This window comes from Orcinus orca, chromosome 17 (assembly GCF_937001465.1).
Source record: "Orcinus orca chromosome 17, mOrcOrc1.1, whole genome shotgun sequence".
NCBI classification, from domain to species: Eukaryota; Metazoa; Chordata; class Mammalia; order Artiodactyla; family Delphinidae; genus Orcinus; species Orcinus orca.
In genome coordinates, this window is record NC_064575.1 from 53956397 (window position 1) to 54028485 (window position 72089).

General features: G+C 41.0%; 1 protein-coding gene across 3 annotated transcripts; it reads left to right on the forward strand.

The window, feature by feature from the left end:
* Positions 1 to 8417: 8417 nt before the first annotated feature.
* On the forward strand, positions 8418 to 47254 carry ATP6V1C1 (ATPase H+ transporting V1 subunit C1). Of its 3 annotated transcripts, none has more exons than XM_033438159.2 (14): positions 8438 to 8619; positions 9485 to 9660; positions 22771 to 22941; positions 24219 to 24286; positions 29141 to 29226; positions 32075 to 32169; positions 33725 to 33816; positions 35000 to 35098; positions 37161 to 37229; positions 41437 to 41529; positions 41618 to 41711; positions 43404 to 43501; positions 44707 to 44833; positions 46622 to 47254. In XM_033438159.2, exons 3-14 carry the CDS (start codon positions 22810 to 22812, stop codon positions 46715 to 46717), a joined length of 1149 nt encoding a protein of 382 aa, XP_033294050.1. In that variant the 5' UTR covers positions 8438 to 8619; positions 9485 to 9660; positions 22771 to 22809; the 3' UTR covers positions 46718 to 47254. The 3 variants fall into 3 exon arrangements, with proteins under 3 accessions (XP_004275371.1, XP_033294050.1, XP_033294048.1); XM_033438157.2 differs by lacking the exon at positions 9485 to 9660 and adding an exon at positions 22277 to 22351; XM_004275323.4 differs by lacking the exon at positions 9485 to 9660 and having other exon boundaries at positions 8418 to 8619.
* The last annotated feature ends 24835 nt before the right edge of the window (positions 47255 to 72089 follow it).

Here is a 72089-nt window from a genome sequence, read left to right on the forward strand (position 1 = left end):
AAACATCCTTGGAAAAAGAATCCAGAACAATAGCGGAAATGCAAGAAACTCATGAAGCATTGCCTCTCAGCAATATCCACCTGTTGTTTCTGGTGAATTTTCCCATAAATATGCCACTCCACTGGCTACTCTGATTAATTTAACTGACAGAGGCTAGGATCAAATCTGTTCAATTTGTCTCATACATCATCTTATTAAGGCTACTATGATCAGGAATTTAGCAACAGGAGTAGGCCATCCTGCAGCAATGACCTCAGCTATGCCTCCCAGGGTCTTAGAACCAACCCATTGAATAAATCCCCATAAACTACCAGGGTCTAACTTAAGAAAAGTTATGGGGCTCTCTCCTTAAGATTCTCTATTGATCTTTCCCCTTGGCCCAAGGCATTAATGCAGACACAGCAAGATTTATTAGCAATCCTATAAGCAATCCTATAGACTCTGCTGTGGCCCATGAGGAAGAAGTTTAAAGCAATTCTACCATCTATAATATCCCTGACCAGTAATTTGAGGCTGGCCTGAATGCCTTCCAGGGCCAAGGTGATGTTATTGATCACTTTAGCTAAAGGTAGGGACAGATTTTGTACTCTTTTTTTCTAATTAGATGGCTTCCACTGGAGCAATAACTAGCCACAGATTGTGCATAAATGATGAGTCTGTTATCTCTTTGGAAAGCTCTTCCAGGTAATCAAAGGATGCTTCATTTGGGGCTCACAGTTATTTAAGAGCTATGTGATCTATTAGTGACATTTCCTTAAATACTTGAAGGTCTCTTATGATCACCTATAAGGTGCAAGTCACCATGTTTGGGGGAATAACTAAGTCAAGATAATGCTTGGCTTCCATGCAAGAATACATGGGAATCATTGGGAATGCACATGGTAGCCCTGGAAACAAAGTGTTACAATTGTCGGCGCCACTCAAGTCAGACCTACACTGTTCAGTGGACACAGGTTGGCAGTAGCACCAACATGGCCTCTCCATCAGCTGTTAAATCTTGGGGTTCTCAGGTTGCTTTGAATAATCAAGTCTAGTCCTTGTTTATGAAGGAGCTGCCTAGCGCAGTCAGACTAAACTCTCCTGTTTGTCAGTGTCACCAGGTGGGTGGCATTTTTCCACCCCAAGGAATGACTGAGCAATGGCTGTAGGAATGGGGGTGGGGAAGACATCCAGAGGTATGGACAGGGTTTTGTGTGTGAGGTGCAGGAGCTGGGGCCTCCCTTGTTATTTCAGATAGACGTCTTGGTTAGCTTAAGGGGAAGGGGGATCAAACCTCAAACTGTGCTCACAGCCATTTGGCAGGAGATGGCAGACCCAGCAGTGAGTTAAATCACGGTGTTTGCAACAGTTTAGGAGAATCATGCTAAGATGTTTTCCTTCCTGAGGAAGGCTCCAGGGACAACTGCAAAGGGCAAAGGTCCTTAAGGTCCTTGCTCCCCGACACTGGATGACATGTTGAGGTCTAAGGTGTTACTTGCCCAAGTGGTGGGTTGTTGTTCTCCTTCCATCATCCCAAATTCAGTGTGTCCTTTTCCAGTAGCTCCTTTCCCCAATCATTTCCTCCTCTCACCCAGACCTTTCATCTCTAAGGGTCATGCACGAGAGACAAGGCATTTTATAAACTTACAGTGACTTATGATGTCCCCACTTTGGCCCATGGGCCACTGAAGGGAGACTTGGTGACCAGTGTGCTCAACCAAGTGGTCATTATACTTATGATCTCTGTGGGACCTTCTGCCTACCCTGGACAAGTATTAGTACTAGTCATTATAAGGGGCAGACCTGAGGCTGACTGCCAGAATGGTGGGAAGAGAGTTAGTAGCATAGTAACCATGGCCCTGTTTGGAGTCTTTGAGACTATGTGGACTGCAACCATCTCTCGTTTTCCTCATTAACAGCCAATAAAGCACAGGACCATTTATTGCTCGGCAGACCATACTATCTAGCCTAAAACTGATTCCCAGGAACCATACAATTTGGCTTACCATCAATTTCCATGGACTTCTAGCAAATTCCATTAATTGACTTATGACGTGCTCATGCTTTCTCTTCCAGAAAACTATATCTCTGATATATTCCATCCTTGTCCCAGCACTATCAGGAACTGGAAGGGTTTGAGATTTTACCCGACAAGTTAGCCTGGCCTGAAAATGTGTTCATTATTTCTGTTGATAATTTTTTTTTTTTGGTTTGTTTGTTTTTTTTTGGTTTGTTTTTTTGTTTGTTTTTTGTTTGTTTGTTTTTTTGCGGTACGCGGGCCTCTCACTGCTGTGGCCTCTCCTGTTGCGGAGCACAGGCTCCGGACGTGCAGGTTCAGCAGCCATGGCTCACAGGACGAGCCGCTCCGCGGCATGTGGGATCTTCCCGGACCGGGGCACGAACCTGTGTCCCCTAAATCGGCAGGCGGACTCTCAACTACTGCACCACCAGGGAAGCCCTCTGTTGATAATTTTTTAAACATACTCTCCCCTCAGTAAATCAGTTGCCCTATGTATTATTAACTATTTTTAAAGATGTAAATTGAGGAACTAGGTATAACAATAAATAGAATAATGGTAAAATGTTTTATAATTATTAAATACATCCGTTTGGGGGGCATTTTTTAAAATAAATTTATTTATTTAATTAATTTATTTTTTTGGCTGCACTGGGTCTCTGTTGCTGCACACAGGCTTTCTCTAGTTGCAGTTAGCGGGGACTACTCTTCGTTGTGGTGTGCGGGCTTCTCATTGCAGTGGCTTCTCTTGTTGCGGAGCGTGGGCTCTAGGAGCACGGGCTTCAGTAGTTGTGGCACATGGGCTCAGTAGCTGTGGCTTGCGGGCTCTAGAGTGCAGGCTCAGTAGTTGTGACGCGTGGGCTTAGTTGCTCCGCGGCATGTGGGATCTTTCTGGACCAGGGCTCGAACCTGTGTCCCCTGCATTGGCAGGCAGATTCTTAACCACTGCATGGGGACATGTTTTTTGCCTTTTTTCAACCTTAACCGATTGGTTCATTATAACTACTGAATAATAACTTCCTGTGCTATTACTTGTAAATAAGATGAAAATTAAATAGATTTAGTCCATAGGCAACTACTTCTCAGTACAGAACAGTAGTTCTTCAAAATCTTTCCCACTGTGTCATTTAGAGCTGGGTTGAGAAAATTAGAAGGTAGTAGTAAAGGGAGCAAAATCTTGAAATGAAGGTGACAGGGCAGAACTACTTTAAAAAAGATTTTATCTTCCTACTTCTATAACCATTTCCTGCTCCCAAGAAGTTTTCATAACATTTCCAAGGAGATAATGACAAAAATGATAATTTCTATTAATTCAGGAACCAAGAATACAGAGAACAGAAGAGAGGAACTGATAGGTTTAATTACTCAGACAACCTCTTCCCCTCCCCTCTGACATAAAATGTTTGAAAATCTGTCCTTTCCTTTAGTTGTGAAATCTATTTCGTTATCACCTATTGCACGCTTACTATGTACAATGCACATTCAAGACTCTCTGAGCAAAAGGTGGTCTTGGTAAAGTTGATAAAATGTAAGTGAAATTAGCTAAATGCCATAAAAGTGCCATGAGAATTCAGAGTATAAAAAGAGTGTGGTTAAAAAACAGTGCAGGCCTTCCCTGGTGGCGCAGTGGTTGAGAGTCCGCCTGCCGACGCAGGGGACACGGGTTCGTGCCCTGGTCCGGGAAGATCCCACATGCCGCGGAGCGGCTGGGCCCGTGGGCCATGGCCGCTGAGCCTGCGCGTCAGGAGCCTGTGCTCCGCAACGGGAGGGGTCACAACAGTGCAAGGCCCGCGTACCGCAAAAAAAAAAAAAAGAAACAGTGCAAAGAGGGGCTTTATGCTACAAGGTTAAGAGCATGGACCCAGGAACCATAATTCCTGGGTTCAGAACTCTGATCTGCTGCTTCCTAACTGGTCAAATTATAATCACTCTGTGCCCCAGTTTTCTCATATGTAAAATGGGGATAATAGTAATACATGTCTCAAAGCGTTGTTGTGAGGATTAAATGAGTTATTATATGCAAAGCACAGAAGAGTGTTGGGTGCAAAGCTAAGTGCTTTTGAAGTCCAGCTGTTGTTATTGTTGTCCTGTGTGATTCTGGGGTTCAGAACGGCTTCATGGATGGGGAGGCATTAGCGGTGACCCTGGTCATCGGCAGGTAACTGGGGCACCAGGAGGACAGATGTCCTTGACTCCTGCTCTGGGGAAGGTTAGACACAGACCCTCTCCACCTGCTGCCCTGAGCCTGTGGCACAGGTGGCATATGTGCATGCAACTGAATAGAAATATTCTCGAAGGATGTACCCTAGTGATCTTGAGTCATAGAATAATGGGTGATGTTTTTTGTCTTTTTGCTTATCTATGCTACCTAATTATTAAATAATTAATATGTATTCATTGTTATAACAGAAATAAATGAAAACATGTTTTAAAAAGCTGTGATTCTGTAAATATTTGGCATGTATTGAAAAAAATTTTTCTGTTTCTATTCTTCCCAAGCAAGGGACATGATACCTAGAAATCTGTGATTGTGATGAGTTAGGAATTCACTGAGAGGCTGGCATACCGGAGCCAAGCTCCTAGCTAGTGAGTGAGCCTAGCTGACATCTCAAAGCAGCAGTGTGACCATAACTTATTACATGATTCCACGTAATTCTTAAAACAGAGGTTAATATTGTCTCAGTTTCACAGATAAAAAACTGAGAGTATTATATACTATGTTGTTCGTCAAGAATTTGGGACTCTGAGAACCTGTGGGTCTATACTAGGGTTCTCAGCCTCAGCACTACTGACTTTTGGGATCAGATAATTCTTTGTTGTGGAGCTGTCCTGTGCATTGTAGGATGTTTAGCAGCGTCCTTGATTTCTACCCTGATTTCAGTAGATACCAGTAGCGTCTCCCTCTCCACAGGTTGTGACAAGCAAAAACGTCTCCAGACATCGCCAAATGTCCTCTAGCTGAGACCCACTGGCCTACTGTATCCTACTCTTTTTTTTTTTGGCTGTGCCGCATGGCTTGGGGGATCTTAGTTCCCTGACCAGGGATTAAACCCAGGCCCTCAGCAGTGAAAGCATGGAGTCTTAACCACTGGAGCACCAGGGAATTCCCCAGTGTATCCTATTCATTAACCCTGAACATTATCCTCTAAAAATTCCAGATATACACATCAAATCATTTTCAATGCTTCATCTTCATTGGGGCTTAGTTCTTCCACTAAATCTTTAATGTTGTTGATGATGAAAACAGACATTATATTGTAATGAATATATTTTGCATATTTTCCTACCTTTTCCATTATTTCCATCCTAATATGGATCAAAATGGAATAAGCATTTTTAAGGCTTCTCATCCATACTGTCAAATTGCTGACCATAAAAGTTGTACTGGGCTTCCCTGGTGGCGCAGTGGTTGACAGTCCGCCTGCCAATGCAGGGGACACGGGTTTGTGCCCCAGTCCGGGAAGATCCCACATGCCACGGAGCAGCTAGGCCCGTGAGCCATGGCCATTGAGCCTGCGCGTCTGGAGCCTGTGCTCCGCAACGGGAGAGGCCACAACAGTGAGAGGCCCACATACCGCAAAAAAAAAAAAAAAAAAGTTGTACCAGTTTACATTTCCACTAGCAGTGTAAGAGACTGTCTTATCACACCATCACCAGCACTGGCTATTATGTACATATTTCTATCTTTGCTAATACAGGTTCTTATTCATATTTATTTTTATATATTATTTACTTTGATAAATATTTATATTTGCTATCTTATTTATATTTTTGAGCACTAGTAAGAGTGTACATTTCCCTATATGTTTTAGCCAGTGGTATTTCTTTTTTTCTCAATTTTTTGTGCTTTTTGTTCATTTGCATGTGGGGGTCTTAGTATTGTTATGATTAATTTGTCTGAGATCTTTATATAATGTCACCTGGATACCATAAATTTCTACCAAATAAAAAATAGTTCATTAAAGCATTTGAGTTCATTAAACGTCTGGGCAGATGGCAATGGATTTACATCATAGCAATTGAAGGGATCTCAAACGGGGTTCTAAACAGTCGTGTTTTTTCAAGTTCTTTATCGTGTTGCTTTCTTCTTTCTCCGCTCTCTACACCTTATGCCTTCCTCACATTCCAACACCGCCCCCACCCCATTTCTGTTCCTTTCCAATCTCTATTGGAAACTAGCTTACTTATGTCTCTTGTGTCTTTGTCTCCATTTACCCAAGCTCTCAGTTTATCTTCCAGCCCTCTAGTTTATCAAAGTATTTTCCTAAACAAGGACATTTCCTTTTCTAAGAGGAATATCAGTACCAACTTTCAAGATATTTTTAATATTATAGGGGGGTGAAAAATGATTTTGATTCCTATTGTCCTAGTAGTTTCAAATACTTTCCCCACTTTGTTTCATTAAAACATTTATCTTTTTCCCTTGACAAAATTATGAGGAAAAAAATATCTTCTCTACGCATTTTTTCAGTGCTTTAAGCCTTAGAAGATGCTTCCAGATGGGGAATATTTAGATACTTGGAAATGGAGGAAAAGGTGTGTCATGCCTGTTACACATACTTAGATACCTAGGATGCTCCTATGCATTGTATCAAAAAGCAAGCTTCGCACTCTTTGTAAAATACGTTCCCTTACTATTAGAATCCATTAGAAAGCAATCATGCCCTGCTTATTCTAAACATATTTGCTAGATTTTTAAATGAGATATGCTAGGTCTAATGATAATTAGAGCTAACATTTATTGAGCACTACATTATACTGCCTCTCAAGTATAACATGGTGTTTAAAACATTGGAAAGTGTCTGGACATCAGAAGTAGATGTACTCGAGTTCAAAAATTAAGAAATGGACATGAGAATTCTGCTTCAGGGCCATATGCAAACATAAAGAAACCAAAAGGTTTTAAATGCAGACCCTAATACTGCACTGCCCAAAGCAGTTGTCACTAGCCTCCTCTGGGTATTTAAATTTTTATTAATTAAAGTGAAATAAATTTTAAAATTCAGTCCTTCAGTAACACTAGCCACACATCAACTGCTCAAGAGCCATGTAAGTCTAGTGGATACGATATGGACAGCACAGAATACCATTTCCACCACTGAAGAAAGTTGTATTGGACAGTACAGATCTAACAAAACATTGCCTTTAGGCCTACGTTTTGTGATGCCAGATAAAGCCCTTGGAATTCCTGACAAGTTTCCAAAGTTGTGTTACAGAACTGGTTGTTGGAATTGCCTGCACATCACCCAAAACTGGTGAAAAGCATCAGGTTGGGGATAGGTTGGTTGGTTGTTACTTTTTGTCCGATGTATTACTAAGTCTCTAAGAAATTCTGTGGTGAATTTCTGCAGGGACACAACAGCAGAAAAGGCATAAGATAGGTCAAAAAACCTGGGTCCTATAATATATAGTAATAATAGCAACCATTTACTGGGTGTTTCATATGTGCCAGGCACTATGCCAAATGTACACGTCATTTAATCTTCACAACACCCCTATAAGGGATGTATTATTACCGCCATTTTACAGGTGAAGAAGCTAAAGTTTACAGGCCTGAGGTCACATAGCTGGTCAGCAGTGGAGCCAGGATTTAAAACCAGATATGTCTATTCTCTTGTGCTAAACAGCTCTGAGACCTCTGGCTCTTCACCTTCTCCATTTGTAAATATAAAAGCACTGAATTAGAAAATCACAAAGTTCTTTACCATTTCTAAAACTACGTTCTAAATTAGAATAATACCACCTACCTTCCCCAGCCAATGAAATATGCAGGGCTCAAAAGAGCGGCTTGCTACCTTTTTTCCCCCCAAAGGACATGATTTCTCCTGTCCATGCCTTTGCCGTGTAACCTTCCTTGGTTTCCCACTATCTAATGTGGTGCCAACTATTTATGATATTTATTACACGCCTCACATACCCCTGAACTAGATAACAGGCTCTCTCCTGCAAGGAGTGATTCACGCCAGCAGATAATCCTAAGAAAATTCGCACAGTGACTATCAAATGCTCCATGAACATTTATGGAATTAACCTGAAGTGGACTGGAAGGAAAAGGTGAATCAGCGGCCGAAGTGAACTATTAAGGATATTACTCAGAAAACCGGGCTGTCCGAAGAAAACCCCGAGTGGAGAAGCCTGTGTAGGGGCTGGAGACAAATTCCAAACTGCAGAAACCTGAAGAAGTGGGATAACCTTAGGGATGGTGGCCGTGAAATTCACAAGTGGCGCACGAGACTCGGGCCGGACACAGGGAGAAGCAGGAACCCTACCCAATCGCGGAACAGCGGCCGCCAGCCGCGACTCCCGGGTCTCCTTGGATCCCCCGAGAGCCTCCCAGGCCCGCCCCGCCCCGCCCCGCCCCGCCCCGCCCCGCCCCGCCCCTCTTTCGAGGGCTCGGCCGCGGCGGCTGCGCAGTGGCGCGCGCGTAGGCGGAGAGGCGAGCGCCGCGGTCAGCTGACCGCTCCGGCTGGCACGTGACTTGCTTCGTGGGCTCTGGGGTCGAGGAAGCTGTGAGGCCGGAGATTAGGTCGGGTAGGGATGGAGCGCTGAGCCGTTAACGTCTGCCAGGCTGTACACCTCTGTACCTGTTACTGCTGCCACTTCCTCGTTTGACACTTCCCTGGGTCAGTGAGCGATGGCTACACCGGATGGGGAGCCCCGGCCAGGCCGAAGCTTGCGCTGCGGTCGCGGCCGGGGAGGGATGGGGGCGGGCGCGGGGGCCGAGGCTGAGGCGTTGGAGCCGGTTGGGCGGCTGTGTCTGGTTTCTCGGCGCGGGTTCGTCGCCGCCTTGGGCCTAGGTTCTGTCTCTAGGGAAGAGGAAGGAGGGAAAAAGAGAAAGGGCCCCAGGGGGTACTCAGTGGCAGAGGCAGAAATAAAAATTCCGGTCTGGGACATTTCTCCTTGGATTGGGGTGAGGATCCAGTGAATGCTCGTCCGCTTGATTGAGGGGGATGAAAGGTGGCTGAGTGGCCCAGATGAAGATCCGGGGTGGTGTGTGTGAGGTCACAGCGACCGCGAGAGCCTCCACTGGGTGTACGCGCTTGCTATGGGGGTGGCAGTTTAAAGGGTCTAGGCGCCCCTCAGAGAGGACGCAGGGTCCTTGTGGGCAGGGGAAAGAACGAGAATCCAGAGAACTCAAACCATTTTTTATTAGAATGGGGGAAGGGTAGGCAAGAAACCCCTGAAAAGGAGCTTGAGGGGAGAATCACACGGGCAAATTGAATCACCTGAGAAACAGAGGAGTGAGGGGAAGGAAAGTTTGGTTAGATTCTGTTTGCACTCTTCACTGAGGGTAGTTATAGCTACCCCCAAAGCAGTCCTGAAGTACACAGGGGAGACTGGATCCTTTGGGGGTTGAGGGGAGACTCCTCTGCAAAGATCTGTTTTGGCCTTCCAAACTTATCCTTTGGTACTGTCATCTACTCCGGAATATCTTTTATTGAACAGTAGTCACAGGAATTACCTTTCATGTTTATTTTGTTCTCACAGGTCTTTGAGAGAAAGTAGATGAAAATGCCATTCATTGTATAGTTAGGGACCTGTCTAGACCCTTGGACCTAGAAATGGACATCAAGTGATGTGTTTAAGTCTAGCATAACTTCCATCGTCTTCTGATTGCCGATTACCTGCACAGTACTTAACCACAATCACATCTAGAGAGAAGGGTGAGTTTTTTGTAGTGCACTGTAATCTCTGATTCAGCACTTTTGGTGAACCTTTTTGAGTAGGACAGCTTCAAAGGGATTTGGCAGTGGTGGTCAGTGCTTTAAAAACTGCTTTTCTGTTGGCTTGGGTGAAGCGGTTCAGTTTACAGTTCAGCTGGAGGAGATAATGAGCAACAAGGTGGGCAAAAGGTACTCAGCTTGTCAATCACGGTTCTTTGGCAACAAGCAAGTCTCAAATTGTGCTGAAGACGGAGCCTCGGGTTTGTGTCTCAGACTCTTTTGGTGTATCTTGCAGGGACTAGATAAAATCTAAAGAAACAGTACTCGGGATCTGACTAAAGTAAATGCTGAGAGCTAGGTGGTTAGTGTAATACTGCTTTTAGAACTGGGCAGGAAATGATCATTTTTATTTTTTGGCATATTAGTCTTAAGAGCCTTATTTACATTAGTTTTCTCTACCTAAAAAGAAACGTTTGGGCTTCAAAATTTTGATTCTGTAATTATTTCCACAGCTTGCGACATAGTTGCATTGGCTAAAGAGCAAAGCTGGTATGCCAAAATAAACCTTTGCCAAAGGATCTTCTTGTGCTCCAGTCCCCAAGCGGTCAGTCTTCCTTTTGCACTTGAGCCTGCTTAGGCGTTGCTGCAGTTCTGACCAAATACCTCCTAGTTAAATTTTATTCTTGTACATATTCTGATCTATGTGCTGGAGTAAACCTTTTTCACCCTTTGGATGTGGAATTTTATACCATTTTAGTTATAAACTAATTCATGTTCGGTTCACATTTCACTGATGTTTTGAAGACATAGTAGAAACCATTAGCACGGTGGCCTTGGAAAGATAGCTCAGGCAGTGAAGCAGGGCGGTCTAAAATTTCCCTTTGACAAGAGTGAACCTTGGAACTAGAAAATTCAAACTGTATTCTTGATAATGAAGCAAAATCCTGTTCCAAATGTGTGGCAAATCTGCTATACATTTACAGAGTTCCAAGAGGAGCCCTGTGGGCAGTGGAGGAGATGTGCTTTGGTTACATCATAGGATAGAAGATGGAGCCTTAGCTCTGTACTTGAAAATAAAATGCAGGTAAATGCAAAAATGGTGTTTTATAGAAAGAGATTGATGTATCTTTTAAGATATTTTAAGCAAACTATCCATGAATAGGAAGTTATTTATAAATTAAGCTGGTTAACATGTGGATTGACTTTACCATGAAAGGTTTTCTTTGTGAACCAGCCTATAGTTCAGTGTTCCTCAGTGGGTGCTTTTGGCATTTTGGACAGGACTGTCCCTTGTTTGGTCCCCATCCGCTAAATGGTGGTAGTGGCCCCCACGTTGGGACAACCTAAAATGCTCCCAGACATTTCCAAGCTCCTCCTGGTGGAGAGAGGTACCATTTGGTTGTGAAACACCCCATGTGGTGCCATCCTTTACTTATGGGACACATATCCGAGTGCTTGTTAGTGACAGGCCCTCTACTAGATGTTGGGGATATAGAGGTTAAGAGCAGTGTTTTAATAAACTAGCAAGTGAAATGTATGTAGTCACTAGCTCTGTGGCCTTGGGCAAGAAATTTCATTAACTGTTCTGTCATCTGCAAGTGGGATTGGTGATACCATCTTCTTTGAAGGAATCAACTACAAAATTGCTTAGCATATTGAAGTGCTAATCACATAGCACATATTCAATAAGTGGTTGTCATTACCAGGAAACAGGATCTCAAGCTTACTTGAGTGATGAATTGGGGGCGACAAGCTTGTTTTAGATCCTTGGCTTGTTGAATTTCAGGCTAGAATACATTGTCTTAGAAATATCAGCACCTTCTAGTGGAAAACATGGTGCTGTGGTCCAGTCACTGTTATAAAATAACAGCCTGAAAGAGAAGGGAAGTAACGTTTTGGGAGCCATGAGTGTAGAAATCAGGGAGTTGCCTGGCATGGAAGGAATTGTTTGCTCCCTGGGTCAGTGTTGAGTTGCCTGTGGCAGAGAGGAAGTCTCTGGGCCCTCAGAAGGTTCCGATGGTTCCTTTAGTAATGGGGGTACAGTGCCCTCCTTGCCTATCGATTCAGCTTGCTTTAGCAGAAATTGCAAGAGGTTTTTAACATTGTGTTATGAGTTGTTACCTTTCTAGCTGGTTTCAGGCTTTATGATCAGCATCTCTGCCTAAGTAAGGCTTGGTTCTTACACATTTATTTCTAGCCAACTGTAAAATAAAAAGATGGCAGTTGGTTATAAAATACATCAAAGATTAAATTGCCTTTCATATTTCAGTGTATTTATGGCATGAAATTCAGGTAGTTCTTAAAAGGATTATAGAGCATTTATAGGTACTGTTTCAGTTGAAAACAAAACAACACAAAAGTTAAGATTTTTTAAAGAAGGTGTGTGTCCTGATAATTTAAAAATTTCCTTCTGTATGAATGACAAAGTCTCTTGGAAGGTAAAATCCCCCATCGTTGTTGGGAACTTTTAAAACAAGTTTTATTGTGAGCAAGTCCCTCCCACAATCCCAGTTAAGGTGCTTCTGTTTTGAAGGCTAGAATTTTAACATTCAGAGAGGAAACAGTTATTCTTACTCTTTATTTGTATGGTGTTAAAAATTTCTAGGGGAAGGATGTAGCAACTTTTTAAGATGAATGGATTGTGGTAAATGTTTTGCACTGATCAATTCTGTTAAAAGTTGATGTGTCACAATTGGAAGGCTATGTGATATTTCACTGATATCTGAGGTATACCTTCTTGTGCCTGTTGAAATAAGTCACTTAAGTAAACGACTTGGTATTTTCAAGGACTGAAAAAGGAAGTTGTTTTGCATTTAGACCACGTTCAGCCTTTATTGAGAAATTTAGTTTACTGTGAAAGGTGATTGCATTTCAGAGACTAAAATATTGGTTCCTTGAAAGCATTAAAAGGACTTAAGTATTGGAGCACTTATAGGGGTGCTCTACTGTTTTCTGTGGTTGCCCCTATCCTGGGTCAGGCTGATACCTTCATTTACAAAAGAAATGCTAGTAGCTGTTTGGGTTTATTATCCCCACCTTTTGTGTTGTTATGATAGTTACTACTTTACTCTTTTTATTTTAAATTCAAATCCTTGCCGTAGGAAAATAATCCACCGCCTTTAAATTCTCATAAGTGGGTGATACAGTAATGAAATAAACAGTCTCAGAGATTTGGACCCAGGATTTCCTTTCTTCTCTCTTTTCCTTCCTTCCATTTTGAAAAAGAGTTGTTACTGCTTTAAAAACAAAAAAATACTTATTGTAGTCAGACAAGATAGAAGTGTTTTAAAAATTTGACTAGTGTTTCTCTTGTGCCTCCAGTGTATTCTGCCTTGATTTTTTTTTTTTTATCTTGTCATCTGCATTGTTTTCCTACCTTTCCCTGCACACACAGACCTACCTACTTGTAGAGACCTACACACACATACACACCCCCACACACAAGTGTAAGCTCCTTCAAGACAGGGAGTACATTTTGTTTTGCTTCTTACCACAGTTCTGGGAATTTAAGCACCTAAAACATTTGATGAATGATATGACCCTAACTTGAAAGCAGTTACAGTCAAACAGATATTTGGGCGGAAAAAAACGTAAAATAGATGTCTGCTTTAATGCAGTCTATTACATGGATTTCAGTGGACATGCGGGTTGAGGGAGAAATAGTTTGGGATTATATGAACGGATTTGGTGCATGGTTGGACTTGGTTGCGGAAATCTTTTTGTTAAGAGAATTTTGAGTTGGTTGAAATAGGAAAGAGGTTGCTTTCTGCAAAATGGACTGTTGAGCAGAGGCAAGTAAGAAAGAGACTACAGGCAGGCCTGAGGTAAATATGGATGAAGGGAGGTCAGAACATTGTGAAGATGAGGCAGAAAAACTCAGACAAAGGACATTAGTAGTGATGACTGTGAAGAATGGGAGATTTGAATTTTATTTCTGAGCAGAAGCAGGACTAGGGGCCTAAGTTTTTGTAAGTAACTCAGCCTCCTATCACCTAGAGCAATGTGGGTTTTTTTTGTTTTTTTTTTTTTTTTTTTTTTTTTTGCGGTATGTGGGCCTCTCACTGTTGTGGCCTCTCCCGTTGCGGAGCACAGGCTCCGGACGCGCAGGCTCAGCGGCCAAGGCTCACGGGCCCAGCTGCTCCGCGGCACGTGGGATCTTCCCGGACTGGGGCATGAACCTGTGTCCCCTGCATCGGCAGGCGGACTGCCAACCACTGTGCCACGAGGGAAGCCCTAGAGCAATGTTTTTAGTGCTGGAAAAGTTTTTCAAGAAGTTTTGGGAATGAATCCGGTTTCTAACACTGTGGTCACAAAACCACCTATTTGTACGAAGGGCATTAAAATCCTCTATGTTCTGTCCTTCATAAATGAAATAAAATTGTGTATTTCTTGAGCAAAGCAGTAGTTTACCCAGATTTTGTATTGTTCTGTACTTGATTTCATATATCATATTGCTTTTCACTTTTTAAGTTTGTAAGCTGCCATAGAAAGCATGCAAAACGTGGGTTCATGTATTTAAGGTTTCTGAACTCCATAGAACAAAAATCATTCCTGTATTATAGAACTAACAATACTGCGTGATTCTTGATAATGATGGTATGACATTTAGCCATCTTATTAAGGAATATTTGCCATTTCTTGTAACATTTACTATGTAACTCACTATATAATCATGGAAATTCCTGTTTTACTATAGTGGTTCTGAAACCTGTCCGATCATCTGATTTACTTGAGGGACTTAACAAGAAAATAGAAAAAAAAAAAGAATCCTGGGTCTTAGCCAGTATAGATTCATGGAATACAGGAGCAAAAAAGGATCCTGGATATGGTAATCCAGTCCTCTCATTTTACAAATGAAATTTACGCAGACAGTGATATGCAGAATTGGGATTAGATTCCAAGTCTTCATATTCTCAGTTCAGTGCTGTGGCCGTTACACTATGCTTCCTGAAGTTGGCATTTAGGTTCTTTCTGACTGAAATTCCCAGTGAGATAAAAAGGCTGTTTACCAACCTTGATCTCATACTTCAGACACAGCTACTACTAACCAGCTTTACTAACCAGCTTTGCCTTTATCTTTTGTATTTATATCCAGGGTTCTTTGTTGCCATGCCATTTAACGGTCTCTAAACTTTTCAGTGTTTTCAAGTGTGAGGATATTGCCCCACTTTTTTTTTTTTTAATGAAGTGTTTGGGGTTTTTCTGGCATTTACATGTAGTAATTCATTAATAAAAAATTAGGAAACAGGAATACGCAGAAAGAATGAAAATGAACATTCATAATCCACTCCCAAGAGATAATCTTTAATGGGTTTTTTTTAAACAATTTAATGTTTATACCTATATATAGCCTTCTTTCTTAAAGCTGTGTCAACGTTTTTATGGCTTTTGATTAACATTGACAAACTGCCTTCTAGAAATTGTCCCTTTTTAAAAAAGTTACAGAACTTTTTTGGGTTATCCTGTGATATATAATTATTTTAGATTGAGGAAATATTAATGATGGCAAGTTATTATGTCTTTATTAATGCTTTTTAATGAATTTATATTTTATCAATCATTAGAGCATGCTATACATTTGCAAAATTAATGACACATATGTGTGGGACATTTATTCAAGCTACATCTGTCCTTTTTTTTTTAAACGGAAATGAACATTTCTCCACTTTACTGCCAAAGCAGTGCTCCATTCTTCCCACACATAGTATTATTACAGTCTTTCAGCCTAGACTTGTTATATTTCTCACGTTCATTGTTGTTAATCCTGTTTTCTATTAAATGGTAAAGCATGGGGCTGAGGGACTGGGAGGTTGTGGTCGAATCCCTAACAAAACCAAAAACTCAGGAACAATACATACAGCAAAACAAGAGGAGACTTCCGCTTCTGGCCACCGTGGAATAACTGGTACCATACTTGCTTTCCCACCATAAACAACTAGAAAATTGGATAAAATATATGAAAAAACTGCTTCCAGTTATTGGACAACAGAGGTAATACAGGAACCAAGAGACAGGAAACAAATGAAATGAGCTCTATAATCCCTCTGGCTTTCTGCCTGGAGTCACTCTCTGGACCATGGTTTAGAGGAGACCAAGCAGAGCATGTTGGTCTTGCTGAGTTGAGGAGGCTTGGAGTTGGGGCAGGCTTACCTGGCTAGAATTCGCGGGTTGGATAGGCTGACAGGAGGGAGCTAGACAGAAAACCCACCATCTGTAAAGGAGTCTCTCTCTGTAGGAGGCCCGGCAAAGAATGACTAGAGAACCTTAGACAGTTGCCAGAGCTCATGGGGCCGGAAGGCGTATGAATACCTTATTGAATCCCTGGGGCATCCCATGGAATCTCCAGACGGTCAGATCTTAGTAGAAAGGCTACATTAGCCCTAGAGTAAAGCTTTAGACTTAGCCTGACAAAGTATAAAAACAAGCCTTGAAATGAAGCATGCTAAAGCTCAAGGTAACCGCCAGAACAAAGCACAACATTCTTAAAAGGAAGAAAACAAAATCCATTGATCAGCAATTTAATGTTGTGAATTGTAAATATGCTCAGAATTTACAGAAAACATGAACATAATGAGGAAAGAGAAGTTTTAAAAGATGGAACTTATAAAGGTGAAAAATACATCTAAAGCGAAAAACTCACTTCATGAGACAAATAGATTACTTTAAAGAAAAAGTCAGCCAGCTAGAAGATGTAGCAAGAAAGTAACCAAACTGAAACCCAGAGAGGAAAACAATTTTAAAAAGTGAATGGAAGCTCAGTGACCTGTGGGACAATATCAGGTGGTTTAATATACATGCCGTTTTTGTCTCAAAAAAAGGAAAAGAGAAGCAGGAAAGAAATTTGAAGAAAATAATGGGTGAATGTTGAAAACTATAAACACAGATTCAAGAATCTCTCTGAACTCCAAACAGGATAAATCCTTGTGACTCTGGGGTAGGCAGATTTTTCTTATGTCAGAACTCACATATTATAAAAGAAGAAGTCAGTAAACTGGACATCAGAATTGAAAACTTCTACTCAAAAACACCATTAAGAAAGGGCAAGACACGAGAAAATACGTAAGAAATACGCACACACACACACCTCTCAAATTGTATCAGGATCATACAAAAAATTCCTACAACTCAGTAAGATCAATGCAGCTTTTTAAAAAATTGGGCACAAGATTTGAATAGAAATTTCACAAAAGATTTGAATAGAAACTTCACAAAAGAAGATATACAAATGGTTGATAAGAACATGAAAAGATCCTGAACTTTGTAGTCATTGTGGAAATGTGAGATTCCCCTGCAATCCCCTGGAATGGCTGAAAATAAAAAGGCTGACAGCACTAAGTGTTGGTGGGCATGTGAAACAACTGGAACTGTGTATCTTGCTAATGAGAATATAAAATATTACATCTACTTTGGAAAACAGTTTGGTGGCTTCTTATAAAGTTAAATATATGCTAATCATTCAACTCAGAAATTCCACTTCTAGATGGTTATCCAAGAGAAATGAATGTGTATTTTCACAAAAGCTTTGTAGAGGAATATTCATAGCACCTTTATTGTTAATGGCCCCAAACCAGTAATCGTCCAAATGTCTATCAACAGGTGAATGGGTAAGCAAACCATTGTACATTCATGTCATGGAACACTAAGCAATAAAACAGAATGAACTGCTACTGATACACAGGCCATAGACAAATATCTCAGACATGCTGAGCAAAAGAAGCCAGATACAAAAGAGTACGCAGTGTGCACTTCCATTTACAATGAAATTCTACATCGGGCCAAATGAATCTATAGTGTGACAGAAAGCAGATTGGCACCTGCCCAGGGCCAGCAGTAGGGTAGGAATTGACTGGGCCTTGGTGTGAGGGAAGGCTTTGGGAAGACAGAAGTGTTCTTAATCTTGATTTTGGTGGTGGTTATACAGGTGTGTATGTTTGTCAAAAACTCATCAAACTGTACTCTTGTAATGGGTGCATTTTATTGTATATAAATTGTATTTCGATGAAATTGACTTTAAAAAATATGGAGGAAGTGAAGGGAGCGAACCAATTATAAGCCAGGTATTTTAACTTTATTATTGTACTTAATCTTCACAGTTACTTATTCATTCAAGAATATTCAACAAATACTTTTTTTTTTTTTTTTTGTGGTACATGGGCCTCTCACTGCCGTGGCCTCAGCCACATCGGAGCTCAGGCTCCGGACGTGCAGGCTCAGCAGCCATGGCCCACGGGCCCAGCTGCTCCTTGGCACTTGGGATCTTCCTGGACCGGGGCACGAACCTGTGTCCCCTGCATCGGCAGGTGGACTCTCAACTACTGTGCCACCAGGGAAGCCCAACAAATACTTTTTGAGGTTCTACATACCAGCGTCTGTACCAGGTACTGAGAGTACGGTTGTGAGTAAAAGCTATCATGGTTTCCACCTACCCTAATGCACAGTTTATTTGGTAGAAAGACATCAATAAAAAGTGTTGCTCAGGGAAATACTTAAAAGGTGCTGTGAGAGCATATAATACATTCATCCTTAGCATGTAATATATGCACTTATATGATATATGACATGATACATATTGTACTATATATTTCATATAATGTATGAGGCATTTTCTGTGCCTTGGTTTCTTCATTTGTAACCACTATCCATGAGATATACCAAATGAGTTAATCCTTGTAAAGTGTTTTGACTGGTGCTGGTAGATAGGAAGTGCACAATAAGTGTTGGCTGCTATCTTGATGACATTTGACAATTCTATTGATAGTTGTCTAACGTTGCAGGGGTACTAACTATGCTAACTCAGGGAACACTGGAGTAGGACCAGGTTTTGGGGAAGCCATTAGGAGTTTGACTAGAAATGTTGGGGTTTTTTGGAGACATCCAGATGGAGATGTCTTGTAGTCAGCTGTGGAGACTTGTTGGGTACAGCTCTAGATGCAGCAGAGTAGCCTAGGCTGGAGATACAATTTAGAATAGTGTTCAGCATCTAGACTGGAATTGCCTTGAGTATAAATAAGATCATCAAGAGAGCAACTGTACACACATATAACAGAGGGACTTAAACCTTGATCTGAGTCTTGAGGAATGCCTTTTAAATAATTTTCTCTTTTGCTTAACATATGATTTGCCTATATTTATGCCTGACTTCCAATATACAAGATGAAACAAAGGGAAATAATTAGGCATGAAAACAAGTCAGTTGAAGCAGTCAGCGGAAGTGGAGGTGTCCAGACCTTGGGTGAGATGATAACCAGTGGACACCAGTCTTGACTGTCTGTGTGGCTCAGAAGGGGAAATGTGTTTAGCAACAGGGATTTCACTTTTTGACCTCCCCCCGACAAATATGTTCATCTGCAAAGATAGGGATTTTTTGGAACTGAGCGTAAATTGTACTTCAGTTTCAAAGAGAAATTTTTTATGTGACTTGTTTAAGTGACAGGATAACAATGGACCAAAAAACAGGGATTTTGCCGAAGTCTTATTGATGCTCTTCTCATAGGCAGTTCTTACATTTATCCTTAGATACTTAAGTCGCTTGTCTTTCGCATCAGACTCCTCTTAGATAGTTTGCTTTGACCAGAGGATAGAAGAATTGAGGCCATGGCTTTGCCTGAAGTACCAACAGGTTCTTTCTCAATCCCTCTCTTTTATATTTCTATATTCACCTGTAAAATAATGAAAGACAAAGGCTTAGTAATCTGCAGCTTTACTGATTTTTAATTTATATACTACTCTAAGGTTAGAATTTGTTTTCTGAAAGGCTAAATTTTAAAAAAAAGCTTTAAAAAACATTTCAATATTTTTCTTGGCCCTTATTTTTTTTCTCTAATCAGACTTTTTGATTGGTTCAGAGCCATTGTTATAATTATATTTCATTTATTCATAAAACGAGCAAGGACTTATTCATAAAGTCTCTTATTTATTCATAACATCCCTGCTGTTGGCAGGAATTGTATATGCTGGGTTTTTAGAGCATCAGAAAAGAAGGTATGATTCTGGCCCTTCAGGATTTCCCAGTCAGGTGGAGAGGAAAAGATGTTGTGAAAAAAATGAGGCAGAATAGTGTGATAAATGCATAATAGTGGCATTTACAAGGTAGTAAGTAAACAAGATACTTCCTACGTGGGACACTGGGAACAGCCTTTAGAGGCAGGATGGGACTCTAGTTTTGTTTAGAATTACCATGGCATCATTTCATTGGATCCTGATGAAAGCTCTGTAGAGTCAGGCAGGTATTTATAAATGAGGAAATATGGTCCTCTTTCTATATTTCTTGAAATCCTTTGGAAACCTGCTGGCTGAAAAAGATTTTCTAGAACTCTTAAGTGGTATGATAGTGACATCTACTGTAATAGCTCATATGGTTACAGTCTTTGAAGAAGCTGCAGTTTAGATAATTTAACAGTATCATGAGGAAGACCTTAACAATTGATTCTGTCACCTGCCATTTTGCAGGGAGAGGAGGTGACCTGCAGGTCATCAGATACTGTTTTTCTGGCCAGGCTGAGTGCTTTGTCTGGGCTTACCATCACTATTAATCTGTGTTTAGTTTGTCGGCCATTTGAGAGAGTGCAGCTCTTAGTGCAGCCTTTTTAGGAATGTTGGAAAAAATCATCTTAGAGTACAATTCTTTTTTTTTTTTTTTTAAGAAGATGGTGGGGGTAGGAGTTTATTAATTTATTTATTTTTGGCTGTTAGGTCTTTGTTTCTGTGCGAGGGCTTTCTCTAGTTGCGGCAAGCGGGGACCACTCTTCATCGTGGTGCGCGGGCCTCTCACTATCGCGGCCTCTTGTTGCAGAGCACAGGCTCCAGACGCGCAGTCTCAGTAGTTGTGGCTCACAGGCCCAGTTGCTCCGCGGCATGTGGGATCCTCCCAGACCAGGGCTCGAACCTGTGTCCCCTGCATTGGCAGGCAGACTCTCCACCACTGCGCCACCAGGGAAGCCCGAGTACAATTCTCGAGATTCATTTAATACCACCATCTTTATTTTCACCAGTTTAACCTTTCTGAGTAGGTTTTTAAATCTGTAAGTGGGGGACTTCCCTGGTGGTGCAATGGTTAAGAATCCGCCTGCCAATACAGGGGACACGGATTCGAGCCCTGGTCCGGGAAGATCCCATATGCCGCGGAGCAACTAAGCCCATGCACCACAGCTACTGAGACCATGTGCCACAGCTACTGAAGCCCACGCGCCTAGAGCTCGTGCTCTGCAATGAGAAGCCACCACAACGAGAAGCCCGCTCGCTGCAACTAGAGAAAGCCCACGTGCAGCAATGAAGACCCAATGCAGCCAAAAATAAATAAATAAACAAATTTACTAAAAAAAAATCTATAAGTGGGGAGATTGATATGTATCTCGTAGAGGTGTTAGGAAGATTAATTGAAATAATAACGTATAAAACGTTTAGAGCAGTACCTAGTATGTGGTAGATGCTCTTGAAATGGAAGTTAGAAAAAAATAAGAATATTGAATGGCGTATATGTTCAGGTCACCTTCAATTGTGTAATGACCTGGTAGGATTACTTTATTTATTTTTAAACATTTTATTTATTTATTTGGCTGCATTGGGTCTTCAGTGCTATGCGCATTGGGTCTTCAATGCTACGCACGGGCTTTTCTCTTGTCGTGGCCAGCGGGGGCTGTTCTTCGTTGTGGTGCGCAGGCTTCTCATTGCAGTGGCTTCTCTTGTTGCGGAGCGTGGGCTCTAGGAGTACGGGCTTCAGTAATTGTGGCACGTGGGCTCAGTAGCTGTGGCTTGCGGGCTCTAGAGTGCAGGCTCAGTAGTTGTGGCTCACAGGTTTAGTTGCTCCATGGCATGTGAGATATTCCCGGACCAGGGCTCGAACCCTTGTCTCCTGCATTGGCAGGCGGATTCTTAACCACTGTGCCACCAGGGAAGCCCGGTAGGATTACTTTAATTTCAGCTGTCTTTTGAAATTATGAAAGTCCATTGCGATTAACTATAATACTTTACATTTAAAAGGAAATTTAAATTTACAAAGTTCTTTCATATTCATTATTTGATTGATTATCAGGACAACTTTGTAAGATCGTTATTTTCTGCCTAAGACTCCAAATTTCAGGAAAGGTTAAACAAGCAGTGGTAGTAGAAAGTTAATGGTGGTTCTAATGAAAGCATATTAAAGTAGAAATAATGACACTATTATATTATGAGTTCTTCTGTGTTTGTGTTTTTTACCTACTTAGATTCTGAGTAGATTTGGTTTTGGACTTTCTTTTCCTCTGTGCGCGTGTGTGCATGTGTGCGTGCGTGTGTATGCGTGTGTGTGTGTGTGTGTGTGTGTGTGTCAGGGAGAGAGGGAAAGGGGGAGAGGGAGAAAGATGGTGGAAGAGGGTTGGTTTTGTCTTAATGGAACTCTGGAAAGGGAGATCCACAGCCTCTTAATTCAGATCCAATAGTGCTGTATTATGCATCCCTCCCTGCCCCAAGTCATATTTTAAATAAGAGACTGATTTACAAGGTTGATTGTCAAGTTTTTTTTTTTTTTTTTGCAAATTTGTAAGCGTTTGATGGCCACTAAGTATATGCTAGAGATTGAGGAGATTCCCTTAGATTGAATATGGATGAAAATTAACCACCAATTTGGCTGACCTTGTAGGATTTGCTAAGCCAGATGTGGCAAATTTATTTGGTGGCTACTGTTCAAATGCATTGATTCAATTCTTTTTCAAAGGTAAGAGTTATGCATGTTTTTTTACTTCCTATTTTGGTTTTATGTTTTAAAAATTTAAGATAAACCTATAAATTTGTGACTCTCCCGCCTTCTTTTGTGGAATGAAACTATTGGTGGCTGATATTTTGGGTAGTCTCACTTCTTGACTAATTCCCATTTTAGGATGTTTTGTAATTTAAAAAAATTATGTACTTCATGTATTAGGTCTTTATCATCTCTTTCTCCTAGTATCATAAATAAATCACCATTTACCATTTATATGGATTTACATCCAGGTAAGTAGATTTGACTTTGCTTAGGATTGTATGCCAGTGTTGAATTATTGATAGTTTTGCAACAGGCTATGCTTATCACTCAGAAATAATTTAGAAACAAGTGATATTGAATGTACTTTTAGTTTGTTTTGTTTTACATTTCAGAGTCTGTCTTGATTTTGGAAGAAATATCTGGTAACCAACATGACTGAGTTCTGGCTTATATCAGCTCCTGGGGAGAAAACATGTCAGCAAACATGGGAGAAATTGCATGCGGCAACTACGAAGAACAACAATCTTGCAGCTACTTCAAAGTTCAACATTCCTGACTTAAAGGTAAAACTGTGCTGTGCAAAATCGTTCATCATGAAGGAGAGGACAGTTGTCTCTGCTTACCTTTTGGTAGAAATGAGATATCCAGGTTCCTTCAAAAGAAAACTCTCATCTCTAGGGATTGGCATAATTTAAAACTTATCTTGTTCTTTCTGATCTTCAAATTTTAGATAATAAGGAAATTGAGATGTCTTGAAGGAAACTACCAAAACAAAATAACATTTTTCCTAGACTTTTGTGCTGTTCTAAATTGTAATTTAAATTTTAATGAGAAATCTTACGAAAATACTCGATGTATTACTTAAATATGATTTTTAGAAGTGAAAAATCTTGGGACTATGTATTCTTAAATATCACAGTGAATCCATTTTTCTGTTATTAAATTCATGTAATACTCACTGATGTTGTAAATGTTTTACCATTGCACCTCTTTAATTATACTTGGCAAATCTATCCTAGTTATTTAATCTAGTTTATCTATTTAACATTTATCAAACATCAGTAATGTAGCAGCCTCTAAGTGAAGCAGGCTGCCAGTAATCGGTTGACTGAACTTCTGTAAAGAATGGAAAAGATCATGATACTTATATTTTTCTGGTTAACCAAATGAGGCAGTTACATACAACACTCATTTAAGAAATACTTAAAACCACTGGTTTAGTATTTTGGGACTTACGAATTCCTTTGATACACTGATATAGACTGTGGACATTTCTTCCAAAACACGCTCATTTACATATACACAGTGTTGAGTACAAATTCAATTACAGGGAATTCCCTGGTGGTCCAGTGGTTAGGACTGCGTGCTTTCACTGCAGGGGCACGGGTTCAGTCCCTGGTCAGGGAACTGAAATCCTGTGTGCCATGTGGCACGGCCCAAAATAATAATAATCATAAAGTTTCTTTTAAAAAGAAACACCACAATTTCAGTTACAGATGCTCTGATGCACAACCCTGGACCCCTGCTTAGGAGCTGCTCTTGTAAACCATGACTTCAAATGATCCACTGCCACTGGGCAGGATCAGCAGAGGCACAGGCCTGCTATTGTGGAATCTTCACATCTAAGTGGTGGCTGTGCCCATGAATTAGAGGATTATCTTGTACATATAAATAGCTTTGCAGTGTCTAGCAAACATTTTTTAACCACACTTGCATATTATGAAATAAAATATGGAGAACTTAAGATTTGCAGGCCCTTCAAATCAAGATGTTGTATTACCTTGTTTAAAAAAAAAACAGGATGAAATCTCAGTAATGAAATGTTGTTTTTCCCTTCTAGGTTGGCACACTGGATGTCTTGGTTGGTTTGTCGGATGAACTGGCTAAACTGGATGCATTTGTAGAAGGGTAATGTATTTATATACATAGGCTAGAGCAAAATGAGAGTTGCTATTAGGCTACGGGGGCATTGGGTTTATTATCACATGTGTATTCTGCTTATTGGAATGGTTTTAGAAAACAATGACTTTTTTTTCTTTGTAAATCTTTATGAAGATATAATTAATGTGCAATAAAATACAGCTGTTTGACGTGTGAAAATGGTGACTCCTTTTAATATTTTTATTGAGATATAATTTACATGCTAGGCAGTTCACCTACTTCAAGTGTACAATTCAGTGATTTTTCATATATTCACAGAGTTGTACAGCCATCACCACAATCAATTTTAGTACATTTTCATCCCCCTGCCACTATCATAAACATCCTGTTTCCATTAGTAGTTACTCCCTAACCCCCACTGCCCACTAACCTACTTTCTGACACTACACGTTTGCTTTTTGTGGACATTTCATATAAATGGAATCATACAATATGTCGTCTCTTGTGACTGGCTTCTTTTCCTTAGTGTAATGTTTTCAAGGTTCATCCGTGTTGTAGCATGTGTCAACATTTAATTTCTTTTTATTACCAAATAATATTACATTGTGAGGATATACTGCATTTTGTTAATCCATTCATCAGTTGATGGATATTAAGGTTGTTTCCATTTTTTGGCTCATATGAATAATGCTACCATGAATATTTGTGTACAAGTATTTGTGAGCTCATGTGTTTTCATTTCTCTTGGGTATGTACCTAGGAGTGGAATTGCTGGGTCAATGTGACTGTACTTTTAACATTTTGAAGAACTGCCAGACTGTTTTCCAAAGTGGTTGTACCATTTTACGGTCTCACCAGCAGTGTACGAAGGTTCTAATTTCTCCATATTGTCGACAATACTTGTTACTATCCATCTTTTTGATTATAGCCATCCTAGTGGATATTAAAGAGAATTTCATTGTGTTTTTGATTTGCATTTCCCTGATGGCTAATAATGTGTTTAACATCTTTTCATGTGTTTGTTAGCCATTTGTGTTTCTTCTTTGGGGAAATGTCTGTTTGGATCCTTTGCCTGTTTTTTAATTGGCTTATTGGTCATTTGATTATTGACTTGTAAGAGTTCTTTATATATTGTAGATACAACTCTTATCAGATATGACTTGCAAATATTTTCTCCCATTCTGTCGGTCGTCTTCACTTTCTAGATAGTGTCCTTTGAAGCACAAAACATTTAATTTTAATGTCCAATTTATCTCTTTTTTGTTGTTGCTTGTGTTTTTGATGTTGTATGGAAGAAAACATTGCCTAATCCAAGGTCACACAGTTTTATGTCTGTATTTTCTCTTAAGAGTTTTATAGTTTTAGTTTTTACATTTAGGTCTTTGATCCATTTTGAGTGAATTTTGTATATGGTGGTAGGGAGAAGTCCATCTTCATTCTTTTGCATGTGGATATCCAGTTGTCCATTTGTTGAAAAGACTATTCTCTCTCCATTGAACTGTCCTGACACCCTTGCAAAAATCCATGGAACATAAATGTAAGGGTTTATTTCTGGACTCTCATTTGTATTCCATATTCCTGTCCTTATGCCAGTACCACATTGCCCTCTTTACTGCAGCTTTGTAGTAAGTTTTGAAATTAGGAAGTGTGAGCTCTCCAACTTAACTTTGTCTTTTTCAAGATTATTTTGGCTGTTTGGTTCCTTTCATTTCCATTTGAATTTTAGGAATACCATGTCAAATATCTGCTAGAAGTCAGCTGGAATTTTGAGGGGGATTATGTAGAATCTGTAGGTAATTGGGGCAGTATTGCCATCCTGACATATTAAGTCTTTGATTCATGAACATGGGCTGTTATACCATTTATTTGAAGATTTATTTGGTGATGATTTTGTCTTCAAAATTCAGTTACATTAAAAGATTTTTCTAGGCTACAGGTTTAGTCACTTGAAATTCAGTTACTGTGTATTTTAGCTGAAGATGGGTATGGGATCCGTAATAACTTTCTGAATTTTGATTAATTGACAGACTCAGTCTACAATCCCTTTGACTCTTGACGTACAGAGCTTTCTAAATACTTAGGGCTTAGGTAAATAGGTATAATTTGTAAAAAACCAGAATTTTGGAGAATCTTAGAAATGTACCTCTGATTAAAGCTTTAAGGGAACAGACCTGAATAGAGGGGAACTTAATCTCAAAATCTGTGCAGAAGGGTTTTCTTGTTTATGCTGTTATGCTTTTCTGAATTGATAGAACCACCATAATGCAGTACTCTGGTAGTAGAGGCTGAGGTGTTGCAGAGAGATCTTTTGACATAACAACATGTGGTAAGTAAATAAATAGACCTAAAGATGTACTCATGAGGCAAAAGGCCAGTTGGGGGCTAGTTTTACAGTAGATTATGCAAGAGATACTGAAAACGTCAGCTAAGGGCAGGCACTAGGCAATAAAAATGGAAAAGAGAGGATGAAAGCAAAAGTAACAAACTGCTTTTAGGGTTAATAATTCCATGCATTCAGTAGAGCAAATGTGAAAATAATTTTTGATGATAGTCTCAGTTCTTACCATCAGTCAGTTTTTTGTCTCTTGGTTTCTTGATTATAGGTTTTTAATTAAGTAAACTTTTCGTGGTTGCCCCCCCCGAGGTGATTGTCCTTTCTGCAGTCCCACCAGCCTCATTGCAATGTTAGGTCATGACAACGAAGAGGACAGTGAGAAGGGAGGTTCCTGAGAATATAATTATTAACACTTACTTGGATCCTTATAAATCACCTCAGTAGCTCTCTAGATCTTTCTTTAAATCATCAGTGGGATGTCCTGAGTATAGTTTAAGGTTTGCGCACATTTTTTAGGGAAGTAAGTATTTAGGGCAAATGCAGTTCATTTGGTCAGAAGCATTGCAAGTTGCCTATGCAGTTTGTCAGCTATTCTTTTCTGCACTGTTACGCAATCTAGTCTTTGTATCAGTCTTCCTGAAAGATAAGAGGAATTTAAAAATCATATGATTGTTAGACTTAGGTAGAATTGACAGATGCTAGCTTAATGACTGAGTGTTCCAGTTTTTAAACACTGAACATTGTGGTGGAGTAAATTATAGTTCATACTTTTCCAGTAATCTGATCATTAGAGCAGTTTGTTTTTTGTTTTTTTTTTTTAAGGTGACCATGTGTCATGGATACTCCCGTAGAGATGCATAGGGAGATTGTCAAGGTCTGAGTTATGCGATGTTAAGTTGATAAATTTGACACCAGGCAGTTCTACACTCTGAACCATTTCTGTGGTAAACATGCACATTTTTTAAAAAAAATTGAAGTATAGTTGATTTACAGTGTTGTGAACATGCACATTTTGGAATGTTCATAGCAGATGGTTCTGTTTACAAGATGCTCGTCAACTTACATAGGAATAATGGTTTGTCTTCTGTGAAGGAATGGGTGAATTTTGGAGACACAGCCAAGTGTATGGACAAATCCCAAGTTAAACATGTTGAAGACTTACGGCTTACATCATTTTTTTCTGAATTTGTTCCACTTTCTTAGGTTTGAGGTCATTCCGCATAGGATTGTCATTCACATTTTGTCCTTCTGTTGCTTCTTTCCGGCCTTTATTGGTTCATGTTGCAGGAGTTTCTTAATTTGTCTTCCAGTTTACACTCCCTGTTGTTGAGCACAAAGTCATTGGAGTAATTGTCCGAAGTCCTGTTTTGACCATATTACACCTCTTCCTAAAGGCTGACATCAGAGGCAATCTACCTGCAGTCTGGCCCCAGCCGGCCGTCCTAGCACAACCTCCTTTCTCCTGAGCACGACACTCCCGGCAGTCTGGACCCCTCATCATTCGTTGCTTTTCTTATCTCTCTGGATCTTGACTCCTATGATGCCCTGTGGCAAGAATATACATTCTTCCCACCTAATCAGCCTTTCAAAACCATTCCTGTCCTTCATTGCCCTGCGCCTGATCCGTTATGCTTTTTTGATTACAGTAGCTGGAAGTGAAGTCTTTTTCCTTTATGCGTTTCTGTCTGTAGCCTGGTCATCTCAGCTGGCGCTCACCACAGATGGCTTTGTATTTAGTCATCCGTCTTTTTTGGTATCTTTCCATTTTGATTTTAAGCAATGGGAAGCTAGATTTTTGGTGTATACTTTTGTATCCCACCCACGGCCCAGAGGCAGACAAGGAATGGGGGAAAGAACAACAGACTCCAGAGTCAAGACACCACGTTTTTAGTCACAGCTCTGCTGGGAACTGGTTTTGTGACTTTTGGGGCTAAGTCACTTACTCTCTTCATACCTGGGGGTGTCTTTATTTATAAAGTGAAGGGATTGAGAAGGTGATATGCAGATGCCTCAGTAGTTTTGGCACCATGGTTTCCCCTTTAGATTGTTTTTCTCAAATAGTAGATGCTCAATAAATAGTTAATGAATAAGTAGTGTAGGACCGCATTCTTCATTGTTACCATTGCTTGTATTCTATTGCCTGTGGGATCCCTTTTGTCCTAAGGGGAAGGACATAACTGGTGAATGAAAGCTCCTGCTCCCCCTTTGTTTTTGCAGTGCAGTGAGATCTGTTGCCCAGTTTTTCAGCTTATTCTTGCTAGCTTTCCACTACTTTCTTTCTGGACTTGGTAAACATATTGCATGTGGTCTCCTTAAAACTACAGTTACTCAGTTGAGTTTGACATATGTAATAAGATCTTCGTGCTTTTTGTCCTTAAAACATTATTTTAGAAGTTAGGACCCATTTGTTCTATATTATACAGATAGTGTAATTGGAACAAATAGAGTCAAATTCGTGTCTTTATGTAATGTGTTCATTGTATAGTATGGAATTTAGGTTGTTTTCCTGAAAGTGATTGTTGATTTTTTTTTTTTTTCCTCCCAAGGGTGGTTAAGAAAGTGGCTCAGTATATGGCCGACGTATTGGAGGATAGTAAAGATAAAGTTCAGGAGAATTTGTTGGCCAATGGAGGTAAGCTAATGTTTCATGATTTGCAATTTATTTCTATAAAGTGAACGACTTAAAAAAGGTTTATAGGTAAGGATATTAAATACAATAGAAAGCCATTAAAATAGAATGATTACTACTGAATTTGGTGATATTGCCAGTTACATTCTTTCCTCTGAAACACAACCTCTCATAAGACAATCCTACATAATATATAATATAGTTTATGATATGGATCTTCCAAAAGCAATATTATAAAGATTTACCTTAGTTCTTTCCAGAATCTATTTGTCAACTCCCATTAACAACTGTGTTTCCAAGTTATGTCTCTCAGCATTGTTCCAGTTGAATACTTGTTTTCTCTGGCTTTTTGTATTTAATAGCATCCAACTGCCAAATCCTTACAATAAAAATTATTAATTTTATTGCAGAGTAATGCCTCCTCCCTTCAGATTTGAATGTGACATTTCTTTAGTACCCATAGAAATAGTCTACCACTGACCTCTCCATAGCTAGAAACTAGTATTTACGTAGAGTTTGCTTTATGTAATAATGGCTTTATAAAGATGGTTTCAACTGCATTGTTGTCATTTATACTTGGATTTGTTGTTTTCTCCTGAAATATCACTTTAGCACTTGCTTCATTTTTAATTAGGCTGATCTTTAGTGATATGTCATTATAATAAGAAAAAACCCTTTCCTTTCTTTCTGTCCTATATTGCCTACTGTGATAAATAAAGGTCACTGATGTGACTTGGTTAAATTAACGTTTGTTAAGTAAAGCCCTGGGGTGTCATGGGTTGGTGAGCCACGGTTCAACAAAAAACCACAAGGGAAAGAGAAATAGAGAAGTTTATTACTCACAGGTCCTGGAGGAGGGGGGCAAGGCAGGGAGGTCAAGACGGGGTGCCGGCAGAGGGAGAGCGGCGGGACCTGGGGCACATGCCTTTATTAGGGTCCGTGGGTGGAGTGCTTTGGGGTTCCCAAGCCAAGTCCAGGTTGGTCGATTCAAACCAAAAAGGAGGGTTTCGGTTAACTTCGAGGGGGTCTTATCTAAAGGGTACACTAGCAGGGGAGGCCCTGGGCAGCAGCAGAGAGCGCTTATCGTAGGGTCATATCAGAGAAATCATATCAGGAGCTTACATCTACTTGTGATTGCAGGCTGTTATCTAGTATAACTTCTAGGCCCCTGTAGGCCACTTGGCCACACAGAAATGGATGCTGAGGCAGCAGTATGGGGATTTGGCTAAACTCTCAGCAGTCACTGTATTTTAAATCCAGTGTCTCTCTAATCTCATTTCTTCTCCTTGCAAATAATAGATGCTCAGAAGTACTTAATCAGTAAAAAAAAAAATTTTTAGTAGTTTATTTTTACTCTTTGCTAATAATAGCGATCCTGAGCTGCTTACTGTGTCTGTTAACGTGCGGCTGGGGGCAGGACGAAAGTTAGGTGTGTTAACAACTTAGTTGCCTTCACTGGTCTCTAGGTACCTGATGAACTAGGGCGGTCAGTCTGCGAGGCCGAATGGGGGATGACAGTCTAGGGGGCATTGCATCCAAAACTGCTTTTGGAGATACCATCTATGTTGTTGACTCGCTGGTATTATGTAGGGAGAAGTTGAGGAGAGAAGATATTTTGGTATGAATTACTTTTGCCAGTTAACCATAATTGACATTTGGTTTCCCTGACCTTGGTCCCATCAGACTTGAGGAGTAAAGTCATCTTGACTACCACACTTCCAGGGAATTAGTGGTTGAGTGTCTCTTTGGCTCCGCATTTCTTTTTTTTTTTTTTTTTTTTTGCGGTACGCGGGCCTCTCACTGTTGTGGTCTCTCCCGTTGCGGAGCACAGGCTCTGGACGTGCAGGCTCAGCGACCATGGCTCACGGGCCCAGCCGCTCCGCGGCATGTGGGATCTTCCCGGACCGGGGCACGAACCCGCGTCCCGTGCATCGTCAGGCGGACTCTCAACCGCTGTGCCACCAGGGAAGCTCTGCATTTCTTATTCTTGTCATTTGAAAGTGCAAAGGTCCATGTTTTGAAGATTACTGAAATATAGACTCCTAGAAACAGTCATCACAGAGTTTTAACAGACAAGTTCATTTTCAGTTTGTTTGGGTAAGTTGCAGAGAAAGAACATACTTTTGTCAGATTCTACTTATTGAGGAGACAGTTTGAAGTAGGGTTTTTTTTTAATGTATTATTTTTTAAATTATTTTATTTTATTTATTTTTGGCTGTGTTGGGTCTTTGTTGCTGCGCGTGGGCTTTCTCTAGTTGCGGCAAGCGGGGGCAACTCTTCATTGCGGTGCGTGGGCTTCTCATTGCTGTGGATTCTTTGGTTGCAGAGCGCGGGCTCTAGGCGCGCGGGCTCAGTAGTTGTGGCGCGTGGGCTCCGTAGTTGTGGCATGCAGGCTCTAGAGCACAGGCTCCACGGCATGTGGGATCTTCCTGGACCAGGGCTCGAACCCGTGTCCCCTGCATTGGCAGGTGGATTCTTAACCACTGTGCCACCAGGGAATCCCCTGAAGTAGATTCTTAATCTTTTTGTGTCTCTTTCTTCTACATATGAGGCATATCATGGGTATGTACATATTCCATTTATTAAGTCATCAGATTAGAAAGGAACATTTTAATATATATTAAATTTTGAGTAAGGAGAAGAGATCCAATCAGATTACAAGGTAAAAATTTTGATTAATCCATGTTACTTAATACAGTTCCACATTTACTTAACCAGGACTCTTCACAAATGATGACATCTTTACTGATTTTCTTAATGCCAGTTTCAGCACTAAAACCTATTACTGTGTAGCAAACTATAAAAAATTCTATTGCTTCTCCTCAGTAATTAATTTCTTCCCTTATTTCAGTTGACTTGGTTACTTATATAACAAGGTTTCAATGGGACATGGCTAAATATCCAATCAAGCAGTCCCTGAAAAATATTTCTGAAATAATTGCCAAGGTAAGATAAAAAATGATACAGGTAGGACACATTGATTTATAGTGGCTTTATTTATTTTATAAGTATTTAGCTATTAAATACTCTAATTTAGGTTTTGACAGGGCAGCTTAATTATATGTGACTTACTACAGTTTTACTAAAAAAAAAGGTGTCAAAAAAGGATAACACTTTCATGTGTACATTATCCAAATTGTGTAGTTTATTTAGGTAGTTAAGTTAAATGTTGCATCAACAATGTTTGAATAAGAAAAGTAACTTTAAAATTTTATAGTTATTTATATAAATTTGAAGCATAATTGAGATCACATAGAACAGGAAGTTGGAATAGATTAGAGATTTATGAATCATTCAGATGTATGATAATGGTAACTTAAGTATGTTTATGTACAGTACTGATTCAGATTAAACTTTATGGGTTCTCTGACACCTTCCCTTCTGATGTTCAGTATTGATTCTCTACCCAGAAAAATTGCCCGTATTCTTGTACCACATGATTTTATGTACAGTTTCAGGGAGCCCACAGGTGTTAAAGCCCATCCATGAATTCACTGAATTAAGAGCTCCTTTTATGTTTCAAAGTCCTTGAGCTTGAGAGAAAAATGTAAAAGTCTTACCTGAAACTATAATGAGGCAGTAGACAAGGACCTATTAATTGTGTGACAACATTTCTATGACCTGGCTAGGATGAAAAGTATGGTTTAAATCATCTGGACAGACTTCCTTGGCTCCCACTGGCTTTATTTGTACGTTGTGCTCTATGGTTAAATGTAAATGAATAGCATATCAAGGATTTTAACTCAAGTCATCATATAATTTAATGAAAATGAGTAGTCAGATAATATAAAGTGGTGCTCTTACTATGAGCCTTGTTTTCTTTTGATCCTTATCAAGGATTTAGTCGTCGTCTTCCTGATACTATTATAGTCGAGGAAAGAGGCTCAGAGAGGTGAAGTAGTTTACCCCAGTGCCACACAGCTGGTGATGGTAGAGCTGAGTTGAAATTAGTTCCTCAAACGTTAAATCTACTGCTTTGTGTTTTCTCCCTAAGTTGTTAGTAGTTTTACTCATCTTTTTGAAAAATCAGCTTGTGTAACATGTATAAATAAATTCAAACATAATTTTAATTTTATTGCAAAAATATTTTGTGGAAGAGTTGTGGTGTTATGAACAGCAAAACTCTATGTGATTTAGTTCCTTTGGAAATTAATCCTTGAAACTTGTATTTTAAAGCCTTTTAATTAGTTATCTCTGTAACCAGTGGCATAGATTCCATTTACGTGGTTTAAGAAGTAATATAGTAACAATAATTAAAATACATGTAGACTAAAACATTATCCTTAATAGAAAAGATTATATGAAAATTACCATAGTTATTAAAAATGAAGTAGGTTTGTTTTTTAATGACCTTTAAAGGCATGCTTTTAAAATAATAGAATATTTTTACATCAGGAACTAGTGGTGTTTTGTTTTTTAAAGTTTAAGCACAGCTACTTTGATTGTATTAGCAGAGGCAGGTTTAGGAAAATTTTCCCTTTTTCTCTTTTTCTCTTTAAAGGGAGTGACTCAGATTGACAATGACCTGAAATCTCGAGCATCCGCATATAACAACCTGAAAGGGAATCTTCAGAATTTGGAACGAAAGAATGCGTAAGCATGTCAAGTATATGTAAATAATTAAAAATTGGGAGGGACTTCCCTGGAGGTCCAGTAGTTAAGAATCTGTGCTTCCACTGCAGGGGGTGCAGGTTCAATCCTGGGCGGGGAACTAAGATTCCGTGTGCCTCATGGCACAGCCAAAAAAAAAAAAAAAGAATTGGGGACGTACTCTAGCATACACTGAATGAACTATTGTTAGGGGTTAGTAAGTTCCACTTTGTGCTGTTTCTATAATCAAAATGGTGTTTTTTTCACTACATGGAGAAAAGCTCACTAATTCAGGCTAGTCAAAACAGATGTGAGGCTGATTTATTATACTCGTTTCATACATAATACTTGTGAGTTGGGTCCTGGTTTATCCCTTTATCCATCTGGTTTTTCACTGAAAATTATCTAAAGTTAATTGTTTTAAATCAAATGATAGTTTAATTACATAGCAATTATCTGCTGCTTAAAAGAATTCTATAGAAGAATCCTTTTGTAATGTAATACTCATTCTTTAATTTTTCTGTTTTCCAAGTTTTGATTTTTTACATATTAGGTTTTCTTAAAATAGACCACTTTTGTTTTGGTTAATATCACTGTAGTATGACTACTACAAGTGTAGCTTTAAGCACTTAACTCTTCCAGTTATGCATTCATATCCCAGAGAGAAAGTTGGTTGGATACTGTCAGTGGTGCAAACAGGGCAAGTCATTTTCACTGTGAAATGTACTAGGAGACCAAATGAAGACTGTGTTAAAAGAGTTGATTATTGGGTTAACTAACCAAAATTGATACCCAGGAAGAGGGAGGAAAATCAAAGGTTGTGCTTAGATGATATGATTTCATAATTATGATGAGGTAGACTTTAATTGATACCTAATGAATAACACTTTCTCAGTTAAGATACTGTATATGTAATCAAGAGAAGAGCTGAGTTATAATAATTAAAGCAAATACAAAGGGAGACACTAGAGGCAAGTTCTGATAAAATGTTTACATTTCTTCGGGTTTGGATGTGGGAAATATTTAGCTAAATTTTGACTTCTTATAAAATAAAATGTTAACTCAGGCTAATCCCTCTCTTGAGATGTATATATAGTATATGTGACTATAATTAGCCTGCTGTTTCTTTACTTGTGTTCTGGAAGCACATAATTATCAGCCTAATGATTTTTTTCTTATTTCTCAGAGGAAGTTTGCTAACTAGAAGTCTAGCAGAAATTGTGAAGAAGGATGACTTTGTTCTTGACTCAGAGTATCTCGTCACATTACTGGTCGTGGTTCCCAAGTATGTCTTTTTATTACAGAAGGTTTTTACCTGTTAAAATACAAGAAAAATATTAGTGTCTGATATTGTAATTTGAAGTTTTCCATAAACCCAAGTGTAAAGGGAGTATCACCTTGTCATTTGCTCTGTCAACCAACATGTACTCGTATGGCACATACAGTAGAATTTAGTTCATAACCTGGTAATAGAGCTGTCAATTATAAATTGATATTCCAGATCAAAATTTGCTTAGTACAGTTGGCCCATTAAAAAATTAAATAATGCTAAATTATTGGACTTAAAAGAAATATTGTTCTTAGATTTTTCAAAACAGGGAGCTATTTCTTTTTCTGAAAAATATTTGATGATTGGTTAGGATGAATTAAGCCCTCTTGAGAAGCAAAGGATGGATTAGATAAAAGCTTGGCATATTTTTTCTGCAAAGGGCCAGATAGTAAGTATTTTACCCTTTGCAAGGCATATGGTCTCTGATACAACTACTCAGTTCTGCCACTTCAACTTTGTGGTTGTATCTGAAAGCGGTGACACACAGTATGTACATGAATGAACATGGCTGTGTGTCAGTAGAAATTTATTTACAAAAACAGGTGTACAGGTTATGGGTGTAGTTTTCTGGGTTAGACTATCCTTTGAAATCTCCTTTAGATTAGGCCTTCTGTTTTAATTAATATTTGGTAATCTTGGTAAAATGAAACCTTTGGAAGATTAGAACTGTGTGTGTGTGTCTGTGTCTGTGTGTGTGTGTGTGTGTGTGTGTGTGTGAGAGAGAGAGAGAGAGAGAGAGAGAGAGAGAGGGAGGGAGGGAGGGAGGGAGGGAGGGAGGGGGAGAGAGAGAGAGAGAGAGAGAGAGAGAGAGAGGGAGAGAGAGAGAGAGAGAGAGGGGGAGAGAGAGAGAGAGAGAGAGAGAGAGAGAGAGAGAGAGAGAGAAAGGGAAAGGGAAAGGGAAAGGGAAAGGGAGAAAGAGACACTGTTAATGGTTTCACTTCTGACTTACACTAAAATCTCACTATCAGGGAATCTTCAGGGGATCCAAACTGGGATGGGAGATTTGGGGACTCTTCAGAGCATTATTCATAAAATCTTTCTTTGCTGTGCTCTCCATTTTTGTCTGGTTAGGAAACTGGGAATATTAGAAAATGATGCCTACTGGAAAGGGGTGGGAAAGGACCTCCATTGAATTTCAGTGGCTACAGTATTACCTGACTTCTGCCTTTTTCCTCTTACTGCAGAATACTAGAACAGTATTTCTAAAAAATTTCTCTGTCTTTGTGTTTTTATACTTATACAGGAAAATAACCTTTGCCCAGATAAAACATTTGTCTCATGCAACCTTTATTTAAAATTTGTGTTTAAGACCAGAAGTTTTCATAGTTTTCTGTGCACTGTACTTGAAACCTCGGATAGGACCTAGGATACCTAGGATACCTTGTATAATGGATTATTCACTATCCTGGCTATAGATACTACAATTCTTTATTTTGTACTGCATATATAATCATCTCTCGCCACACCCACAAAAGCCAGTGGTCTCTAGAAAGGTTGTTGCACAGTGATCTGTGGCAGCTTGGTTTACTGTCACTTTGTTTACTCAGCACTTCCTGGTACTCTGTGCTTTTGGTAAATGTGGTTTTACCCAGCTGTTCGTAATAGTCACTGAATAGAAATGTTAGTGATTTCAGCATGGCTTCTCTCTCTCTTTCTTTCGTTTTTTTCTTTTTTTGGTGAGGTAATAATGTATATCAACCCTAAAGTTTGAAAGTAATTTAGATTCTGTATTTTGCTTTGCTTCCTTTCCAAACTTAGTTCTAGAATGTGCCTCTTTTGCAGTAGTTACTGGATGTAAGAGATGGTGAGCTGTATTTCCTGCTTTACCACTCAGTGTATTTGAAATTCATTCTTTGTACAAAACTTGATTTTGTCGTTGTTGTTGTTAAATAGATTTGAGGTATACCTATTATAGTTGGATTTCCTATTTGTCTCATAATTTTTTCTCTTTCTGGGCTCGGCAGGAAGGTAGGACTTGTTTTTCTCTTCCAGTAACTTAATTGTATCTTTTCTGCAGGTTAAACCACAATGACTGGATTAAGCAGTATGAAACATTAGCTGAAATGGTAGTTCCAAGGTCTAGCAAGTAAGTAGTAGTCTTTGTAAAGCCTGTTTCTTTCGTAGAATTCCTTTGGTAGTTTGGATGTTGGAATAGGAGATATCTTTATCTTTCCTTTGTGGTAAATTTTACAGTTTTGGAGCCATCATTTTCACCTTAAAAATAAGTGAGTTATATTAACTCTAGCTACTGTAGACCTGGAAGGGCCTTTGTATAGTCTGATCAACCCACTCATGTTTATAGATGTAGAAGTTTGAGGCCACAGAGGTGACGTGGTTTGCCCAGAGTCACACATCTCACTAGTGACAGAGCTGTAACTAGAACCCAGATCTCTGGTGTGGTACTTTTTCTGCTGTGCTACCCTCTCAAAATTCTTCCTTCAATATTTATTGTATACCTACTGTGTGTCTATATTTCCTCATTTATCTTGCAAAGGAAGTGTACCAAGATGGCTACTAGGGTACTCTGTTGATCTGCAAATATTTACCATCACTTTCCAGTACGCATAGATTCTACTGAATCTGTACTTTCCTTTAAAAAAAAAAAAAAAACTTTTATTAAGCAATTTTAAACTTATGGATTAATATTCACTGTCTAATTTGATATGTACAGCAATTCCATGAAGTAGTTTTGGCAGTTATACTTTTTCTCATAGATGAAGAAATACAAATACAGAAGAGTTAAGTCATTGCCTAAAGTGTATATGGCTGTATAAGTGTGCAGTGGCAAAGTTAGGACTAAAACTCAGGTCTTTTAACTCCAAGTCCTACACTCTTGACACTACATAGCATGTCATTTTTTCCTGCATTCTGCCATTCTACACAAGATATTCTTCAAGAAAATATTAAGTACAGTGTATATGCACCCCCAAAGAATTGTTTTGTATATACATATATATCCCTCAGTGTGTATATATATATACCGTCAGCATGGTGAAAGAAAGGTCTAGGAGGTAGTAAAGAAGTGGTGTTAGTAAGGCCAGGCCCATGAAATATTTTCTTTTCCAGTTTCATTGTGTCATATGGGAGGTAGCTTAGTATAATGGAAAGAGTCCTGGACCCAGGGATCTGAGTTCTATTGCTGGTTCTGCTACCAACTTGCTATGTGACCTGCGGTAAGTCTTTTAACTTCTCTGGGCCTCATTTTCTTTGTAAAATGAGCATCACACCTTCCCTGTACACATTATGAGGCTCTTTTAAGGCTGGATAAGATAATAAAGTAGAAGGTAATATGATTATTGTAGTTTCACAAATGTTGATTTTTTGAGAATGAAACCACAAACCTGTGCTCATTGTGAATTTTTTTCCCATTTGGGGGGAATACTTTCCATTCACACTGGCCCTTCACGTGGTAAACTGAAGATTGAGGTTGTGTCTTAATGCTGGTTTTCCTCCGAAGCTATTTATCCTGACAGATGACACCTTCTTAGACCTTTGTGCTCTGGAGACCGTAAAAGTCACAGAGGTTGTCTTTATGTTTGGGGGCAGGGAGAGGAGGAGAGTAAGGACCCAGTGCACACAGAATGTCCTCCCACCCTGTGGTGTGTGAGCCTAGTCCAGGGGAGTGGTGTGTAGGCCCAGGTTTATTCGGAAAGAAGGACTTTAGAAATATTACTTCAGACTTACATCTTTTGAAAAATCACTTTGGTAGTTAAAAGGAAAAAAATTTCAGATGCCAACAGTTCAGTATAGGCAATACCTGTCTTCTGAATGACCCCTGAGTGCTCACTGACCACCTGAGAGTCCCCAGCCCTTCCTCACCCAGTGAAAACATCTGTTCACCTATTTATCAGTCTAAAGACTTTTGGATTCATTGACTTGAAAAGTTATTTAAATTTAGTCATTGAGAACAATGCAGTAGCTCAGCCAGCACCTGAAGAGGATGCTTAGTTCACATGGGGCAGACAGGTTTTAGTGGGTTAGTCTGGAATTTTGTACTTCTGTTTAGGAAAGATCTCTATGACTTGATGTTGGATTTTTCCCTTATCATAATAACTAACATTTTTGAGTGATTACTATGTGCTGGTCATTGTTCTAAGTGCTTTATTTTAAAGTGAATTACAAGTAGTAATACTGTCACTTGTTGCTTTTTGGCACAATACCTGAGTGGTTACTCTTGGAAGCAGTGAAGATGAAAGTGGACTTTTGAGGAAGAAGAATGGATTGAAAAAAACATCTTTAAACCTGAAAGAGATAATTTCACCTAAAAAACACACAAAATCTAGCTATTTGCAAAATATTCTACATAAATCTTGGAAGATTGGACCATGTGAAATATTGCCGTCATTGGGTGGTTAAGTGCAGGGATGTGTATAAATGCCAAGTCAGAGTTAAAGGCCAAAGAAGCTGAGAGGCTGAGTTCTGCTTCTTTCTGTTGGAAAAACTGTTCAGAAAGAGGTGCTTCTCACTTGTACTTTCAGAATTACCACTTAGCTTTTTGTCTGTCTACTTTTGCTTGTTAAGATAATCCGGTTGGGTTACATCACTGGTTGACTTCGGCCTTTTCTCTGTTGTTGGAAAAACAGCACCACAAACTGATTGGTGCTTCACAGAAGCTTTTGTTCAGGGAGCTAGAGTTCCAGATGAACCAGAGGATCCTAGCGAGGAAGGCCTAGAAAAAAACAACACTAGCCATTGTTCAAAGAAACGTTTCTTTTGTGTTTTGGAGCAGGGGTTGCAAAGATAACTTTTACGAAGAAAAGCAGGAAAGATGCCTTGGCAATGAAGTGGGTAGGTTGATTGGGGAGCAGAGCAGATGGCAGGACCGAGTCTTAGGAGAGAGGTAAGAAGTCAGAAGCAGCAGGAAGAGCTAGTAGGCTCCAGAAGCACTGCCACGCCCATGGGAGACTTAAAATGCCGTGAGGCAGCCGAAAAGCATTGACCTTTCGTTTCCTCTCGGCCTGGTTTTGTGTGTGAGGAGCTAGTGTTACTGTTTCTACACAGCAGTAGAACTAAACGAAGAGAGTGAGTTTGGAGACCCAGCCTGCAGCTCACAGACTGTCATCTCCACTTGATTTCTGTAGCTGTTCCCTTGGCCTCACCCTCAACCTCTAGAAAGGCTTTACGTCTGGCATCTTAAACTGTAACCCAACTCTTGAACCTGAGCCTTCTTTCCATCTTTTTCACTGTCACGGAACCTGCTGTTTGACATTGTCCACATCTCTGGTCCCCACCCCTTTGTTTGCATGGACCTTCAAAACAGCAAAGTACTAAAGTTAAAAAGATCAGTTAAGGTTAAGATAAGTTTAAAAGGTGAATATGATAGTGGTGGAATATTGTTAGGATCTGAGATAGCCTGTCAAGTTGGATTTGGCTTTGTTTTGTTTTCTTAACAAATTTATTTATTTATTTTTGGCTGTGTTGGGTCTTCGTTGCTGTGTGTGGGCTTTCTCTAGTTGCGGCGAACGGGGGCTACTCTTCGTTGCGGTGCGTGGGCTTCTCTTGTTGCGGAGCACGGGCTCTAGAACGCAGGCTCAGTAGTTGTGGCGCATGGGCTTAGTTGCTCCACGGCATGTGGGATCTTCCCAGACCAGGGATCGAACCCATGTCCCCTGCATTGGCAGGTGGATTCTTAACCACTGGGCCACCAGAGAAGTCCCTTGGCTTTGTTTTGATCCCAATCAGTTTGCACATTACTGTCAGTTGTGGCAAACCTGAGGATCATTAAAGGTTTGTTATCGAGTTCTGTCCACTTTGTAGCTACCTTGCTTTAGATCTGATGGGCACTGGGAACAAGAACGCAGGATAATAGTTTTGAGAGGGCACAAGTTAAAAGGGGTGGGCCGGGACTCATGGGTCAGGGCTGGGCTGGAGAGAGGAAGAGAGATTTCAGTCACCAGAAGAGAAGAGGGTGCTTAGCAAGGAAGTAAGGAGATTCTGGAAACCAGCCAGGTGCTGGACGATTTTTCCTCAGCTGGCCTAGTGCTGATAGAGATTGAAAAGCATGATTCTTGAGTTTGGATGCTTTACTTGATTTAATGTTTAATTTTGTTGGTTAGGAAGGAATGCACTAGGGGGCTGTTAAGGCACTGTAAATAAAAACATCATAAACACTGAGTGTCTTCAGTGTGGAGGCAGTACAGATGAAAAGCACTGAAGTGGTTTGGGAAGGGCTGCTGTACCCTTCTGTACTGTCTGTTCCTCCTCTTCCTGCCCCTGTTTCTGAATTCTGCCCTCAATATGAACGTGAGCAATAAATACAAAGCTTTAAGTGGACTTGGTCTTTCTCTCTCTAGTGTTCTCTCAGAGGACCAAGACAGTTACCTGTGTAATGTCACCTTGTTTAGGAAGGCAGTTGATGACTTCAGACACAAAGCCAGGGAAAACAAGTAAGATTATTATTTTTTATTTTTTAATTTGTTAGATCATCTATACATGGTGTGGACAATTTGGTTTTTTCCCCCCCCCCCAATTTAGATTCATCGTTCGTGACTTCCAGTATAATGAAGAGGAGATGAAAGCAGACAAAGAAGAAATGAACAGGCTTTCTACCGACAAGAAAAAGCAATTTGTATGCGTTTTTAATACTTAGTAATACTATCAGTGTTAAGCAGAAGAAAAAGTGGGACTGCTTTTCTTTAATTTAAAAGAAAACAAAACTTTCCTGATTTTGCTTTTGAGACATTTGATTCTAGCTTTTTTTCCTACTAAATAATCAAAATAAGTTTTCTCTAAGCAACCTGAGATCTGTGAATCCTTATCTTAAAATATATTATCTTAAAATTAACCCCCCTTAAGTCCATATCAGAAATTAATTTTAAATGCAGTGTTTTAATTAATACCCATATAGTGAGGGGTTATTTTAGTTAAGTAGTAGTTCTCTCTCTTCAGTAAGAAATTTCATTTTTTGAGGCAGATTTTTTTAATGCTGCGTGCAGTCTTTTATTGGAGGAATTTGTATTTAAACCATTGGTGAGTTAGTATGTTCTAGGCACAGTGGAGAACAGGGATGGAATTGTGAGTGAAAGATGGTGTTGACTTTCTTGCCATCTCAAGTGCAGGATTATTGTGAAGACTAAAGCTTGTATGGAAGGGGAAACATGATGAGTGAAAATGTATTTCTCTTGTAATGCAAGAGGAAATAAAAGCACATTCCATTTAAAGTTATTTCCAAGTACTTTATGAACTATTGCATCTCAGTTGGGAGAAAACTAACCCTAACCAAGTAATGTCAAATAAAACCAACTTGTTGGGGAGTTCCAGATCACTTTTAAAGAACAGATATTTTAACCAAAGACTTTCACCTTGTTGTATTATCCTTTTTTCGTAAATTGATTGTTACATCCAAATGAGCCTAATAATGTTATCTAAATAACTATTAGCTGAACTGATCATGTGTGTCTTTTAAGTATGGAGAGGTGGTAATAAGTTATTTGTCATTTGTTTCTTTAAAGAAGTGTTTTTATTTAGAAGTACTGAATAACTAAATTCAGAAAGAATATATACTACATAATAGAACCATTAAAAATTTAGAACATGATGAACAGATTTTAGGGATCTAGATCAACCCCCTGATTTTACAGATGAGAAAACTAACACCTAGGGATATTAAATGACTTACTACATAGCTATTTTTCGTTATTCCTGAGAAGTTGTGTGTAATTGAATTCTATTTTAAATGTATAAAATGTTTAAGAGTATTGGATAGTAAATTTAGATTTTTATATTTTCAAACCTGTAGAAGGAAACTTCTATATTCTGTGTCACTTTAAATGACTTTCATTAAAACATAGGCCTTTTTGGGATTTCCCTGGTGCTCCAGTGGTTAGGACTCTGCAGTTCCACTGCAAGGGGCGTGGGTTCGATCCCTGGTCAGGGAACTAAGATCCTACAAGCCACGTGGTGTGGCCAAAAAACAGAAAGAAAATAATAATAATTTTATATATATATATATATATATATATATATACACACACACACACACACATACACATACCTTTTTCTGTGTAGTGAATAGATTCAATGGATTTTTGTATCTACTGAGGTTACAGAGTAGTGGCTTAATCTTTTCATCTAATTTAAGGTAAAGAATCCAAGATAATGAGAATAATGAAACATTTTAAAAGTGAATTATAATGTGATTTAATGCTCCTAAAGATTCTTACTGGATAGTTGCTCCTTTAAAAATACTTGATTTATCTAATTTCTAACTGCCATTTTCAGGACAAATTTTTGGTGATTTTTTTTTTCTCTCTTTCTCTAGGGACCACTTGTACGGTGGCTGAAAGTGAATTTCAGTGAGGCGTTTATTGCGTGGATTCATGTAAAAGCGTTGAGGGTTTTTGTTGAGTCTGTTTTGAGGTAAAGGAAGTTAATTGAGAAACTTGGAACTAAAGAATTTATAGATCCCTTTACATTGGACCTCTTTATTAAAACACACAGTCTACTAATAGGAAATTGATTTGGAGAAACCAAAGGGCCAGTCGTGAGGGAGAGATTGTCAGTGTCATACTGCTTATTACGTGCATGTTGGTCTTGTCCCTTAATACTGGGTTTAAAGAAAGAGATCACGCTGCTCTGCTCTCTGATTCTTTTCTTATTATGTACTTAAGTTAAATGTAGATTATGAAATATTAGCCAGTGTTTGTTAAAAGAAGATCATTCAAATATTTTATATGTAGTTTGGTACGCAGTATACCTAAGGATGCCTTATTTGAAGTCCTCATTTCAATTAACCTAAAATATTTTTTTATCTTGAGGTACTTAAAATCTCAATCATCTTGTGATCCTCTGTACATGTTGCTCATATTAGAAATATATCAAAATGTTTATCTGCAGTCATGCTCACTATTTGTAAATTTCTTTGAATTTTCATAGTAGATATGGGTAGTAATCTCATGTTGTTTATTATCATGAAAGCCCTCCATGTTCTTGGGTTCCGAATCCATGGATTCAACCAACCGTGGGTTGAAAATATTCGAAAAAGAAACTCCAGAGAGTTCCAAAAGGCAAAACTTGAATTTACTGAGCACTAGCAACGATTTACATAGCATTTGCATTTTACTTACAACTAATTACATAGCATTTACATTGGATTATAAGTAATCTAGAGATGATTTTAAAGTATACTGGAGGATATGTGTAGGTTATATGCAAACACTACACCATTTTATTTAAGGGACCTGAGCATCCGTGGATTTTGGTATCCATAGGGGTCCTGGAGCCAATTCCCTGCAGATACCTAGAGACACTGTACTAAGTTTACATATTACCACTGTCTGCTGAGGGTATTCATAGATTACCTTAAAAATTGAAGAGTAATTAAAAGTAATTCCTAGTAGACAGTTGGCTCTCATCCTAAAGAAAGATTTCTAATGGACATTGAGGACCAGAGAAGGTTTGAGTTTCTGTGTATATTAGTTGAACTTGTAAACATGGTCATTAAAGTGAGGTACTCTTTCCCCATTAACTGTGATTAAAGAAGAGTATGAGAGTATTCGCTTTAAAAAGAAAATCTCTGCATATGTTTGCTTGTGTTACATCCTGTATTTCTGCTTATTTATAAGGTATGGCTTGCCAGTGAACTTCCAAGCAATGCTCCTTCAGCCCAATAAGAAAACAATGAAGAAACTAAGAGAAGTATTATATGAATTGTATAAACATCTAGATAGCAGTGCAGCAGCTATTATTGATGTAAGTATTTATTAGACAACCTGGTAGAAGAGGAACTGGATGAATTTCAGAAAAAATTATTGGAAGAAGATAAGAGGTTATTTAACCTTTTGAAAGTTGCTTTAAGATTCTCAATTTGTTAGTAATTAATTTACCTGATAGCTTAGCAAATAATTTACCTTGTTTACCCCATTTTACTAGTTGCTTCTTGGTATTTCTAAAAGCCAGTTGTTATCTTGCTGTAGATCCGATGTTTTTTGTGTTTTGGTTTTTTTTTTTTTGGCTGTACGTGGGCCTCTCACAGATCCGATGTTTATAGCTGCAGAAATACACACACAACCAGTGATACTAGTTATTTACAAAAGTTATAAATTGCAGAGAGCAAGAAAATAAGTAGTCATTGTAACTTTATTTGGTAGAAGTAGTGGAGTCAATAGATGAGCATTTTAAAGGGAACTATCATTTCTCTAAAATGGTATGTGTTTATGTGTTCTTTTTAAACAGAAAGATACAAATAGTATGTGTGCTTTTCGTTGTTGCTGTTGTTTAAAATTGTAATAGGCTTTTATGTTTTTGATTTCCAATATCTTGCTGATTTTTTTCTCTTTAGTTTAGGACGGCAATATTTCACATGTGCATTAGTTAGAACCCATGAAAAAAATCAGGGTTTCTTGATAGAAGAAAATGCAGGAAATGACTCTGCATTTTGTAGAGTTGATAATATGTGAAGTCTAACTGTTCGATACATAATTTCCTACCAGTAAATTCTTACAACATGCATATGTAATAAGTGGTATCTGTAAAAATCACACTTGGTTTATTTTTATCCAGCATTTCATAAGCCATGTGTCTCCTAAATTCAGTACACCAAGCCTGAGATTAAAGAAGTAATTTTATACAGTCTGCATAAGAAAGGATGGTGGGGTGATGCTTAAACACACACAGGCTTTGAGGGCAGAGAGTGCTTCAATCTGGCTTTACTACTCACTCTGTTTCCTAGGGCAAGTCAGCCTTTATTTATTTATTTATTTTTAAAGATTTATTTATTATTTATTTATTTTTAAAATTTTATTTTTGGCTGCATCAGGTCTTAGTTGTGGCATGTGGGATCTTCCTTGAGGCATGCAGGATCTTTCGTTGTGGTACGCGGATTTTCTCTTCTGTAGTTGTGGCGCGAAGGCTCCAGGGCCCGTGAGCTCAGTAGTTGTGACACACGGGCTTAGTTGCTCCGTGGCATGTGGGATCCTTAGTTCGAGGATCGAACCCGCATCCTCTGCATTGTAAGGTGGATTCTTTACCACTGGACCACCAGGGAGGTCTCAAGTCAGCCTTTCAGAGATTGTTTTCTCATTTGCAAAATGGAGTTAGCAATGCCAAACTCAGATTAAATTAGCAAAAATGTATAAACTTAGCCCAGAGTAGATGTTCATTAGGAAGGTACAGGCATACCTTGTTTTGCTGTGCTTCACTTTATTGAAATTTACAGATAATGCACTTTTCAATTTACAAATTGAAGGTTTGTGGCAACCCTGCATTGTCAGATGATGGTTTGCATTTTTTAGCAATAAAGTATTTTTGAATTAAGGTGTATGTACATTGTTTTTCAAGACATAATGCTGTTGCACACTTAATAGACTGTAGTATAGTGTAAACATAACTTTTATATGCACTGGGAAACCGCTCGCTTTACTGTGGTGGTCTGGAACAGAACCTGCAATATCTCCAAGGTATGCCTATGAATGGTAATACTTTTTTTCTTGTTTAATTTCTTTAAGTACTTAGTTGAATAATCATCTGATTTTTCAATAGGCTCCTATGGATATTCCAGGCTTAAACCTGAGTCAACAGGAATATTACCCCTATGTGTACTACAAGATCGATTGCAACTTGCTGGAATTCAAGTAAAATGAGCCCCCCAGATAGCCCTGCCCTCATGTCGGTGTCGGTGTTTGCTAACAGACGTAGGTTGTAGTATGGCTGTACTTTTAACTCTCTCTTACCCCTTGCTTGCTTCTCACCCCCTTTCCTATTCGCGTTCTCTCGTAGTGGTCCATTTGTCAACATTTTGTTTTTAAAAGGAAACTATATGTCTTGTTTCTTTTTATTGATCAGGTCTGTAAATGTGTACTAAAAAAAAAAAATCAGAGTTTATTTATAAACAGAATAGTTTATTTAAAAAGAAGGTCTTACTTCATCGATATTGTGGTATGCATTAATTCCATTTGTTGCTGTTGTGACAGAAGCCTTGTGTACAAGGGAATGGTGTAAACAGTTATACCATTTTGTTCACTGTATTTAGTAGACATAATTGTTTAATAGTTATTGAATCGTGATGTAAAGAAATGTGACAATATTCAGGTATGTGCTTTCTGAATGTTTCAAATTACAATCTGTGAGCACTTGACACCCACAGGAGAGAATAAAATTACCTGTGCAAAGGTGGATTGTGGTGTGTGTAACTTCCAAAGATTACGGTTCAAGTTTGAAGATTATTTTTGAACACATGGTGGGTATTTACATTTGGACACTAGACTTTCAGGTCTCTCAATTAGGAGGTAGGGCCAATTTTTGAATAAAGTGTAGTAGAACTCTGCAGTTTTAGTCATTTGTTTTGTCTAAGTATTTTACATGTTTCCTTTTTAAGATTGTTAATTTTGCCTTCATCTTGACATTGATGTCATTTCTGATGTAGTCTGAAAAGAGGCATTGCTAACCTTACAAACCTCTGAAATGAGACCTAGGTTAGCATCCCGAGTGAGCTTTTAGAAGAGGATTTTGTGGCAGTGCTCCCCTTCCTGTGTCCTCCCAGTCTTGTAAATGGGAGAAAGAAATTTACGTTTTAAGGGCATTTCTAAACTACCGTATTCCATCTAGAAAATTAGCCTCTCAAATCCGTTTTATTTCAAAATTGTATACTGTTATGTCAAAAGTAATTGTTAACTTCAAACAAATCCAGACTTCTATGAAGTAAAACATGAGAGAAGAGCCCTCTTAGCCCCTAAGTTTTTTCTTCGCAAGGAAGTTACAAAGTTTTTCAGGCCTTCTCCTGTATCTCTACAACATATATATCCACACAGTTTATTTTTAAATAAAAATAGGATCATATCACACATATTCTGTCACTTGCTTTTTTTGCTTACTAGTATAGCCAGGGTATCTTGTCAGTGTGTCTAGAGCTACCTCATTCTTTTAACTGGCTACAGTGGTTTTCTATCATGTATTTGTGTCACAGTGTAGCTAACTGGATGGATATTCACCTTGTTTTTGGTTTTGCTCTTAAAACCGCTGATGCGGTAAACATCCTTGTCTTTGTTTATTCGTGGTAGTATTTCTGTAAGAAAGAGCCTGGAAGTAGGGTTGGTAGGTCATAGGGTATATATATTTAAAGTTTTGACATAACTGCCAAGTTATTGTCAGAATTCTCAGTTCAAGACATGATTGGAATGCAGTTTTATTTTCAGTTTTTCTTTGGATAAGAGGAAGCTGAAAAGTTTTGGTTTTGATGTCAGCAAATTCTGGTTTTGTCTTCTTTTGCAAGTGTTCTTTGAGTCTTAGTGTTTGTAAAACGGGTATAATCTCTATCATGGGGGGATGTGTTTTGATGATTAAAAGATTGTTAGGCCCACACGATGACTGGAAGGTTTTCCTTAGTCTTTAGTATTATTGTGATAGGAGTAGGTGGGGATTGTGTCAGGTTTAAAATTCCAGCATATGTTTGGAACTATGGGACTTTGATTATCATTTCTCTCTGGGACACAGAGCAGCTGCGTGAGTAGCTCTGCAGCCAGACCCCAGCTCTGCTACCAGTTAGCCCTGTGGTCTCAGCGCTCGCGCCCTCTTTGGTAGAATGGGGTAGGTAGAGTGCCCATCTCATAGTCTGTCGGGTTGAGTGTCCAGCGGCCCATCCAGTGCTTGGAGTGGTGCACGAGGAGAGCTTGATTCATGGGCGGACGGTCCTAGAAGAGGGCCAGTAGCTCCTTTTCCACTTGTGTTTAACCTGGGAATTTCAAGGCATGAGTCATTGTGGAGTCTGAAGGTTAGAAAGAAGTAGTGATGTGTGTGTGTGCGCGTGTGTGTGTGTGCGTGCGTGTGTGTGGTGGGGTAAGGAATACAGTCTGTGTCTGTAGCGCAGGGTTAAAGCAGTTTGAGAGTCTCCGAGCTGCAGTCCGTGTTGATGGCAGCTGTCATTTCTGGGAGGGCCTGCTCCTGTTGCTTGCCTTGCTTTGTTTGCTCTGGAGTCTGCTGATTCTCCTCTAGGATGGAGCTCAGGTAACTCTGAGAGTCATTAAACATTTATCGAGTGTCTGACAGAGACCATTCTGCTGGTGCTCTCACACCCATTACCTCCTCCCTCCCCCATGGTGTTGGTCCTGGGAGGACCAGCAGTCCCCATGGTACTAGGCGAGGCTTAGGGTCAAAGAAGTTTAAGTGATTTCTTCATTAAAACTTGAGTTGGAGTCAGAATTTGAACCTAAGATTTCCGATTGCTGGGCTCTTTCCTTCCTGTCGTCCCTCCCTTCTTTACTAGGCGCTGAACAAGTGAGGCAAACATATTCCTTAACCTTAGTCCAAGACAGACAGTGATGTAGAAAAGGCATGGGGTGTGGGTCATCAGATACCGAATTGTGTCACTGTTTGTCCCAGAACATTTTGTTAGTGAGCGGTGATGATGTGTCCAGGTATTCCGTGCTAGTTTCTGTAGACTACGTTATTCAACCTAGAAGATTTTCCTACGTGCTGGAGTTGCTCTTAAACAGGCACCGTGTGTTCTGGGTAGAGCACACTCCATGCAGCTTTTTGAATGAGCACATATCAAGTAGTACCTTTAAAGTAATACTTTGTATGTAACGAACACTCGGCAGACGTGAACTTTTCCTTGCTCTCACTTTAAAATTAAATAGTCCCAAGTGTTGGAAATAAAAGAAATTGATCTAGATATGAGCTTATTCTCCTTCATTCTTGGCTGCCTCTTTAAAAAAAAAAAGACGAAATTAAGGTAACATGCACAAGGTTAAAAACCATATACACAAATATTATGAAACAGCTTATAATGAAAACCTTGCTGACCTTTAGAAAAAAATGTGGTTATTGTTTCCTGTTAACATCAGTAAGAGATGGTTTGTCCTAGAAAGTCTGTAATAGTATTATGTTCTAGAGGAAACGTGTTGAAAACTTTCCTAATTTAGTTCTTGTCTCTAAATTGAAGTTTACCCATTTCTGTAATATAAACTTATTTATGGTTTTTATTTTTCTAGCATAAATAGCTTTAGATTAATATATGTATGTAATTCTAGCTTTTTTTAAAAGTAATATGACACATCAGAACTATTTTATTTACTGGCGGATTATCCTTAGAATATTCTTAGATCCGAGCCCAATGACTTGTGAGAGAAAGAGAAAACAGAATAAAACCATGGAAGTGATTAGCAGTAGAGAATACCCCCTGGGATTGTTTAGCTAGAGAAGAAAATGAAACTGAGGAGAAACAGGACAACACGCTTCATACCAAGAATGGTCAAAATAATGGGAGATGAAAAAAGTTTGCAAGTCCTGTTTGTGTTTGCTTGAAGCAAAAGGCAGTCAGCAAACAGGACATTTCCTGACAGTTGCTCAGTATTGAAATTGATTATATCCACAGTAGTTCTTTACTTGCAGAATTTAAGAAAAATGCAAATTCATTGCTAAACTGTATAGAGCTGTGGTTTACATTCTTGAGTACATCTGAGGAATACCGTATAAGAACAAACACCCAGGAGGCTCAGATGCTAGTGTCAGCCAATTGCAATCTGAGACTGCCTTTTAAAGATCCTGCCTCCTGCCTCCCGCCCCCATATGGGGTTGCTGACTTAGAATTTGTGAGCATCTTGAAGTCTTATTCAGATAGTGATTCTTCTCTATTTCACACGGACCACACTTAATAGGATCATCATGGATAAGTCAGTTTTTCCTACCCTGTCACTGAAAGAAGCATCCTACATCATTGATCAGTAGAACCAGAAAGTTCTGCCTTGGCTGGAACTGACCAATGTAGGTGTCCTTTACCCCTGCAAGGCCATAGAATATCAAGTTGAAATTTGCAAAAGCCATCTAAAATGATCAAAGTCACATTTTTATCTTTTAATTGAAAACCCACTTTGGGTGTGATTTATCACTGCCTATAAAGTATAAAAGCACAACCATAACAGAGTTTTTTTTTTTTTCTTCAGGTTTTTATTATCTGTTTTATGCATATTAGTGTATACATGTCAATCCCAATCTCCCAGTTCATCCCACCACCCCCACCCCTGCCCCCACTTTCCCTCCTTGGTGTCCATACGTTTGTTCCCTACATCTGTGTCTCTATTTCTGCCTTGCAAACCGGTTCATCTGTACCGTTTTTCTAGATTCCACATATATGCGTTAATATATGGTATTTGTTTTTCTGTTTCTGACTTACTTCACTCTGTATAACAGTCTCTAGGTCCATCCACGTCTACAAATGACCCAATTTCGTTCCTTTTTATGGCTGAGAAATATTCCATTGTATATATGCACCACATCTTTATCTGTTTGTCTGTCATTGGGCATTTAGATTGTTTCCATGACCTGGCTATTGTAAATAGTGCTGCAATGAACATTGGGATGCATGTGTCTTTTGGAATTATGGTTTTCTCTGGGTATATGCCCAGTAGTGGGATTACTGGGTCAAATGGTAATTCTATTTTTAGTTTTTTAAGGAACCTCTGTACTGTTCTCCATAGTGTCTGTATCACTTTACATTCCCACCAACAGTGCAAGAGGGTTCCCTTTTCTCCACACCCTCTCCAGCATTTGTTGTTTGTAGATTTTCTGATGATGCCCATTCTAACTGGTGTGAGGTGATACCTCATTGTAGTTTGGATTTTCATTTCTCTAATAATTAGTGATGTTGAGCAGCTTTTCATGTGCTTCTTGGCCCTCTGTATGTCTTCTTTGGAGAAATGTCTATTTAGGTCTTATGCCCATTTTTTGATTGGGTTGTTTCTTTTTTTGATGTTGAGCTGCATGAGCTGTTTATATATTTTGGAGATTAATCCTTTGTCCAACACAGAGTTTTAAAGAATGGTTTGTATGAGGAAACAACAGAAAAAGATATTAATATAAAAGTGGAAAATCAGTTGGATGCGGCAAAGATTATTGTTGATGTTAGACCAAAAGAGGAATAAACTGTATGTACAACACTGCCTTGAACTTGAAAGTAGGGTTTTTTTAAAACCAGAGGATAAACAGAAACTCCAGAATGTCAAATCCAAAGAGCAGTGCTCATGACACTATTTCCTAGGTATGTGGATGACCCCGTTGGATAGTTCTGTGATAAATCATTCTTAATTATCTTTTTCACAAACACAACTTGCCAGATTTTACAGTTAACTATTGGCATACATATTTGGGCTGATTCTCAGAGTAATTACAGGTCAATACAGGTTTTAATGTGTTACTAGAAATGTAAAGTAACTTGTTTTTTAAAATAAAAATTGTGACCACACAGGTACTTTCTTTTACCACAAGAGGGCACTCTGGTGCCTTTGAAAAGCAAACAGTTTCTTCCCCTCACTCCACCCATGGTTGGTTATGAAATATACAATTTAGAGAAGCCCATTGTGATTTGTAGTATTTTGTTACAAGTGTTTATTAACTTATTCCAGCCTCGTGTGTGTGTGTGTGTGTGTGTGTGTGTGTGTGTGTGTGTGTGTTTGTAGAACCCAAACACCTTTCAGGTGACTGGTGCCAGTCAGTGACAAAGTTTTCACCAAAAATAAAATGAAAAAAATAAGTATGTCTATGTGTGCATGTATAATCACTTATCTAGCAAATAATTATTGAGCACATACTATGAACCAGGCATTGTTTTAGGTACAGGGGATATGATGCTGGGCAGTAAAAAGGCACGATGTGTGCCGTGATGGGCCTTACAGGCTAGTAATCTGGTGGCAGCCTTACTTGACAAAATGTTAACTTGGCAACCCCAAATGAGAAAAAGTATTTTACTGATCTGTCAAATCCAGAGTCTGAAAACATACTTAAGGATATCTGTCCAGAAAAGTCAACCTATAATATCAGTCAGTGGGTACAGAATAGAGCCATGTTTTTTTCAGATCTGACCACATGGCTGGTCTGGCTCAGCACTGTCAGAGATTTTTCTATGGTGATGGATATTCTGTATCTCTGCCGCCCAGTGTAGCCTCTGCCACACGTGGCCATAGATCACTTGAAATGTGGCTGGTGTGAGTAAGGGGTTGCATTTTTAATCTTACTTAACATTGATTAACGTGGATAGCTACAGGTGGCTTAGTGGTTACCACACTGGACAGCGCATGTCTGGTTGGACACATTGGAGTAATGAACTGTTCTGCCCTTGAGTTTCCAGTATGCTGCATATCCTTTGGCTCTCTTTGTTTCTTAACTGGCAGAGCCAGCCTAGCTTCTTTTCACTTTGATTGCCAGGTTTAATTTCCCAGGAGAGGAAAGGGTTGCTTTCTGAATCATTGTTGATGGGCCTCAGATTGCTGCACAGACAGCTTTCTCTTTGATCACAAAAGACAACTACATATACTTCGTGCCTTTATGTGCACGAGGGTAAACCAGTTGCAATATTGAAACACCACAAGCTGTTTCTGATGGGAAATATTGAATCAGCGGAATTGAAAACACAGCTGTGCGGTGCTAATGGTAATGTAATTTCTTCTGTCAGTCAGTGCTCACTTAGCGTTCATTGTGTGCAGGGCAGTCGCCATGCCACGCTCTGCAGGGAGACTTCAAGGGGACGATCAGTACATGTTCTTGAATGACACTTTCTGTCTCTATTGACTCTTTTAGGAATTTAAGAGGTTCATAAAATAGTGAACAGTTCAGGTCTCCAGCGAGAAGTCTAGCACTTTACAGAGCAGCCTTGGAAAGAGGCAAGTTGTGTACGAACGGGAGGGCACCCTGTGCGTGGGTGGTTTTCATCAGTGATGTGTTGGCAAGGATCTTGCCTCATTCTTGAGCCCAGTGACAGGACCGCTGGCCGCAGGAGGTAGGGGTGACACCCAGAGCCAAGCTCCTCCCTGCCCCAGCCGCGTGCGCACACCTCTGCTCTCTGCTCCTTGTCTCTCTCATCCTTTGCATCCAGGCACTCCAGCATTCTCGAAGTTCCTCTTCCTCCTCCACTCCCAGCCCTCCCTTTCCCCAGCCTGCTTTGACAGCCTCCTAACTGGCCTTGTCCCCAGCCCTGCTCACACTCAGTCCACCTGAGCACCGCTGCCAGAGGAATGTCCACTCACCGCTCACAGACCTGAAGAGCTCACATACCCACAGAATAATGTCCCTTTGTGCAAATTGGATGTTTTCCTTCTTCTTAATTTAGCTTCTCTACGTGTTTTCCAAAAGCAGAATATTGTTTAATGTTTGTTTTTTAATTTGACCCGAGTCTCTTTGATGGGGAATTTAGACCATGGGTGCTGGTGAGGAATGTTCCAGCGGTCTGCTGTCTCTGCTGGCCCCTCGGAGCCAGACACACCTGCCATGTTCAGATCTGTGCTCCCTTCTTGCGTGATCTTGGGGAGCCTGACATCCTGGGGTCTGAACCCATTTCTTCATCTGTAGGAGAGAGATAATTATAACACTGTAGGATTATTGTGAGGATTAAACCTCATGGTATGTACCAATTTCCTAGCTAGATACATGGCATAGAGGAGGGCGCATGGCAACATGTTAACTGCTCTTTTTATTGTTAGTATTATCCTTTTTCTTAAAAAAAATAGTATTTGATGTTTGTTTCCTTTTTGTTTCTTCTAATGTGAATTGAAATCAGTTTCTCTTTAGCTACATCTGTTTATTTTTAAAGTACATTGCTCTTTTTTTATGTTTTTTAAAATTTATTTTATTTATTTATTTTTGGCTGTGTTGGGTCTTTGTTCCTGCGTGCGGGCTTTCTCTAGTTGTGGTGCACGGGGGCTACTCTTCGTCGCAGTGCGTGGGCTTCTCATTGTGGCTTCTCTTGTTGCCGAGCACGGGCTCTAGGTGTGCAGGCTTCAGTAGTTGTGGCACGCGGGCTCAGTAGTTGTGCCATGCGAGCTCTAGAGCGCAGGCTCAGTAGTTGTGGCACATGGCTTAGTTGCTCCGCAGCACGTGGGATCTTCCCAGATAAGGGCTCGAACCTGTGTCCCCTGCATTGACAGGCAGATTCTTAACCACTGCACCACCAGGGAAGCCTGCTACATCTATTTTGAAGCAAATTCCCCCATTAAAAACCCACCAGGATCATGTGACTGGCAATTCTACTCCAAGGTACAATCCCCAGAGCACTGAAAACATACATCCTCACAAAAACCTGTACACGAAGGTCCATAGCAGCGTTATTTATAACAGCCAGAAAGTGGACACAACCCAAGTGTCCCTCAACTTATGATGGATGAGTGGATAAACAAATAGTGGTATATCTACCCAATGGAATATTACTCAGCCATAAAAAGGAACAAAAAGCCATAACATGGATGAAACTTGAAAACATTATGCTAAATGAAAGAAGGCAGACACAAAAGGTCATATATTGTATGATTCCATTTATATGAAATGTCAGGAATAGGCAAAGCCAAAGGTACAGAAAGATTGATGGTTGGCAAGGACCAGGGAGAGGGAGGGGTTAGGGTTTAGGGTTAGGGAGGGGTTTGGGACTGTCTGCTATTGGGTATAGGGTTTCTTTGTTTGGGTTTCTTTTTTGGATTAGATAGTGGTGATGGTTGCATAGCTTTGTGAATATACCAAAACCCACTGAATTATACATTTTAAAAAGGTGCATTTTATGATATAAGTATTATTTCTCAATTTAAAAAACCTGCCAAGATTTCTTAAATTTTCTACAAATTCTTTGAATTGTCTGCTCGTATGTTTATATCAATGTAGTTTAAAAAACTTACTTTGAATTCCGCTTAATGAAAGATGTGGAGTTTTGCACTTCAGGTTTTTATTCCTTTCAGTACTCTTGCTATTTATTCTGAGGTCAGTGTCTTTATTTTTTGTGCTTTCCTTTGTTCCACTCATCATCCCAGTTGCACTTAGCTGCAGCAGGCAGCAGACCCCACCTCCCTTTCCGGGACTGTCACACATCTGTTTCAGGGAACTCTGATATCACCGGTTGTGAGGACCACAGTCAGCACTCCTTCCTAGCAGTCTCTGAGGAGAAGGTAGACTGTGTGAGACTTGACTGATCTGATGATCTCTCTCTCTTGGTTTAGTATATAAGTCACTGACAACTCCTCTAGATAAGATCATCCTTAGTTCATTCATTCACTCAGCAACCATTCACTGAGGGCACACATTACAAGTTCCTTGAAGGCAGAATGTTTACTAGGTGTGAATACATGGCTGGGGCAAAGAGGTTGAATGAGAAGGACCCTCCCCGCCTGGAGCTGACCTGCTCTGACCTGCTCTGGTGGAAAGGCAATAAAACCATCATAAACAAGTATGATCTCTCACCTCTGACCTTGTGAGGTGATAGTGACCTGGGCTGGGAGGGGGTGAGGAGAGCTGCTTTGGATGGGGTGGTGACCTGCCCTAGAAGACGCCAGGCACCCGAAGAACTAGGGAAAGACTATCCCAGGCTGAAGAAACAGCAGGTGCAAAGGCCTCTACAGGGAACTAGCTCAGAGGGTTTGAGTAGCAGAAGGTCAGTGCAGCTTCTGACCAATAGCTTAGCGAGTGAGGGCCAGTCCACCATTATAAGCCAGGAAGGGCCTTACAGACCATGGTGGAGAACTTAGATTTGGTTCTAATAACAGAGGGAACCCGCTGTGGGCTCTGAATTACATTTTTCAGGAACCTCCCAGCAGTGTTCTTACTCATGTGTTTGTGACCTCCATTTCTTACATGGTGTTTGGCACATTCATCGTCAGCACTGGGTTCATCCAGTGCGTGCATTTATTGAGAACATTCTATGCCAGCAAGTATGCCAGACTGTGCACCCCAAAGCTGTCCACCCCGTCACTCTTTAAGAGTGCTCTGCAAAGAGACTCGGTGCTCTCCTGCAAAAGTCCACGAAGATCCAGGCAGAATTTAGTAATTTGTAAACTTTATGACTAATGTCTCTCACAGCTGCCCTGATTTCTTCAAAATCCTAGTCATCACGTGTTTATAAAATTAGTTGGCAGTTTAAATCCTATTTGATACATAAGGAGCACACTCTGCAGCCCTTTGACAACAGCCAATAGATGACAACAGGGGTCTTGAGGGGAGTGGGAGGCCCTCTGGTTTTCTTCTCATTTCCCCAGTATGTCTGTATGGCTCATTTCCACATTCATGACGGGGGAAAGTTGTCCTTTTGCTTCAAGCTGTTATGGCCTTTTGCTGGGAGACAAGAAGCTATGATCACCGCTCATTAATTTATTAGATAAATCTATCATATAGATTGTTGCTACTCTCACTTCTCTCTTGCCCTCTGCCTCTTAAGTCAGTTAAGGTATTCATTTGGCTCAGCTGTTATCGAATTCCTGACATTCTTTCAGGAGCAGTACTGTAACTTTGGAGAGGTGTGACCATTGGGATATATGAATTGATTGCTTGAGAAGTGCTAGTGTTAGTTCTGGAATGGGGCCTGTCTAATTAGGTACTCAAGTTGAAAGGAAGTGTCAAGTTTTCCACAAAGCTTTACAGATTTTAATGGGCTGCTTGCCCCTCGTGTCAGAATTTCTTTTCTGAAATAAATGATTTGGAAAGGTCTTATCTTTACACTCAGGCACACAGCTTCAGTTCCTCCTGTCTGGGAAAGTTAACTCTCCTGTTCAGTCAGTCTCCCACAACTCCTCAAATCCCACATTGAAATTGTAAGGCCACAGTAACGTTTATTAGACTTCTCCTTTTTTCCTTCTTTGATGCCTTTGCTTGCCTTTCATGCCTTATTTTGTTTGGTCACAATCTTTTAACATTCTGGATCCCTTTTGACTGTTTCACCTTGGTGATTCTTACTTATTTTTCTTTTTTTAGGAGTTAATTATTATTATTTTTTTTGCTGTGTTGGGTCTTCGTTTCTGTGCGAGGGCTTTCTCTAGTTTTGGCAAGCGGGGACCACTTTTCATTGCGGTGCGCGGGCCTCTCACTATCACGGCCTCTCTTGTTGCGGAGCACAGGCTCCAGACGCGCAGGCTCAGTAGCTGTGGCTCACGGGCCTAGTTGCTCCGTGGCATGTGGGATCCTCCCAGACCAGGGCTCGAACCCGTGTCCCTTGCATTAGCAGGCAGATTCTCAACCACTGCGCCACTAGGGAAGCCCGATTCTTCTGTTTTTTATTTTGTCTTCCTTTTTTCTCCATTTCAGTACCCCTTTCCAATGAACCTGCTTTATTCTTCTGTAAGGACTGCAGTTTGCAAGTTGAAAGCCTTACTTGCCTGAAACTTCAGCCATTTCAGATCCTCTCTGAAGCTGAGGCGGATGAATGGTAAAATCATGCAGTGAGGCAATGGAGTAGTTGGGATTCTCCAGAGAAACAGAACCAACAGGATACTCACATAGATACTCTGTGAAGAGATTTATTATAATGAATTGGCTCACACAGTTATGGAGGCTGGAAAGTCCCAGATCTCCAGAGCTGATGTCCTAGTTTGAGTACTGAGGCCATAAGCTGCTGTAGAGTGAGGAAGAGCTGATGTCCCAGCCCAAAGGCCGTGAGGCAGGAGAATTCTCTCTTACTTGTAGGAGGTGAGCCTTTTGTGTTATTCAGGCCTTCAGCTGATTGGATGAGACCCATCCACATTAGGGAGAGCAGTCTGCTTTATTCAGGTCCACCCATTTAAGTATTAATCTCACCCAAATACACCCTCAGAGAAACACTCAGAATAATGTTTGACTAACTATCTGGGCACCCAGTGGTCCAGTCAAGATGATACATAAAATTAATCCATTATAAGCAGCTCTTCCTTTCTCAGTAACCACACAGTCCTGGGCTTAGGGTTATTTGTTGTTTGATATGTACAGAAGTTGAACCAAAATAAGGACTAGAATCTCAGTCCAGAGCTGGAACATTATTTTTAAGTTTTACAACCACTCTGGTTTTACAACCTGGTTATGTACCCTTTCCCATGTTTTGTACATGCTCTTTTTACTGGTCTCTGTCTCCCATTCCTCACAGGAATTGTTCCAAATCTTACTATTTTTCTTTTTTTTTTTTTTTATTTTTAGCAGTTCACGGCCTCTCACTGCTGTGGCCTCTCCTGTTGCGGAGCACAGGCTCTGGACGCGCAGGCTCAGCGGCCATGGCTCACGGGCCCAGGTGCTCCGCGGCATGTGGGATCTTCCCAGACCGGGCACGAACCCGCGTCCCCTGCATCGGCGGGCGGACTCTCAACCACTGCGCCACCAGGGAAGCCCCAAATCTTCCTATTTTTCAAGGCCCCTTCCCAACTCCTGCCCCTTTGATCTCTGCTTAAGATCTGGTCTCTTCTTTCACAGATGGGAGATACTGAGACTCAGAGGTCAGTTGCTTTGCCTAAGGCCACACAGCCACTGAGCCGTCAAACTGGGTTTACAGTAAGCCCTACATACAAACGAGTTCCGTTCCAAGAGCATGTTCGTAAGTCCAGTTTGTTCATAAGGCCAACAAAGTTAGCCTAGGTACCCAACTAACACAATCGGCTGTATAGTACTGTACTGCAATAGGTTTTTAATACTTTTCGCACAAATAATACATAAAAAACAAACAAAAAATAGAGAAAACATTTTTACTCTTACAGAACAATACCTTGAAAAGTACCAGCTACATCACCGTTGCTTTTACACTTGCTTCTGGACATCCTGGGCTTGAAATAGGTACTGTGCTACTGTATTCTCTACAGTACTGTACAATAAAGTACACAAAAGCACAACCACTTGTAGAGGATGCACACACGTGACAGTGTACGTCAGACACATGAACTAACTTTCGTGGCTGGACATGTGAACACACGTTCGCATCTTTGAAAAGTCGCAGCTTGAAGGTTCGTATGTAGGGGACTTAACAGTAATTTGAAGTGATTGGACTTGTTAGTCCTAAGAGCGTGCTGGGTGCGAGGCATCATGCCAAGCGCTAAACACCGTCGCTTTTCCAACACCTCCGGACTTCTCTCTGCCTTTGTCCTTCCCATTTCTGGAAAGGTATGTCCTGTTCCAACCAGTATTTCCCTGCTCCCGCTACATGTAACACTCTGCTTGATCTTACTGTCCAGTCACAGGCATCTGGCACTTTGCTCCTGTAACGTTCATTTCTTTCTTGTTTATTTTTCCCCTTGGTATTATATAAGCATAATTCTGTTCTTTCATCCTAAAAACTCTCCCTTGACTCTGTGTCCCTCTACAGCTACTATTGATCTCTCCTTTTCCTTTCACTGCCCCTTTTTTTTTTAAATTCCAGATAAACCCTCAGTTTTCCCATCCATGAAAAAACTATTCCTGGCAAAGTCATTGAGAGCATCCTGTTTCATCAGATGTAGTTTCTGCTCTGCTTGACTCCATTGCATTTGTCACCACTGACCACTTCTTCCTCCAGAAACTATCATTTCTTCTCTTTTCTTGCACTGCTTTCCTCCATTTTCTGCCCAACCCTTCCTTCAACGGTTCTCACACTTGGTTGTGTATCAGAATCACCCAGAGGGCTTGTTAGACCACAAGTTGTCGGCCTCACCCCAGCCATAAAAAGAATGCAGTGTTGCCATTTGTGATAAGGTGGATGGACCTAACTGAAATAAGTCAGACAGAGAAAGATAAATACTGTATGATTTCACTTACATGTGGAATCTAAAAAACAAAACGAATCAAAAAACATAACAAGGGCTTCCCTGGTGGTGCAGTGGTTGAGAGTCTGCCTGCCGATGCAGGGGACCACGGGTTTGTGCCCCGGTCCGGGAAGATCCCACATGCCGCGGAGCGGCTGGGCCCGTGAGCCATGGCCGCTGAGCCTGCGCGTCCGGAGCCTGTGCTCCACAACGGGAGAGGCCACAACAGTGAGAGGCCCGCGTACCGCAAAAAAAAAAAAAAAAAAAAATAAATAAATATAACAAAATGTAAACAGAGTCATAGATACAGAAAACAGGTGGTTGCCAGAGGGGAGGAGGGAGGGGGGAGGAGAAATAGACAAGGGAGATTAAGAGGTATAAACTACCAGTTGCAAAATAAAAACATTCAATTTTGGATTCACTTTTCTCATGGTATTTTGCTAGTGATCATTCTGATAGCAGGGCCTGAAGTGGCTAAGAGCCTTCCATGTTCTAGTGTGATCTGGGTTGGGGAGGCCTTTGTGTCCTGACTTGGAGGGGTAGCAAGGAGTTGAATCCTGAGCAAGTACTCCCATTAGCCTCCAGGTACAAATGTGGAACATTTCCCTCCTCCAATTCCATCACCTTGACAAGTGTCTAGGGACCTCCTCTCCTTGAAGAGGCATTATGCCTGTCCTGGGACATGAAAGTGTAAGTGAGAAAAGGACCAAGTCTTGGACACAGACAGGTGCCCCCTGTCTAATGGTGGGGTGGAGGATGGCTAGTGGATGACAGACAACCTGATATCAGGGAGGTTGTTGCTTAACATTGTTGGTTGTCTCTCCATAGAGTTGTTCAAATTCCTTTTTCCTTCATACCCTGTTGGAAGAACTCACCTCCTACAATGGAGACTGAATATGCCAGACATTCCCAGCCTCCACTGCAGCTTGGGGAGGGTAGGTGACCCAGTCCTCATCAATAAAATCAATGTAAAGAGAAGACTGCTGAAAAGTGTCTAGGAAAGATTTTCCTCCCTGCTAAAGAAATATGCACAAGAAGAGCTCTTCTCTCCCATCTCCTCTCATTCTTCTTTGGATGCAGTTATATGAGGATGTAATGCCTGGAGCCATGGCAGCCATATTGCCTCCACGAGTTGACAATCCTAAGAAAAACCCCAATCCTCTGAGATAGCAGAAGAGAGAGCCTGGGTCCTTGATGACATTAAGCTGCCAAACCAACCTTAAGACTTCTTTCTTAAGACTTCTTTCTTAAGACTTCAGGTACTTCCTCGGCAGTCCAGTGGTTAAGACTCTGCACTTCCACTGCAGGGGATGTGGGTTCGATCCCTAGTCAGGGAAGTAAGATCCCACATGTCATGCGGTGCAGCCAGAAAAAAAACCACTTCATATAAGATGACTAAGTGTCTTCGTTGTTAAGCTATCTTTAGACAGATATGTTGCTTGCAACCAAAAGGGTGGATGGAGGCTGAGGATGCTGACTTAGCTCCTCAGCCAGAGACCCTTTCATGTATAAGGGCCCCTTGTCTCGGGCTCTGCTGACCTCTCCATTTCCCCCCTCATTCCTGTTGTCCTCCTAGTCTCTGCCCCCAATAGCCTGGACAATCTTTTTCTAGTCTGAGGGTATAAATATATGGCCCATACTCATGATTTTTCTGTGCTCTGAATTTTCTCAGGGCCTAGGCTTTTAAGACTAAAAACAGACTCTTTTTTTTTTTCCTCCTTCCATCATGGTATTTTTCAATTTACAAAATAGTCGTAGATGCTTAAGTGGGGAACCATCCAAGAGGATGTCTATGTTGTAGTGGAGGGCAGGGGTGGGGTGGGGGAAGGTGATAGTGATGGTGGAGAGGATGAGGCAGATAGAAGAAGAAGGAAAGAAAACAGTATCATTTACTATTTTAAGCCTTGTATCCATTTTTAAAACTGTAGCCTTTTTAGAGATGCTTGTGGTAAACATTCATAATATTTCGAGAAGGACACGGGTAAAAATCACAAATAACATTTAAAAATTTTTAAGCTTTGCGCCTTTGTGATCTGTGAAAAAGGTAAAGTCACTTTCAAATCCAATAAGTACTCTTCATTTGCTTCATCCATTTAAATATTTTCAGAGCCTACTGTGTGCCAGGATCTAGGTGCTAGGGTTATAGCAGTGTACAAAGCAGAAAGAAATCCCTGCCCTTGAGGACTTTACTTTCTAGAAGGGGAAGACAGACAACCAACAAATCAAGTAAAACAGAGAATGTAAGAAGATGACAAGTGCAATGGAGACAGAGAAAGCTGGAGATGTGGGGGGAAGGGTGTAGTTATAAATGGCATATCAGGGTTCCTGAGAAAGTGAGAGATTTGAACAAGGGAGATGAAGGAGGGAGCCATACAGATACATGGGGTGGGAGCATCCCAGCAGAGGGAACAGCAAGTGCAAATATCCCTGAGGCAGGAGATCGCTGGGCATGGATAAATACAGTTTATGTCAGTGTGGCTGGAATGGAATGAGCAACGGGCAGACTAGGAGGAGACCAGTTCCCAGAGCTAGTGGGGAGCCAGACTGGGGAGGGCCCTGCTTTGGACCAGGGGAGCTTAGAAAAATGCCTTTTCATTGATGCCCTTCCAGAAGCCCGACTGGCTGATGCTGTGTCCAGTAGAATTGATTGTAGGGGGTCCCAACCTGCCTCTTGGCTTGTTTGATGCTATCTATGGTAGACAGCGAAGCAGAAGCCTGCTTTTAAAGCTAACTGCCTGCCCGTCAATCACCCGATGTGTATGGATTTCCGGAAAATCTTGAAAATTCAAAAGGCATTGCCACAGATGCTGGGCAATGGAATTTTCTTTGGATTCATTTGAACGCAGCTTCTGGTACATTTCCTCTTCCTCAAAGGCTACAGTAACATTGAATATATGACAGTGAATATTTTTTTGCTGTTGCAAAACACAGGAAACCAAAATTTGCATTTGAAAAAACTTGGTAAAATAATAATATTTAATCAAAACGACATACAGTTATCATCGGTTATTTTAAAAGTGCACCTCTTTGCTTGGCCTCTTCAGTGCCCTCAACCCTCTATGCGTTCATAAGGCCTCTCCACGATCTCCATGAGTTTCCCTTTGGGTAACTTTTCTCTCCACCTTTCACAGGAACAGATTTAGCTCTCAACCTGTTCATCTCTCCCTTCGCATTTTATCTCCGTGGGTCTTTCTCTTGGGCATGATGGTGTCAGCTGGGGGCTCATTCTGGGGAATCCTGTAGGTTTGACAGCACTGAGAGCAGCTAGAGCTTCATTTCTTCTCCCAGCATCCATTTATTGACCCCTTAAGGAATCTCTCTGAAATTTTGACCTGGTGGGAAATCCTTGAACTGACAGGGCTTCTAAAGGACAGCCTGTTTCTGCCCTCATCATCAACACATCTGCCCTCAAACTGTTTTTGGCAGGTGAACAAGGGATCTTATAATTCCACAATCTCAACGTATTTCTTTTCCACAATCTCTGCACTCACGTATTGGTACTGTGTTCTGGTTAGAAATGCTCACCACCCTCATCAACTACGCACTGAACCTTGGTAGTCTTGAATGGAGTTCTGAGTGTGCTCAGTGGGACAAATATATCATTCATTCATTTCCAGGGTAGACATTTGCTGAGTGGCTACTGTGTGTTGGTCACTGTTAGCTGTAGGAGATACAAAGCAAAAGAAAAAATTCTGACTCTGGAAAAACTCATGGGTTTGTTTGTTTTTTTCCTTTGGCAATGTTGAAAGGACTCAAAATATTATTTACTTTGCAGCCCAGGGGTCCATTTTGGACCTTTCCTTGTGGATAGAGGGCCTTTCATTCTTCTGAGGCCAGAGGACATGGAGGCAGCTGCTTAGGTTAGGGTGCTGACGATGACCTGGGAAACTGAGACTCAGAGAAGGCAAGTGCAACCTCGGGGCCACCTGGTGGTCTGGTGATGGTGCTGGGACGGGCACGAGGCATTGCAGGGGGAAAATACGTGGAGATGCTGCATTTCTGAAGTACAAGATCGGCTGAATTGCTGTCAAGCCAGAACATCTCAGAGCAGGTAGGGAGGGGTTCCAAGTCCGCAGATGATCCAGAAAAGAGAAAGCTCGCTCATTTCCTTCCTCCTTTTACCTGCCATGCTTCCTTACCCCAGGACCTGGAAGGAATTCAGACTCTCCCCATCCTGGGGCCTGAGGAGAGGACTGAGGACTTAATACACGTAATGTGCTTGGAACCACGCCTGGCACAGAGTGCTGTATACGTCTGTCTGTCTGTTGTTAGGTTATTATTATAGTTCTCAGATGACCAAACAGATGGACCTGGACTTTTCATTTGAGTAGCCTCTCATCGGCAGTGGGAGTGCTGGTCTGAATTTTGTGCCGATGGCACGTCTCTACTCCAGCCCTTGCCAATGTCACGTGACTGGATCCCTCCACTGCCGATTTTAGACCTCACTTTCTAAAGCACGGGTCCCCAAGCCCCAGACCACAGACCGGTGCTGGTCGGTGGCCTGATAGAAATAGGGCCGCACAGCAGGAGGTGAGCAGTGGGCGATCGAGGAAAGCGTCAACTGTATTTACAGCCGCTCCCCATCAGCGGCATTAGATTCTTTTTTTTCTTAAACATTATTTATTTGGTTGAGCCGGGTCTTAGTTGTGGCAGGCAGGCTCCTTAGTTGCAGCTCGCGGGCTCCTTAGTTGTGGCATGTGAACCCTTAGTTGTGGCATGCATGTGGGATCTAGTTCCCTGACCAGGGATCAAACCCGGGTCCCCTGCATTGGGAGTGTGGAATCTTATCCACTGCGCCACCAGGGAAGTCCTGGCATTTAGATTCTCATAGGTGCGAGAACCCCACTGTGAACTGCACATGCGAGGGATCTAGGTTGCAAACTCCTTATGAGAATCTAATGCCTGATGATCTGAGGTGGAGCTGAAGCAGTGATGCTGGCACTGGGGAGCGGCTGCAAATACAGATTATCATTAGCAGAGAGGTTTGACTGCATAGAGACCGTAATAAATCAATTGCTTGCAGACTCATATCAAAACCCTATCAGTGAGTGGCAAGTACAAACGAGCTCAGGGATCCCGCTGATTCCTGCATTATGGTGAGTTGTATAATTATTTCATTATATATTGAAATGTAATAATAATAGAAATAAAGTGCACAATAAATGTAATGCGCTTGAATCATCCCCAAACCATCCCCCACCCCCCGCCCCAGTCCATAGAAAAATTGTCCTCCACGAAACTGGTCCCTGGTGCCAAAAAGGTTGGGGACGGCTGTTCTAAAGGGTAGGAGGTGGAGGGAGGCTCCCAGGCTCCATCCCTTCCTCAGAGCAGGGCAGAGTGGGGACAATGAGGTGTCTGCCACGGGTAGTTCTGGTTGGCATCCATGCAGCGAAGAGCCCCCAAGACACCTCAGGTACAGAACGGCAGCAAGAGGGGGCTCAGCTCTTTGGGAGGAGATGAGGAGGATGGAGGCTTCTATCTGGGGGGGAAGCTCTAGAGTACTCAAGAAGCATGAAGAAATCCCAACTTACCGCACTCTTGGAGAGCATGCCCTGTTACCATGGAGAGGGCTGGTTTTCTCATGGTCTTAGCAGTGTGGGACGTGTTGTCATGGTTAACCAATCCTCCTGAGCCTTTCCAGGACTCCTAGAAGGTTCCTAGGAGTTTGACTGAGAATTGAATGGGAAAAAAACCCCAAAACCAGGTAGTTAGGGCTCCCCTGACAGTAGGGGGCTCCAGTTACCCATAGGACAAACATAAATGTTTGCATTGTAGGAGATTGGTTTTGGTAGCGTTATTGGAAGTAGAGTTTAAGATACATGCTTAAATATCTTTTACAAAGGGTATCTTAAAGGGCTGTCATTATAGAAGGTGCTCAGAAAAAGTAAGACCAGAGCCGTTATTCACAGTATCTAGTATCTGTCAGATATGTAGCATGAGATAGTTATTGAAAATTTATAGTATCATTATCATCAGCACTTACAGAAGGTTTAATAAGTGTCTGTACTAAGTGCTTTACATTCATTATCTCATTTAATCCTCATAACAGCCCTGGGATAATAATAACTGTAGGTAACCAGAGACAGAGAGTCATGGTCAACTGCCCAAAGTCACACAGGGCTCTCCCCAAGCTTGCTTTCTTTGAACCACTAGAACTTACTGCTGGGAAATCCTTCTTTTCCTTGTGAATAGTCACAAGTATCCTGGAAACCAGCCAAGCCTTTATAGGAAGGCTCTTGTTCTGGGCTTGGAGGGAGAGAATATTTATCATACCTTGGGGTAGAAAGAAAAACAGGAAATGGTCTCATTTGTTTTGAAATCTGAAACTAAATGTCAAGTGTTCAAATCATTTCAGCGAAGTGGATTTTTGTTTCTTTTCATTTGGCCATTGCAGGTCTGTTTTGTGTGTGTGTGTGCGTGTTGCGGGGAGGGTCCATGTTTTCAGACCCAAAGTTCCCTTTACCTCTCTTATTGGTTCAGGATCAGACCAGGAGGCAGGGAACCCGGATTCCAGCCCCGGCTGCTCTCTGGCTCCTGGAATCTTCGTTTTCTTGCGTGTGGAAGTAGGGGGATAGCACCACCTCCCTCAGAGCTCAGGTTGGCACGTCAAGTGTGCACAGACATGCAGCATCACTGTCGTCAGGAAGATGCAGAGGGAGAGTTGAGGCACTTGACAGGGAGTAGCTGTGCGCGAGATCCACGCGGCTTCCTTTTGAGGGGGCCTGAATGAGGGAACGGGCATGCTTCTGAGCGTGGAAAGCTCTGCAGAGGTATATTTTTGAGACTGATGCAAAATCCCAGGCAGTGACGTTCTAGTGACTCAGCCCAGTGGGTGGAAGTGATTTTAAATAATGACAGTATCAACCGTCTTCCTCTTCCCGCAGTGTCACACACCATCAAACACAAACTCTCTGGCTCTGCACCCACCGAGTCGGCTAGTCTCTGTGGGTCGGAAATGCATGGAACTACGCATGTAGGTCACAGTGCAGCCCTCACAGCCAAGGGGGTAAAACTACACATCTGCCCAGCAGTGTCCTTCCTTCTCTTCCCCACAACCAAGCCCAGATAAACAAGGGGTGATAAAAAGGTCACCTTGCACATTCCCCAGATTTGGACAGTCCTTTCAGAGTGAAGTGGGGTGTAATTTTAGCCGTCACCGTCAGCGAAGAGGCCACTTGAGTTAATTAGAAAGGGAAGCCACCCAATTTCAGTTAAAACCATTTAGAAATTGGTGCCATTTTAGAGAGAAAGCAACTGCCATAATTGGATCAGGCAGCTCACAGATGTCTCTTTTCAGACAGAACAACAGGGGAATCAGCTCAGGAAAGAGGGTGCAGGTCATGGCCGGGTTTGGAGCTAGTGAGTTTCTCTGCGACCAGCACAGAGATTGACTCATGGAACCGAAACAGTGCCTGGCCCCTGGGTCCCTGCGACGCTTATGTCCCCCTTGACCCCCGGGGGCCTCCGGAGGTGAGGGGCCGATCAGGGATTTTTCTGGGGCTTCAGAAGGATTGCAGGGACCCTTGGGCTAGCAGTGGGAGGGAAAAGGAGGGTGGTTTCTTAGGAGAAGAGAGCTCATGAATAAAAATGAGTTAGAGATGGAAAAGATGAGATCGGAAGAGAACACTAAGCACAGAGGCTATTGTGTGAGTCGGGTTGCAGGGGTAGGAGCCTTGGGGTGGCTCACCCCAAACCCTGAGGCCCCAGATTGGGAGATGCATGACTAAGGAACATTCACTGTGTACTGTCAGGACAAAAGCAAATGAAAAACAAGAGGTTCCATCTTCCCTGTTGAAAATAAAGGAAGAGATTTCCCTTTCCTCCTTTTTCTTTGAGTACTGACTTCAGAAAGCTTGTCAGTGTAAGTACTTTCTTCCTTCTTTGAGAGATATATAAATCCTTTTAAAGACTAGATTAGCATTTTGTCCCTTTTATGACCCAGGGATGGCTTCCTCGGGCACCTCTTTGAAATGCAGACACCAAGGGAGATGGCCCCTGTCTTCCAGCTTAGGTGGGAGGCCAGGTGCCCCCCTCCCTCTAAATTGCAAAACAACCTCCTGTCAGGAAGGAGGAGAAGTTTGTTTTTCCTCTGGATAAAGTCAGTTAGCTAACTAACTGGTCACCCCAATTACCACGTAAAGTTAGGATGAACTGAGTATGACCAATGGTGCTGTCAAGTCCTCTGACTTGAGGACCAGTGATGGTTTATCCTGAGAACGTGTATGTCATGGGTTGTATCTGTGTGGCTCTCTAAAAGGGTGAGATTTCTGTCTGCCTCTGTAATCCGTGGTGGATTGCCTGTGCCGTGCATCAGCTTCTGGTTTAATGCTTATTCAATAACAGAACGGATTTTGTTCTCCACTACCTTTGTGGAGAGAATTTCTGGGTTGGGAGAAGATTTTGTGTTTAGTTATATTTTCGCAATAGTACCCACCATATATCTGTTCTGTGCCTGACCTCCTGCATCAAGTCCATATTTGTAAGTACAGTGTACACCACCTTGGCTTTTTATAGCTAAAGTTCTCTCAAAGGATCCAACATTTTCCAATAGGTGATCTTACAGCTCACTGAAGGATCAGATATTCATTTTGTGATGGTTCCTGAGAGTAAGGGACTTGTCCAAGCTCATGCAGCCTGGAGAAAAACAAGGGATTGTTAACTTCCTGGACTCCAGGACTCTCCGTACCTGCTGCCGTATCACCCATCCTACAGGAGCCCACATTATTTGGATTTTCACTGTATTACACTGTTATAATTTCTTTTATAAATCACTTACAATGTTCAGATTTCCCCAAATTCCTCATCATGGTCTGCTTCATCACATTTGATGAATTTTAGAAAAGCAGTTTGATCCACTTCTAAGTAGGTGTGTGAGAGAAATGAGTGCATATTTCCACAGAATGACTTGTACATTCATGTTCATAGCAGTTTTATTCACGATAGCCAAACCTGGAAAGAACCCAAACACCTGTCAACAGGTGTGTAGATAAGACAATTGTGATCTGTCCATACTGTGGAACACTACTCAGCCATTAGAATAAATAAATGGTTGATACATGCAAAAACCTTAGTGAGTCTCAAAAACATTATACTGAGCTAGAGAAGCCAGACACAAAAGAGTATATGCTACGTGATTCCACTTAGATGCAATTCTATAAGAAGCCAACTAACCTATGGTGATAGAAAGCAGCTCCGTGGTTTTCTGGGGTGGAAGTGGCTGAGGCTGCAGATGGGCACGTGGGAACTTTGGGGGATGGTGGAGATGTTCTACGTCTTGATTAGGATGGAGGTTGCACAGGTATATCCATTTATCAAAACAACCTGTATACATAAAATGGGTGTAGTTAATGGTATAGAATGTATACTTCAGTAAAGTTAATTCAAGAACTAATCCTGTTTTTCTTCACGCACAAAATTTGAAATAAAAAAATGCAGTTTGCTTCCTCATCCCAGGTGACCTGGTTCGTATGAAGATGGGAGCATAGCCCTTCTGCAGAGCCCTCTGAATACGTCACAAGCTCAAACGGGCATTAAGGTTATCCTGGTCCATCCGCGATCTCTGAGAAGAAGTAAACAGGGGCCTGGCTCGTAATAACACGCAGCTGGGAGTGGTGTGTTCCCAGCGTTCTTTGGGGGAAAGCCTGCCCTGTCAGAAGAATAAAGCGCAGCCCACAGCTAGCAGGGCTGGTGAGGAATCATGATGCTTTTATAGGAAGGAAAGGGCTGTGATTCACACGTGTCAGAGTTGATGGGAAAATTAAGGGCTCCCTTCCCCAAGGAGGGGCAATAGAACTCTCTTTAAATATTACATTTCTTTAAATAAAAAGAAAAGTCACTTCAGCTCCTCCCCACTGATTCATTTGGGAGAAACACCTGTCAGGTTTTGTATTTGGTTAAGTCAAATCCTTCCTCCGAACAAGGCAGTGCAGGGGGTAGGAAGATCACCTAACTCTTGTTGGTGTTTACTTAATGTAGAGAGAAAACACGCCTCTCTCTCCGTCACATGAGCCATCGCTCCAGCTAGGCGAAGGCAGGGACATCGCCCTTCTCTGACCGGGTTACCACCCTCAATTACGGGTCAGGCAGAGGAAGATGGGCAATTGTAATTCAGTGTTTCAAAACAGACATCATGGAGCTGGCAGATTATCAGATTGGGAGCCTAGAGAGATTTTTAGAGGCCTTTGTACATTCATCAGATTTCCATCTGTCCTAAGTGTGGGCTTGCATGAGGGTGTGGGGGAAGCAAGTAACGGAGCAGAGATTTGAGTGATGCATCTACAGACCAAGGAACACCAAGGATTTCTGGCCATCACTGGAGAGGAGGGAGGCACGCGACAGGTTCAGCCTCAGAGCATCAGAACACACCAATCCTGCCAGCACCTAATTTCTGACTTCTAGCCTCCAGAGCCATGAGAATACATTTCGGTTATTTTAGCATCCAGTTTGTGGTACTTTGCTCCGGTAGCCCTAGGAAGCTAATACAGGAGCCCTAGCAGGAGAAAGAGCTTGGTGTGTCTGGAGGAAGGTCAGAAGGCCGACGTGGCCGGAGGTGATGAGTGAGGAGAGGGCCTCCATAGTCCCCCCCTGCCTGGGCTGTGGGCTGCCCCCAGGTGGCCACTGGGGGATCCTTCCAGCCCCACACGCTGGCCTCTTGCCATGGAAAGAGCATGCAGATTGAGTCACAGGAGCTGGGTTCAGCCTCCCACTCCCTCTGCTTGTAGCTGTGTAACTCACATTTCCACTTTCCTCATCTGTAACACGCGAGGATGTTCATGACGAGCTTGGCCTGTCCGTCTCTTGGGGTGCTAGCAAGGAGCAGCAGAAGTGTTTGAAAGCCTGCTGTGAATCCTGCACCAGGGCGTCAGATGCAACTAACTAGTCCTGCTGGTTCAGAGTTTCAGCAGAGACCCCCCAAAGGAAAAGAAAATAGGATGCTGCATATCTAGGCCTCACTAAGAGATTATGAGATCAGTGTGGAGACCGCTAGCCCATCACCTGCCTGGAGACTAAGTAAGATGAGGCTGGGGGACCCAGCAAGAGACAGGCAGGGAGGAGTTCTCCAGAGTGAGAGCTGTGCAGGAATGGGGGGGCAGGTGCTTCTCCCCTCACACCCCCCAGTCCCCACAAGAAGCCTAGTGAAACTCAGAGGCTTCAAAACGCCCACGGAGAGCTCGACAGGTACCCTCCAGAGTTGGAGGGACAAAGGGACTGATACTTGAGCCACTGATACAGAGACTGGTTGGAGTGGCCTAGGGTGGCGGGCCGAGGAAAGGGGTGAGTTGCAGTGAGCTACACACAGGACCGCAGGGCTCAGGAGGGAGTTTCCATGGTGGCGGGGGGACCCTCAGAAGAGAGCTGCGCTGAGTTGCCTTGAAAGGGACTCTGCCCCAAAGGACCATCTGCAAGGCAAGGTGACCCCAGCAGAGCGACTCAGGGTGGGGTGGGTGGCAGAAGCCAGGGCTGGGAGCCATTGTACGTGGGCAGCTTGAGGAGCAGCACCTGGGTGCAGTGCGTCCTCACAGCGGGATCTCCGGGGGATC

Bases quoted from the DNA above. Each gene is read 5' to 3' on its own strand.
- ATP6V1C1 (XM_004275323.4), top strand. From the start codon at position 22,810: ATGACTGAGTTCTGGCTTATATCAGCTCCTGGGGAGAAAACATGTCAG. The intron at 37,230-41,436 runs GTAAGTAGTAGT...TTCTCTCTCTAG, and splicing joins GTAGTTCCAAGGTCTAGCAA to TGTTCTCTCAGAGGACCAAG. The intron at 43,502-44,706 runs GTAAAGGAAGTT...CTTATTTATAAG, and splicing joins TTTGTTGAGTCTGTTTTGAG to GTATGGCTTGCCAGTGAACT.